The 72,089-nt window shown below is 40.6% G+C and overlaps 2 protein-coding genes across 2 annotated transcripts; both read right to left on the minus strand.

Moving 5' to 3' along the window:
• Positions 1-13,844: 13,844 nt before the first annotated feature.
• On the minus strand, positions 13,845-33,095 carry CA2 (carbonic anhydrase 2). The gene is made up of 7 exons (XM_056136730.1): positions 32,534-33,095; positions 31,347-31,544; positions 21,480-21,598; positions 20,918-21,010; positions 19,844-19,906; positions 17,615-17,770; positions 13,845-14,657 (listed from the first exon to the last, which is right to left on the minus strand). The coding sequence occupies exons 1-7, from the start codon at positions 32,565-32,567 to the stop codon at positions 14,538-14,540; spliced, it is 783 nt and encodes a 260-aa protein (XP_055992705.1). The 5' UTR covers positions 32,568-33,095; the 3' UTR covers positions 13,845-14,537.
• Positions 33,096-51,138: 18,043 nt separating this feature from the next.
• Positions 51,139-60,685, minus strand: CA3 (carbonic anhydrase 3). The gene is made up of 7 exons (XM_056109944.1): positions 60,538-60,685; positions 59,588-59,785; positions 57,743-57,861; positions 56,678-56,770; positions 54,908-54,970; positions 53,715-53,870; positions 51,139-52,111 (listed from the first exon to the last, which is right to left on the minus strand). The coding sequence occupies exons 1-7, from the start codon at positions 60,671-60,673 to the stop codon at positions 51,992-51,994; spliced, it is 885 nt and encodes a 294-aa protein (XP_055965919.1). The 5' UTR covers positions 60,674-60,685; the 3' UTR covers positions 51,139-51,991.
• Between the last annotated feature and the right edge of the window lie 11,404 nt (positions 60,686-72,089).

A 72,089-nucleotide genomic window follows, 5' to 3' on the forward strand; every position in this document is an offset into this window, starting at 1 on the left:
CATTTCCCAAGAGTATCTTCAAGAGTCCCTCCCATCCTCAAGCTAATAAATATACTCCTTGGCTTTGGCTGGACATTACACTCTCTGCACTCCTTGTCCTTGAACACAACTCACCCCAAACCTCAACTACCTCATTTGTAGCTTGTTACAGCATGCTTCCAAATCACAGTTCCTTTGCAATAAATTCAATTCTTAGCCATTTCAACTTGCTTCAACTTGCCACTGTATGTGGGTTGCTACCATTTTTGTTCCTAAATTACTTTATGGTAAATCACAGATATCATGTTATTTAATTTCCAAATCATTACTATGCTTCACTGAATAAAATAAATGTGTGAAATAGTATACACATTTCTTTTATAAATAAAGCATCACTACATATCCAACAAAAATAATAATTCATTGCTGGAGCGATAGCACAGCGGGTAGGGCGTTCGCCTTACAAGCAGCCAACATGGCCGACCCGAGTTCGATTCCTCCGCCCCTCTCGGAGAGCCCGGCAAGCTACCGAGAGTATTCGATATGCCAGACACAGTAACAACAAAGTCTCCAATGGAGACGTTACTGGGCCCGCTCGAGCAAATCGACGATCAACGGGAGGGCCTTTACCTTTTACCTTTATACTATCCAACACCCAGTCCAAAATTCAACTCTTGTGTCAAACGTCCTTTTGTAATTAGTTTATTGGTTTTAGAATCCAAGCTCAGGGCTTACTTCTGGCTCTGCACTCAAGAATCCCTCCTGTAGACTTGAGGAACCATATGAGGTTCTCTAGGTTGAATTGGGGTCTGCAGCATGTAAAGCAAACACCTTACTCGCTGTACTATTGCTATGCCCCTGATTTAGCCTTTGAACTCCCACTCAATCCCTGAATGTCTTTTTATTAAGCATTTTGTGAAATTTTAGATATATATCTTTTACATTTATGATTCAAAGAATATGAAAATTATAAAGGCCCTTCATAAAAGATGAAAAGTCTTATTCTACAAAACCTAATATCTCTCCAAAATTCTGGATTTCCATCAGCAATGACTATTTCACGACCCTGTGAAGTTTTTAAGACTACATGCTAATAGCAAATAGAAAATTTTCTAGATCAAAATTTATATTTTAATTCCAGTAGTGGCTAGTATTTACTGTATGCCTTCTATAAACTCAGGGAAGAACTTTGCAAGCAATCCTAAGGAATGTCTTATTTTTTGTCATCAATTTACAGAGAAATTGAAGCATCTAGTCAGCCAACCAAAACCTATTAAAGAAAAAAGTCTCTGCTTTGTGTTCAGGCACTGGTTATACAGGGGAGAACAACATTCCAGATGTCAGACTATAAACAAAAACATAAGTCAAGGCATATTAATAAATGGTTTCAAATATTTAACACTTTGCAAAAAAATAAAGCAGACAGATATAAAAGGAATGATTCATGAAGGGCCTTGAGGGAGCAATTTTAATGGGAATAGTAAGGTTTTTTTTAATAAAATTATATCATTTCAGCTGAGACCTCAAGATGAAATCAAGTATCCATTTTTAAGTTTCAGAGAAAATGAAAAGGGATTTCAAGTGGAAAGACCTGAGGTATAAAACAGGAAATTTACCGGAATGCAGTAGAACTGGGGAATCAAGGGCATGAGTTTAAGACAGAAGCCAGAGGCCAGAGTTGAATGACCCCGAGGGCAGAGTAAAGCATTTGGAGTTCCTTGTCTTTTCAATGGAAGGCCATTGGCAGGTTCCCAGGAGGAGTAGAATATTACCTAATTTAGGCTTTAGATTGATAACACTGATATCTGTGTGGACAATGAACAACAGAATAGCCACAGTAAAGCAAGGAGAAATGTCATTAGGGGGTCAGGAAAGACACAATGATGAGTTGGAGAGTTTTGCATAGGACAGACGTCAGAGAAGGAGAGGGATCAGAAGAGATTTCTACATTTCTGACTTGAGTGATCAGGTGGGATTCGATTCCATTTGCTGATCTAGAGAAAGCTGGAGAAGATTGAGAGACAGGCTCTGTTCTTTTTAATTATAGTAAAGTTTAAGGTATTTTTTGATATGGTTGGAAAGGAAAAGCTGTGTCTTAGAGAGAAGGTCAGGAGAGGGGTTAAAACTCTGAACATCAAAGGATAGAGGGGAAAGAGACAGACAGAGTGGAAGTATCTGTCATAGACTCATGGCAGCTGGAGGGAAACTAAGGACATTGCTGGTGGGAAATGTACACTGGTAAAAGAACAGGTATAAGAACATTGTATGACCAAATCTAATCACAAATAATTCTATAACTCGTCTATCTCATGGTGATTAAATTAAAGAATGTTTTAATTCAGCATACACACACACACACACACACACAACCACAAACCTCTGGGAATCTTCAACATCAGAGAACATTTAAAAGCTGAAATCCTGGATGGGGTCATTTGGGTAGATAGAACAGGCAAAAGAGAAATAGGAAAAAGAAATAAATTCATGAAAATCCCCATCAGTTAAAGGATCTTGTAGAAAAAGAGGACATAGCAAATAAGGTCAACAAGTGAAACAGGCAAGTGAACTGGATGGGAGATTGACACTGAAGCCAGCCAAGTGGTTTTTTTGTTTTGTTTTTTTAAGGAGGGCTATAACTATATCACCAGTAAGGTACAGACAGAAAAGGGAAAGCTTGTTATATTTGTATCAAGTCTTTGTAGTCTTAAGTAATGCTATTTCAAGGTTCAGTAGGCACAAATGTTCACTGGAGCAAACCCAGGAGAAAGGAATGCGGAAGTAGACACGAGCATAGAAAAGGCTTTGAGGAAATACGCTGTGAAGAAAGGTGTGGTTTGTACCTGAGCTAGTAGACATAGCCCAAATGTGCAAAGATCTTCAGAGAGTAGGTTTTTGCTTTGAACTTCAGATGTTCTGACCTTGAATGAGACAAGCTTTTTACCAAATACACTGCTTTAACTTGCATAGAAGGAACATTGTCTAAGTCTGCTTCTTTAATTTTCACCTTTAACTAAATGTTACTAGAGTTAGACTATTATCTGATATTAAAGAGATCATCAGAGCCAATTTTTTGATAAGAGGTCTAGGAATATCTAATCACTGGCAGACATCAAAATAATGCTAAAATGTAGCACAAATGGTTTCATTGCTGAGAAGACCCATAAAAGTCACAAGAATGATTCATTATAATACTAAATTATCCAATCACAGGCCTTGAAGAGAGAGCTAAGAATCATTTCTTTATGCTTCATTTGCAAGCTTATAGACTGACGCACTGAAAAATGACTTCTCTTTGGTTTACATTGAAGATCAGGCAGTGCACATTAGAAAAAAAAAGGAATGACCATCACAAGAAATAAACTTGCCTAGGAACAATAAAATATATTACCAAGTAAGTCAGTGGAGGAAAGAAATGTGGTTCTTGAGATAAAATTTAAAATAGACTCTATAGGATGGATGTAATTTGATTCATGGCAAAAATTGCAAAGGAAGAGGGTAGGGAGAGGAGAAAATGGAGAAAACTAACAATTATTGATCAATCATGTGCCAAATACTATGCTAAGTACTTTTAAGTGCATTATTGTCTCTGGCTTTCAAATAAGATCATTTAAGGTTATTATCTACATTATTCAAGATGTACCAAAACTGAAGGTCAGGGAAGTTAATTCCATAATATAGCATATTAGCAGGTCAACGAACGATCTAACCAATTTAAGCTACAATAATATAAATCATTATTTACACTTGTAGAAACTATGTCACACATACACATTTATTTCTTTCCTTTTTTTTTTTTTTTTGCTTTTTGGGTCATACCCAGCAATGCTCCGGGGTTACTCCTGGCTCTGCAATCAGGAATTATTCCTGGCGGTGCTTGGGGACCATATGGGATGCTGGGAATCAAACCCGGGTCGGCCGTGTGCAAGGCAAAGCCCTACCTGCCATACTATCACTCTGACCCCCACATTTATTTCTTGCCAAATTTTAATTTGAAGAAAAGAAATAGCATTGTGGATGAGTTATTAAAATGCTACTAAATACCATCTCATGTCCTACATCATTCACGTGATATTGACACATGCCGGAAGAAATCCCTGTACCTCTGACTCAAAAACAGATTTATAATCCACTTTCAAAGTCTTGCAGGAATACATCCGTGAAACAAAATAAAGTTCCACCAAAATTTTAGTGGAAAAAATGCATTCATGTAATCTCTTACCTAGACTTAAAAAAAAACTTATAAAAAGTTTATCCCGTGAACTCTTGGAATTCTAGAAGTTCTAAGCTCTGATCCCAACCTCTAATGTGGGAGTGCACAATCAATAACTCTTCGTGGCGTACAGTAATCTCTGATTACGTGGGTGAAGTGTTTTAACTTATAAAAAGGAAAGAGTAACTCAGGCTGCTGTAAGAAAAGAAGGAAAAGATTTTCACCTAAACAGAGAAGCAGAAATTTGGCAGAGACCAAAGAACTCCTGCAGTCAGCTTCTTCACTCTTCGAGGTCTTGAGCAAAACCCAGAACTTGGAGGATCTGTGAGCAATTTTGTTCTTTCCGATAAGCCAATTATCTCTGTAGCATGTAGTTTGTAAAGAAAGTCAGCAAGAGAGGATGGCCTATTCATTGTTTCCTTTTTGCTATTTTTCAGAGGGCCAGGGATGGTCTCCTCACTGTTACCTCTTTGGGGCAGAAATATTTATTCTATACCTCTCTTGGTTCAAATTTGAACTGAATACTCTTTTCTAATTAGTGGTCAACATTGTTCCCAGAACACCAAGAGCCACTTTCCTAAATGGAGAACTGAGGAAAGACAATCTCCAGCGATCAAGGCTTATGTTATAGTTTCTATAATCTTTACCCTAATGATACGGTTTATTTATATCAACAGCTTGGAGTGTGTCTAACTCTCCATCCAGGGCATTTCAAACAGGTATAATCTTTTGTTTCTTGTCCTTGAGCAGTGGGGCAGGTGTCAGGGGGGCAGATATGAAATATTTATTTTAAATTAATTTAAAAAACATATCAAATCTACAAATCAGAATATTAGAAGCAAAAACAGATGTCTGAACATGAATTTTTTGTCATCATAGATTCTTCAAGTTGACACAAAACCAAGTTCATGCATGATCGTTTGTAGAAAAAAATACTTCTGTCAGAGAACAAAGCTATTAGAACTTTATCTAATGACTATAGAAATTTCATGTACTTGGTAACGGTAAATTGTACTGATATATGTAGAAAAACTCTGCACTTATTGTAAAAGACTAACAAATAGAATTGGAAAGAAACTCATTGCCTCTGAAGAAAATAAGGATTTCAAACAAAATGCATTTGAAGACTTTAAGGACGTGAATAGTCTCTGCGTTTTATAGTCTCTGGTTTTAGAGTCTGTCTCCTGCCTCCGTGCCTGGTTGTCCTCACAGAGGCCCCTCGGAGGAGGCTGGGTTGAGTTTCGCTCCCCGCCCCCAGCAGAGCCCTGGCAGCTGAAGACCTCTGGTTCCAGCCACAGCCATGCTTAAGACCACTCTCCACACGTTCAACGAGCCTCAGGCATGAAGGAACCAGCAGAGGTACCCAAGTGTGCAGGACCTGGGGTGTAGATCTCCAAGCCTGCTCGGATTGGGACTGGGCCTCCTCCACCCAGATCCCCCATCTTCCAGTGTAGGCATTACACCCACCAACTACCCCCGGTGCCATGCGATCCCATCAACGGCCAAGACCCAGAGACTATAAAACTCAGCTCCCGGTAGCGCGCGGCCACATTTGTGGCCTCACAACAGCTTATTATCTTGTTCTTACTCTGGAGAACCTGGCAGGCTACAGAGAGTATACTACCCGCACAGCAGAATCTGGCAAACTCCCCGTGGCGTAATCAATATGCCAAAAACCAATAACAATGATGGGTCCCATTCTCCTGACCCTGAAAGAGCCTCGATTCTGGCACTTTCTAAAATCTCAGGGCTAGGATGAAGGAGGTGTTACTGTTGCCTGCTCAAGGCAATCGATGAATAACAGGATGACAGTGATACAGTAAAGGACGTGAATGTAACTTGTGTTTCCCAATTTGGCACTTAAATATTAAAAATAATATAAAAATGTATGCCAAGGTAAAAGATAAATTGTACATACAAAAAATGTTGTTGGTACAACCTTGTTTGTTGTGCAATGTGGTAGGAGTACAACAAACTAGCAAATGAAGACAGATGGTTCACTTCTGCTCGGTGAGTGATTTAGGAACCTGCCATCGTGGAATCCAGAAGAGCGGTGAGTTTGCATGTGGTGGAGGAGCAGGATTGGCTAATAATATCCTGAATGTCCATTAAAATAAATTATATATGTATGAAAGAGTTGAAATGTGCCTTTAAAAACTATAAAGAAAATGGACTTAAGATTTGTCTCTATAGTTGGACATGGGAAGTATCCTGCTAAGTGAAATGAGTCAGAAGGAGAGAGACAGATATAGAATTATTGCAGTCATTTGTGAGATATTAAAAAAAGTAGTATGAGACTAATACCCAAGATCAGTAGAAACAAGGGTCAGGAGGACTGGTCCGCAGTTAGAAGCTTACCACAAATGGAGGAGAGGGCAGTTAGGATAGAGAAGGGACCACTATGATAATGTGAGTTGGAAATGACCACTCTGGACATGAGTTGAGTGCTGAAAGGAAGTAAAGGGATATATATATGTATATATATATATTCATCTTTCATTTCCGATGCTGCAAATTATAATGTCCAAAATGAAAGAAAGAGGCAGAGAATAAAAGTGCCTGCCATAGAGACAGACTGGGTTTGGGGAATGGAAGGAGGGAAGCTGGGGACATCAGTGACAGAAAATGTACACTGGTGAGGGATGGGTATTGGAACATTGTATGATCGAAACCCAATTATGAAAAACTTTGTAACTTTGGGGGAGAGGGGGAAAGATTCATGCCTATGAAAACACATAAAACCAGATGAGACATGGACAAGAAAGCGCTCTGGCGGGAGATGGAGACTGACCCTGTGCTCACCATAAATTGAAGATGAAACAGCCCAGTGCTGTGAAAGCATCTTAGAGACACAAAAGTGTGTGTGTGTGTGTGTGTGTGTAGTATATGCACTGAAATAACTATGTACCTTAGCAGTTCTATGGCAGGCAAGCAATATTTTGCATTATTATGCATAGAAAGAAGTGATCACTTTTTCCTATTCTCCAGAACATCAGCGATTGTGTAAATTGAACAAAGTGTTCACTAAGGACATAGTGTTGTGAGCACTTAAGCAGAGAGCATCGGCAAGGTTGACTGATCCATCAGTGCTTGACTTGATTTCTGACTCCAATAGCAATGGCAGATGTTTGCTCCGTCACTGGCAGCAACAGCGATGGATAAACTCAGAATCAGACTTTCAGGAATCCGTTGCATATGGGACTCTCCCTTATGTAACATTAGATTTCGTTCCTTATCAGCAGATGGTAATGCTAAATTATGTTCAAGGAATGTTTTTGAATGAATTCCTAATCTTACAGATCAGTTGCGGTTGCGGTCCTCCTGTTGTTCATCAATTTGCTCGAGCGAACCCAGTAACGTCTCCATCATGAGACTTGTAGTTACTGTGTTTGGCATATTGAATACGTCACGGGTAGCTTGCCAGGCTTTGCCGCGCAGGCGAGATACTTTCGGTAGATTTCTGGGCTCTACGAGACGGGTAGAGGAGTCGAACCCTGCACAGCAGGCCCGCTGCTTGCAAGGTGAACACTCTACCACTGTGCTATCGCTCCAGCCCTCGCGGTCCTCCCGTTCTTCATCGATTTGCTAGAGTGGGCCCAGTAACATTGTGAGACTTGTTACTGTGTTTGGCATATCGAATACGTCATGGGGAGCTTGCCAGGCTTTGCCATGCGGGTGAGATACTTTCAGTAGCTTGCTGGGCTTTCCAAGAGGGGCGGAGGAATCAAACTCGGGCCGGCCATGTTCACTGTGTGCAAGGCTAACACCCTACCCGCTGTGCTATCGCTCCAGCCCAATCTTACAGATACAAAGAAATATTTAGAGATAAAGAATTTGAGGATTGTATAGATAGTAGAGGGGTTAATGCACATGCTTTGCATAGGGTGGGCCCCCTCTGGATCTGTGACGTGACATGGACTACAAGCATCTCTAAGGCCCTATCTTCCCCCTTCCACTATGAAAGAGTCTTTGAGGGTGGGAGATAGCCCAAAAAACCGGAGCCATACTCTTTTCATGTGGGAGCCCTGGAATTGATTCCTGGCACCTCATAATTCCCCTGAGTACCACTGGGAGCAACTTCCATGTATCATGCAAGAATATTCACTAAACAACACTGGATGTGAAATCAAAACTAAAACAAAACTTTAAGAATCTACTTAAGGTACTGAGTAGAATACTTGCCTTGCACACAGCCAATAAGGTTTGATCCCTGGTGCTCCAAATGGTCCCTGGGCCCTGCCAGGAGTGATTTCTAAGCATAGAACCTGGAGTAAGTCCTGAGCATAACTGGTGCACCCCAAAATTTTAAAAGAGATCTACTTGAGATCAAATTTCCCACAAGTCTGCCAATAAGATTGGAGCACCAAAATTGCCTGGCATTTGATACAGATGCTTTCTAATTTTTCAGAAAATTCACACATAAATATATAGCTAGTGTTTATATAAAGCCCATTGGTTGTTTTCTATATAAATATGAAGTTTATTTCAAGAAGAGTGCCATTTTTAAAAACCAAATGCACTGTAGCTGCATGACCATAACATTTAGTCACAACTACTTGTTAAATTTACCTGAGTCATAGAAAAGGAATAATGAAGCAATACACTAAAGTTGACTCATTGAAATCACAGAAGATATTATAAAAATGATTGGAAATTCCCAATAAAAAGTACTGCTTAACTTTTCAAGATTGGGGCAGAGGTTGTGCAGGAGAGAAAGTTGAATTCAGCTCCAACACTATTTGATGAGGAGCTACAGAGTAGTTTTATTGGTTCTAACAGGAGGAACTCAAGTGTGGTTCACTTAACTAATAATGTGTTTTCAATATAACCTTCAACGGGTTTTGGAGAGGCATTTCTATAAGCAAGCAACTGGACTTTATTTTAAAGTGATGAGGAGTTCACTAGACTTTGAAGCAAATAACGAATCTGCCACTTCATTCATCTAGTGTTTATTGATTCCTATACTTAAATGTACTTCACAGAATGATTAGAATATAAAAATATTCTGGAGTCACTATCAAGAATAGAGCATAGGTAATACCTTTGTATCTAGGAAAAGGAGAGAAAAAACACTGTTGTATGAAATACTTAGTGGTTATTTGACAGCAGCAATATGGTGTGAGGTCATGGAAATTTGGGGGTGTTTTCAAAGCATAGTAGTGTGTGTTTTAGGGGTTATCTTACAACAATCTTCTAGAATGGCTATGTTTTAATGACTTTAAGGATCATGAAGAGTAGATTTAATTAACTTACCCCAGTTCATGCATCTTAGAGACAAAAGGCAAGGTGTTGAATCTAGACCCTCATTGAATACAGAACCCATTATAATTAAAGTCAGGTTTGCTATGTTAAATCAACCTGCATTGACATCACCATCTTATTTAAGGCTCTATCAGTCTTTTTAGCGAGATCTGTAAGTATCTGGGGTTTTTTTTGGTGCAAAGTATATTGCTTCTAACTGAAATGGAAAAAAATGAATGCTGAAACTCAAGGTAATACAAACATAATTTACATTTGACATCTAAAAAAATTGTGATCAATTTACCTTTCCAATCATTTGTATATTCACAGTTTATTCATATTGTGTGATCACTGCCAACATTCATATGTGAAACTTTTTTTCATGGCTTTCGATTTTGAAATACATACATTTATTTATCCAGCAACACCCACTGAAATTCTAGTCATGCCTCTGCTCTGAACCAGGCCTGATGCTGGATAAAACTGATCCATATGTGTTTCCTGCATTATTGAACACATTAAAGATAACATTTGTGTGGTAGAATTAAAAATGAACAGGGATTTTTAAAAAGTATTTGCATGCTGGGGGACTGGAGCGATAGCACAGCAGTAGGGCGTTTGCCTTGCATGAAGCCAACTTGGCCGATGTGAGTTTGATTCTTCCGCCCCTATTGGAGAGCCCGGCAAGCTACTGAGAATATCTCGCCCGCACGGCAAAGCCTGGCAAGCTCCCCGTGACGTATTCGATATGCCAAACACAGTAACAACAAGTCTCACAACCAACGGAGATGTTACTGGGCCCGCTCGAGCAAATCGATAACAACGGGAGGACAGTGCAGTGCACTGCATTTGCATATGCCATTTCTATGGAGACTACAAACCTCAAAATAGGAGGCAAAATCCTGCTGGCTATTAGCATGCTGAAGTAGAGTTCATGATCAAAAGTTGAATAAGTGTGTGTATACACCTGTGCATGCATATTCATGTGTGCTTTGTACGTGCAGACTCATGCCAGTGTGGACATCTGGAAGTTAGGAGGAAGGAGTTGGGGGAGGGAGGGAAACTAAATTGGTCTGTGTTAAAATTAGTGGAGAAAATGAGGCCCAGGAGAGGCTTCGGGGCCAAGGGACTGGAACCCAGGGAGCAGCAGAATCGTTGAGAGAAAAGAAGATAGAGTCGGAGAATGGGGATTTGGGTCATAAAATTCTTTGTGTTGTGTGATGTCACTCTGCCTCCCTCTGCAGCCTCTATGGTACAGCAATTCCTGCCCTTTCTCTCTACTTGTGGAGGGTACTTTCATGGGGAGTTGCATGGGAAGAAAAGTTAACACTAAACCTTAGTTCATTATTGGCTCCTGAATGGACTAAGTGACTAAGAAAGTCATAAGAATCAGAGCGTATAAATAATAAACACACCATGTCCAGTCTGTGTGTGCTTGTGCATAAAAAATTATCTTGCAATTCCACACACACACACACGAGTCCCATAAACTGTTCTTAGGGCCAAATGTATTCTTCCTCTGCCAGATTCTTTGAGAAGAGACTCTGACAACAAAACACACAAACTTGAACTCTTTTGGGGAAGCAGGGACTCAGGTGGAGTGATGTGGGTGAGGAGGCAGAGAAAAGGGAGGTTCGTGACTGAGTATTACAGCAACTGGTTCTGGAGTGATACTTCCCTCTGTTAGACAAATCGTTGCTATTAAGGGCTGAACCAGGAACAATATTTTCTTTTAAAAAATCCGGTAGTAAAATAATAAAACAAAATAATTTTTAAAAACAGGTACATCTTGGGGCTGGAGCAATAGCACAGTGGGTAGGGTGTTTGCCTTGCCCACGGCCAACCCAGGTTCGATTCCCAGCATCCCATCTGACCCCCCCCCCCCCAGCACTGCCAGGAGTAATTCCTGAGTGCATGAACCAGGAGTAACCCCTGTGCATTGCTGTGTGTGACCCAAAAAGAAAAAAAAAATCAGGTACATCCCTCCTTCAAAAATAACAAAGATGGGCTAGAGAACCATTACAGGGGTGAGGTGATTTCCTTAATCCACACTGCATATGGTCCCCTGAGCAATACCAGGAGACATTCCTGAATAACATAGTCAGGAGGAAACCCTGAGTGTCATTTGTCATGGCCCTAAAAACGAAAGTAATTAAATGAAATAAGCAAAATATATAATTAGTTAAAAAAAATTTAAAGATATATGGAGAAAATGGTTCATATCCCAGAGTGCAATGGTCCAGCCTGGATGGAAGAGCATGGGCAAGGAGTGAGACTTTCCTGGATCAACTCACGATAGCTGCATTGGCTGCAGGCTGCAGGGTTTATTCCTCAGCCTTTGTCCAGGGATCTCTACTTGTAAAGCGGCTCCTAACTGTGGAGGCACCACCTTGTTCTTCAGCCTATAATTCGGTCACATGTGCAATCTGCAGTCTCTAATGAGTTTCTGTGACTCCCTTCAACCCCCAGAGGAAGACCATTCAGAGTTGCATACATAAAGGAAGCTATGGGATCTATTTGTGGAAACTTCCAAGGTCAAAACTTCCAGTACATTTTTTCATATATCCTTTGGGCATCTGTATGTTTTCGTTGAGTAAATTTCTATTCATCTATTCTCCTCATTTTTGGATGTTGTTGATTTTGTTTATCTTGTAGCATTCTCCAAGGGTTTTATGTATCTCAGATATTGACCTATTATCCCATGAGTGGTAGGCAAAATATTCTATCCCAGGCTATGGGTTGTATTCTTGTTCTGCCCATTGGTACCTTTGTCATGCAAAAACTTCTTATCTGATGTAGTCACATTTGTTTATTTTCGTTTATTTTTATTTTTTCCTTTTGAATCACATTTGTTTATTTTTATTTTTTCCTTTTGAATCATTGATGATACCTCTAGCTTCAAAGCCATGAAGTCTTCTCTGCATGTTTTCCTCAGTGAATTTTGTGGATTCAGGTCTCTGATATCCAGGTTATTAATTCATTTTCATCTTTTTTTTGTGCATGGTTTAAGAAAGGGATCTGAGTTCACTTTTTGCCCGTGACTGACCAGTTTTCCCAGACAAAGAGTTGTCACTGGGCCAGGACTGAGGCCAGACTCAGAGGGTTCAAGGCCTTGGAAAGTCCTTGAAAATCCAATCGCCATCAGTGGGGGCTTGTTAGGGAAGTGAGAAATCTAAAAACAAAATCTAAAAGCTTCTTAACCCATAACAAATTGAGGTGCTTAGAGAGACTTGCGTTTTCAACCACTCTCAGAAGATGGGAGAGAAGGGTGGGGGCTAAGAAACATGAGATAAGTGATAATAAGTAAAAAGCTACATTTTCTGTACTCAGAAAGTATAGAGTACATGGAAGAAGCAAAAGGTCGTGTACTCACCCCCTAGTCTCTTCACTTACTTCCTACCTAGCACAAAGTCAAGATCTTAGTGGTATGTTTAGCTTAACTTGCCAGAATAATTCATAAGCTAAATGTTCTGTGGTCTAGACAGAGCTAAATCCAAGACCACCCTAATAGTGGGAGATTTTTGTATCGTTTATTTTCTCTTCTTCCTATTTGTAATAAGCACAGTTTACCTAAGAGTCAAATAATTTTCTTACTCCTGGGTATAGCTTAAAATTCCTTTTTAACAAAATGGATTTCAATTTTATTTCCAAAGAGCAGATATTGAGTCAGTATGTTTTCTTCCCCAGGTTGTTGCTTTTATTATACTCAGTTGTTTTTCTTCACTGCAGGATTAACCCTTGCAGGGTTCTCCTGGCCATCACATGATACATGAATGTGTGCTCAGAAAGTCCTCTATATAGTACTTGGAAGCTAGCAATTGGCCAGTGGATTTTTTCCTTTATGAAGACTCTTTCAGATATGAATAAGCCAATTGTGACTATTTATTACAACATAGTACAAATTGGAAAAGTACACATTTGTTTCTCTAATATTACCCGCAGGCTGGAGCAACAGCACAGCAGGTAGGGCATCCGCCTCACATGTGGCCGACCCGGGTTTGATTCCTCCACCCCTCTCAGAGAGCCCAGCAGAAAGTATCCCACCCCCACGGCAAAGCCTGGAAAGCTACCTGTGACGTATTCAATATGTCAAAATCAGTAACAACAAGTCTCACAATGGAGATGTTACTGGTGCCTGCTCGAGCAAATCAATGAACAATGGGAGGACAGTGCTACACAGTGCATTATTACCCGCAGTCCACAAAAATACTAGGGTCAGAGGGAGAGTGAAGCAGTTAAGGCATTCATCTTGCATGCAGCTGACCCTGGTTCTATTCCTGGCACTGTATATGTTCCTTTGAGCACTTCCAGGAGTGATTCTTGAACACAGAGCCAGAAGCAAGACCTGAGCACCACGAGGTTTGGCCCCCACCCCATCTTCCCCTTAAAAATAACCCTTAAAAATAACACAAAGTATAACTCTGAATTTTATTAGAGAACATATCTAAAATACAATATTTATTAAGTTATGATATATTATTTAAATGGAAATATACTCTGTATCACAACTATAAGTAAAACAATTTTTACAGATAACACTTAATTTATATCTCTGTAATTCAAAAATCACTAAAATACAGCATAATTCATATTTAAGGTAACATTGCTACAAATATATAAGAATTTATAATTTTATTTCTTTAATATAACATCTTAGGCTCATAACATTTCTTTGATCAGATTTACATTACATTGCTTCACGTCTATTTTACCTGATTTACGTTATGCGGCTTGACTTATCTTGTGATGCATAATTGCACTCAATCATTCTACTTTCCTAAGTTTTAACGAAGCATTTTAGTGAACAGTTGTAAATGCTCATCCCTACGCAGGCTGTGACCAAAGTCAAGATACTTTTACCTATTTATTTTATTCTATTCCCTGTTACAGAAATTTGTCTATACCATTAAACAAAGCACCAGTCACAGCAATTTTCTCAAGCAAGACAATTCTAGCTGTTCACATTATATTAGTAAGTACGTCAGGTGGGAGATGAGGGTTTAGAAAATCAGATGCAAAGCAGCCAAGGTCCAAAATTCACCAAGGCAGATTTGTGCTTAGCTAAAGGGAAACCAAAAAATTATTAAGTGCTGGCTCTAGGACTCTCTTATTTGAAGGAAGCTCTGATTTGTCTGTTTTTCAGAGGCTGGACTGGGCGCCAGTTGTCCAGCATGAGTTCCTCGGGTTCACCCTCCTTGTTGAAATTAAGGTTACGGAATTTCGACATCTAAAAATTGGGATTCAGAGATTAAAAAGTTAAGAGTTTCATAAGAGTGCTCACTTATGTACCTATGCAATATCTCAAAATATTTATTCTCAATGCTAGCTACAGTCTGATATATCTTGAGGTTCTAAATGCAATTTGATTCCCAATACCTACATAATTATGTAAATCCTTGTACATGCATACTTTTGCATAGCAAATAGTTTTATTATATAAAATACAAAATCATTGGAGCTACTTGGAAATTTTCAATGAGCTTGCTATTTTTTCTCAGTTTATAATCAAGCATCAAAAGTATATAAAATATAGCTGAAATATTAAAGAACAACTCTAGATTGAAATTAAAGTCTTCTTTTCTGCCCCAGAGAAGTTTGATTATAAAAGCTGTATAGAAAGTAAATAGGGTCTATAAGCCCAGAAGTCAAAGGATCTGCTGTCTATCTCCTTAAATATATGGAAACAGAAATTAATTTCAAGCCAGAATTTCAACTCTTTGTCATTGGTTGACTTTTCTAACCTTAAAAATTGTTGAGTTCCCTGCCCCAGTGATGTGACATAGGGTGCCCTCAGCCAATCTCTTGTTTTTTTAAACTGTTTTGCCTAATGTTATTTTACTTTTTCCCTAAAGGCGAGAAATAAATGAGAAAGGGTTGTTTGGGTATTATGCAGTAGCTCATGAACCAACTGCTTTTAACCCTATGCATAAGCAGTATAATAGTCCCTTAACCATCCATCATCTCCATCCCCACCCCCTAGACCCTCACACAAATGCACATGCCAAAGAAGCTGATCTTGATATAAGTTGACTCTTATAATATCCGCAACCATTGTTACTATAACACAAAGGAAATCATTAACAGTATCTAGAAATGTACTCATTTTCACAGAATCTCATTCTTACTCAATGAGTAAGAATCTGTTTATAGAGTACAACCAAGTTTTGGGTCAAACCAATGCAACTCATTTCCCAAGCTTTCAGACATTGGTCTACCAGACTTTATTTCAGCATCACAAACACAAGGCCTAAGTGAGGAAAATTAGAGGTAACAATAGGGCCAAACCATTTCTATTACTAACATGACATCTGTCCTATGCCTGGCCCACTTCATGAGAATAGTCATCTGCTTGACTTCTTCAGGTGGAAAGTCTGTAGGTATTACTTAACTGACCATGTCAATGATTCTCTCTTGTAATCACTATGTTAAAAGTGAGCATGGAAGAAATTCTCGCCAGTGAGATGTTGAAAGTTTTCAAGTGAACTTCAAGAAAAAAATTTGCCCGCTCTTAAGGAACTAATGGAAGAACCAACGATTTCTCTTCCACTTGTGATGTAGTTATGTCGGCATGTGCTACTCAAACTTTTCTTAAAATCATGTTGGGGATGCAAGTCAGAACTAGGGATTTCCAGAAGATAAGGAACCTGAGCCCAGACTTATGAATGTGAGGCCTAGCTCAGATTCCATGTACATGGAAAAATGTCTTTAGTGATATTTTACCATGCATGCAGTTATATTTATATTTCAGTATTACTTTCTGTCATAAAGGTTAAATTCTCTACAAAGGGACCAAAAGGATAGGTTCAATTGCCCTGACTTAATGGGTATTTGTGTGTATGGGTATGGGTCCACAATAAATACATTTATAACAGTTCTCAATGTCAGGCTACAAAATTCAAATTAGATTGTTTCCAGCTTAAGAATAGGAATGTGCAGAGTTTAAATTGTAACTCACGTACTGCATTTACAAGTAGGAAGAAACATTGTAATGTTTGCTTATATTTCAAGAATCATGCTCAAATGAGTATGACTGCAAGATCAGTTTTTAAGTCATCCACCAACAATGCAGCTACCAATTTTTTTTATCTACTTGGCTATCGAGAAGGTGATTTTTTTCAGATTAAAAAAGTGTCAGATATATATCTCCTCTAGAAGGATGTGAAGTATCATAGTCCACATAAGTTAACATTCTAAAGGAAAACAAACAGAATGCTATTTGTACTCAACTCTGATTCTGGTACAAAGAACTGCTATTTTACTGCACCACAGACCTGTTCAATACCTATTGCACATTCCAGCTTTTTTAATTTAATTTTTGATAACTAAAGTAGTATTGCAACATAAGGTTTATATGTGCATCATCCAAAATCAACATTTCTATATGTTGCATTAGGTGACATCTTTATAATTCTAATGATTTTAACTTCAATATTAAAATACTTGAGGAGTTTTTATAGGTTTAAGTCACACTACAAATACTCAGTAGAAATGTTCAGGACGTTGGCTATTGGTTTTCTTCTCCAACTATTCAAAATTCACACCCTTATGGGCCCTACTGAGGAATGCTCATTTTACACATTTCAACAACACAAACTGAAATAATTTCAGCAAATAATTTCTCTATTTGCCTCTGTGGATCCTAGATTGCATTTATGATCTGAACTAAGTACATGAAATATAAGAAAATCTCTGGACCAAAGTGCTAAAGCAATGTGGGACAAACTGATATGTAATTTTCCTCCAAAGTGATTTTCTAGATATTTTTGGAATTAAGAAATAAATTCTGATATAAATAAAACTGCAGTAAGCGCTGATGTGAGTGAGTACTAATCTGGGAATTATCTCTGAAACCTCCATGACCTCAAATATGAAATCTCATTGTTCTAAGCCTCAGCTTCCTCACAGCTTGCAAATAAAAAATGCACCCACACCTTTCTCATTTCATCCTCCTGATTGTTTCATTTTACAGAGCAAACAAACTGCCTAAGATTAAGCTTAATAACAAATATGTGTTGAATGCTGTGTATTTGCTAGGTACTGTTGCATGCAGGAGTTCCACCAGCCATAAACAGTCAAAAAAAAGAAAAGACTAAATCCTAGACAGCTGTGACCCCACAGGCCATGCTCTTCTGCCTGGACTAGCTGTTCCACCTCCCTACCCAAACCGCTTGCTAGAAAACTGACCTGCTCACTGCTAACAGTGATGGGCTCCTTGAGCACGATCCAGGTCACACATTCCAGGAGAGGGGGTGTGGTCAGGGAGCCCGGGTAGGTCCAGTAGTCAAAGCTCGCCGGAAGGAGGCCACGAGGGTCAAAGTTAGAGAAGTCAGCGCTCTTCCCCTGGAACAAGGAAGAGGCAGGAATTAAACCTGTCACGTGGGCTGAGGAGGAGGAAGGCAGAGAAGTAGGAAACATAAAGACGTGCATTCTCTTTAATAGGGAGGAAAAAATACTGTGAAAGAAGTTCATCTTCACCAGAAAACAAAAAAAAATTAACATAAAGCTCTGACTTTGGAAGGGGCAGAGAGATAGTTCAGGGGTCCGAGGCTCTAGCCCAGCAAACGGCCTAGCAGGGTTCTATCTTCAGCACAGCTTGTGGTTTCCTGAGCACTAGTAGGAATGCTCCAGGAGCACAGAGCCAGGAGTAAACCTTGAGCATTGCCAGTGTGCGGCACCCCCATTCACCGCTCTGAAACAAAAATGAAAGAAACAAACAAGACCTTTGATTTGGAAATCTAGATAAGAAGATAGTAGAAAGAAGACTTGACTCTCAATTTCAAATACCATTTCTCTTGTCTGCCATAGGGGCAGGGGAAGGGCTGGGATGGGGGATATTGGGGTCATTGGTGGTGGAAAGTGCGCACTGGTGGAGGGATGGGTGTTCAATCATTGTATGACTGAAACTCAAACATGAAAGTTCTGTAACTACATTTCATGGTGATTCAATTAAAAAAAAATACCCATTTCTCTTCTCCTCCTCAAAAATAATCCCTTAGATTTTTCATAAAGTCATCAAATAACGTGATGCAATATTCAAAGTGAAACGATGTCACTGCAGTGCTAGAATTTTAGGCTGCAGTCACAACAACAGTAGTGCAAAGAAGGGGATAACTGTCTTACTAGCTAATTTGCTGCATTCATTTCTGGACAGTATAGTTTTAAAGCAATGGATACAAACAAGGATGAATTACTAAAAGATCAACAGGATTGTGGCACTGTAGCACTGTCCACCCATTGTTCATCGATTTGCTCCAGTGGACCCAGTTACGTCTCCATTGTAAGACTTGTTGTTACTGTGTCTGGCATATCGAATACATCACGGGGAGCTTGCCAGGCTTTGCCATGCGGGCGAGATACTCTTGGTAGCTTGTCGGGCTCTCCGAGAGGGGCGGAGGAATCAAACTCGGCTCGGCCATGTCGGCCGAGTGTAAGGCAAATGCCTTACCCACTATTGCTCCAGCCTGAGAGAAAATGGCATGGGAGAACAGTTAAAGAGAACTAGAGGAAAGTTTTAGAGAAAGTCATTTTGAAAAATAGTTGGATCAGGTGGAAGAGGGATAATGGTTCAATATGATTCAAGGGGCCAGGCTAGAAGTGTTAGCATCTGAAGAGCGGGGTCCGCTTCAGATTCCAACAAGCTCTGCAAAGCCAGGGCTGGCTCTGGGAAATGTGGTCCTTAAGGAGATTCTCGACAACCTCCACACAGCTCTGCTGCAGAGAGCATTTAAGCACAGGGAGGAATAGTTGCACACAGTCTTGTCATCTAAAGTTATCTCAGGGGGCTGGAGCAATAGCACAGCTGGTAGGGCGTTTGCCTTGCACGAGGCCGACTGGGTTCAATTCCCAGCATCCCATATGGTCCCCTGAACACCACCAGGGATAATTCCTTAGCACAGAGCCAGGAGTAATCCCTGTGCATTGCTGGGTGTAACCCCAAAAATGCAAGAAAAAAAAGTTATCTCAATAAAAAATACAAATGAAAATAATAGTAATAAGCCTAATAAGGTAATATAATTGTCCATGAAGCAGGGCCTTCTGTTCCTCATTGTATCTCCTGGGTTAACAAAGTGGTTAGTTGGTAACAAATATTCAACAAATATTTGCTGTATGAATGACTCATTTTGCAGACGGTTTTCCAGCTTCTCTGGAACCATGGGACTCTTGGGACACTGTTTTTGCATGTAAACATGACTGGAAGGAAGACTGAAGAAAACCAAATCATAAAATCATATCAGGATTAGAACCAACTTTGGGATAAAGAAAAGTTAAAAACATAAACTACATTGTATCCTCATAAGTACTCATTCAAATACCACACATCAAATGGAGATTATTCGGTTTGATCAGAAGAATTTCCTGAGCACGGTGGGATAGGAGTAACAGAGACTTTAATGGAGACGCAGAAGTCTTTACCTTGGTTTTAATGGAATCCAGGGCATCGAGCACTTTCTGGAGGACTGGATTAGCACTGCCAATCTGTAGGAAAAGATAAGACACAGGACTCTCTAACTCAGTTGTTGCTATACCAATTGGGGCTGGCTCAGAAAATTTTTTCTTATTGTAAAATCAAAATTGAGCACTTGCTATCTGTCACCCATCAATCTTTGATTAAACTGGCAGCATAGTCTCCCCAAATTTTGCTGACAACTTCCTCTGCATTTACTCTCATTCCTCCGCAGTTCTCTCTCATGCCCAGTGACTCCCAACTTCTAAAACAAAGGCTACTCTTCAAAGGTTTTTCTTAATTTTCTTATAGGCTTTCACACTGCTGTTTTCCCTTGTTCTTGAAATTCCCTCTTCCCTTTGACTTGCCTGCCACCTTTCAGTCAATCAAACTTCCTGTGATTCTTCCTATATTTCTCTTTAGTTATATGCTTAGCATCTTCTCCTTCACCTTAAGGGCCTTGCATTCTGCAGATTTGGGGGATGCTTGCTTAGAAACCTTCATCTCTTCTTGCTTCCAAAGGATGGTTCCCATGGATGGTTCTGTATGCTGACAGATATGATACCAGGGTCTCTGACTGGAATCCAAACCTTTTCGTTTTCCCTTTACGACCATCTAGCTGGCAGCTCACTCTCCAAGCTTCATTCTTGCCTAAAATACTCTAATATCAATCAACTTTCCTTCAATCCTCTCCAAATGGATTTTAATTTAGCTTCGTTTGTTGAGAAGTTAGTTGGCTGAACTCTTTTTTTAAAGGTTGAATTCTTTTTTTCTTAACTGCATCTGTTAAAGAGTCTTTCCTCGTTTAAAATATAAGAGCCTTCAGATTCCCATCTAAATGTCTAAATGGTACCAGCTAGTACCCCTTCACGTTGTCCTTTTGTCCTTCATCTCCACCACCACTAGCAGTGACGAAGGAGAAAATAAGTCTGAAAATATTTTGGAGTCAAAGGCATTTTGTAGAAGATCCCATATGTTATGAGTGTTCTGTCTGGTCAATCTTTCGTAAAAACAGGTATTGGAGGGAGGGGACATCAACCAACCTTCAAAAAAACACCCAAAACAGACAATCCATCAGGCTGTTGCACAGCTTTTCCAAATTCCCCATATTTGGTGTTCCAGTGAACCAGGTGAAGCTAAAACCAGAGGAGACAAAATATATACAATGAATGACTCAATAAATGCCTAGAGATATTTTACATCGACTTTTTTTTCTTCATTGCTAGAGGTTACGAAAGAAAGTGAAAATGTAGGTAATTACCTCCTATCTAACATAAGGACAAATGATTACATCAAGATGTCTAAGACCAAGCATTACCTAGTTTTTAGGGAAATCATTTCCTTTGATTTTATATTAAAAAGAGGCCCTTTAAATTCTTTTAACTTTTTGCAAGGGGTAGGTATCCTTGGATATAACAGAGATCATTTATTCAGCATTACTTGAAGCATCACACATAAAAAATTTTAAGAAGGAAATGTGATGGTTCTTTGTAAAAGCAATTGACTTGGCTTGAGTCAGATTTTTTAAAAAATTAAGTTTCAAAATTCAAAATTCATACGAAAACATCGATTTTTATCTTTGCCTGAAGAAAAAGCTCTGCTTACCTCTGCAGCATATCTCTTTTTATCCGTAGTATGCTCAGAACCGTGCCCATCAGCAGAGCCCCAGTGAAAATGAAACTGGATCAACCTGTAAGTTTCAGTGAGCGGTCCTCCTTTCAGCACTGAAAATTTAAATATACATACATGTAAATGCGCACATAGAAAACATGCATTCTCATATATGTACCTAGCACACCTCCATGCTACTACAGAGTGCAACCATCAATCCTATCTTCATACCTAGAAATATTTTCACTTTGAAAAGTAAGTTCAGACACAGGTTTATTCCACTGCGCTGAACAAATCGTTTCATTTGGTTCCGGCCCTCACTTGGTTTGGTAGAAGGATAGGTTCTGTTCCCCTCCGCTTTCTGAACAAGGCTCTTCTGGGTTTGTTTTGGCCTCGTGAGTTTAGGTTCCAAGAGAAAAAATTATGTAAAACTATTAGTTCCTCTGTGAATTATGTAGGAATTTCCTGGGAAGCTGCTTGTCCCGACCACAGTTACACACTTGCAAACTTGGGAACCTTTTCAACCCCCGTCCACTGAGTGCCTCCAACCTTGGTTTCGCTCACTCTGACAGACCAGATCTTGGGTGTGGTGGCAGAGGAAGCACTTCCCATGTAGTGAGCACAAGTTGCTTCATTAATAAATTTGGGTAAATAAAGATGTGCAAGCAGATGCCACCCCAAAATAAGAATATAAATAAATAAATAACATCCCATGATTCTCCTATCTTGCATTATGTAGCTTTGTTATAAGTGAAATCAATACCATAAATCATATTCTTAGAGTAGGGTCTCCCTGTGGATAAGTTGTGTCTTATTTTGTTTGTTTCTTTTGTGGCCACAACCGGTGATGTTCAGGAATTACTCCTGGCTCTGCTCTCAGGCATTAGTCCCGGCCATGCTCAGGGGACCATATGGAATGCCAGGAATCGAACCTGGGTCAGCTGCCTGCAAGGCAAACGCTTTACCCATGGTACCATTGCTCTGACCCATCCAGCTGTCTCTTAAAAGAGCGCTGTAATATAAAAATCACTCTTTCCCCATTCTTACCCCATAACATAACAAACATTTTATGTTTAAGGCATGCCAATATACATAATATATAAAAATGTTTATGATATCTGTTGCTTGACCAATATATGTTAAAGCTCTTAAGAATAATTTTACCACCTCCATTTTATAGTCTGTTGCTACACTTTATTTTTATTAGGGGTATGTTATTAACTTCGGTTTATAGTTCTACAAAATGAAGAGCTCAGACTTACTCTGTAGGTGCAAAACAGAGAGTGAGTCTGTTCCACAAAGTCTGCTCGTTTCGCTCTCCCTAAGCTTAGGTGGCACCAACACCCTCGAATACACTCAGTAAAATAAAACTGGCTAGAAGAGAACTGGGTGCAAGGATTGTTCCATTGTTCCTAGTCTGACCCCGCTGCCAGCTTTGCTTTCTAATAGACCCGGGCATGGAAAAGAAGAATGAAGGGAAAATTATAAATGGTGTTTCAGTTATAAATGGGTTTTAAATGGTTTACCTATTTAAAAATATCAGTTTGAATATATTTTGGTAAAATCTCTTCTCCTAAAACAGCTCATTGAAAGCCTTTCTTTAATTTGATCATTCTGTTAAGGAAAGAATAAGTCTTCGGAGGCTGGAGCGATAGCACAGCAGGTAGGGTGTTTTCCTTGCATGAACCCGGCTGACCCGGGTTCAATTTCCAGCATCTAGATGGTCCCCCGAGACCACCAGGAATAATTCTTGAGTGCAAAGCCAGGACTAATCCCTGTGCATTGCTGGGAGTGACCCAAAAAAGAAAAAAAAAAGAAAAGAAAAGAGAAAAATGAGTGTGGAATGTAATCACAAAAGTTTGTAAGTCTGTTGCCTCTTTTGCAAACCACAACACCCAATAGGAGAGAGAGAACAAAAGGGAATGCCCTGCCACAGAGGAAGGGTGGGATGGGGGGGATGGGGCTGGGAAGGATACTGGGATCCGTGGTGGTGGGAAATGGGCACTGGTGGAGGAATGGGTAATTTGATCATTGTATAACTGAAACACAAGCACAAAAATTTGTAAGTCTACAACTGTACCTCATGGTGTCTCACTAATAAAAATGTTTAAAAAAAAGTTTATAAGTCTGTAACAGTACATTACATTGATTCATTAAAAATTATTTTGTTTAAAAAATGTGCAAATCTTTCCCCCCCCCTTTTGTAATGAAAGTAAATGTCTAAGGCAGAGAGATAGTACAGGGGGTAGCTCTTGTCTTGCACAAAGTGGTCATCCCCACACTTGGTCCCCTAAGTACCACCAGGAGTGATGTCTGATGCAGAGCCAGAGGCAAGCTCTGAGCACTATCAGATGTGACTCGAACATTCCTCTCCAAAAAATAAGATGCTTATGAAATGAATTTAATCTGAAATAATTTCTTGATGATGACCTGAGAGCTAACTGAACTTAAAAAGCAACATTTATTCTACCTAGTGGTAAAATACAATGAAGCAACTGGCCTTTCTATATGTATCTCCTTTCCCCTGGAAAGGGCCGAATTAGGATCTAACATTTAAAATATAATAAGGCTTATTGTTCTTTCTTTTTTATCTGATCCCTGGACTTCTTAAGAATTCTATACCAATTTAATGCTTCCAGAGAATGTTAAGAATTAGGCAAAAATATACAAGTTTTCATTTTTTAATTTAAAACCCTTTTAATTATAGTGTAGGTAACATGATTATTAATAGCATTGAAGCTTATAGATTTGATGTAAATCTCCACCACCTAGCACCCATAGCCTTCCCCCACTGACCTGGTGAGTTTTTAATAAAAATATGACTCGCTAATACTAAAAAAAAAAATAAAATTACTTTCAGAGTTTAATAATTAAACACATGCAGTGCTGATCTATTACCCTCATATACCTGTTTAAGCTCCTGTTAAAATAAAACTATGTTGCTATGTAGAGAAGCCCATCATAATTAGAAACAGTTGAGAAGCCCTTAAAGCTCATTTTGCTATTAAAAACAGTGGTTCTGGTCTTGGTCAACTAGTGGGAAAGTTCTCAGCAAATTCTTAGCTTGGAATTAAGTTCATCAAGGCCTTAAAATATTTTTTTAGAGCCAAGAAGATAGTTCAGGGATCAGGGATGCGTGCTGGAATTCATAAGGCCTTGAGTTTGATCCCTGACTTCTCACAGTCCCCAAGCATAGCACTGTAGCACTGTCCCACTGACGTCCCGTTGTTCATTGATTTGCTGGAGTGGGCACCAGTAATGTCTCCATTGTGAGACTTGTTGTTACTGTGTTTGGCATATAGAATATGCCACAGGGAGCTTGCCAGGCTCTGCCGTGGCGGTGGGATACTCCCGGTAGCTTACTGAGAAGGACAGAGGAATGAAACCCGGGCTGGCCACGTGCAAGGCAAACACCCTACCCACTGTGCTATCTATCCAGTCCAAGCATACCTGGTATAAACCTGGAGGTCCCAGAGCACGGACTTTCCTGCCCAGTTGTCTGAACATTTCTAATAGTGGTCCTCTAGGCCCTCTGAACACTGCTTGTGAGACTCCACCCCTCAGTTTAAAAAGGAGTAGTCATGATTCTAATAAATACAGCATGCATCTTCTTATATGAGAAATAAGAAAAAAGATGAGCTTCCATTGAGTAGGGAAGATTTTGCTATCATCCAATTCAACTTCTTTCATTTGAATTCTACTATTTTTATACTTGCTCAGCTTAAAACAAACAAAAACAAAAAACCATGTACTTTTAATCCAAAAATAATTTTAAAGATAGTATAAATTGCTGACTGTATATGCTTTTTTTTTGTCAAATCCAGCTATGTTTGGGGGACTCGGAGAAGTCAGTGATTTCTTAAACTGCAGAAATGTGTTTCACAAAACACATAAATGGGTTTTCTATTCAAATGGCTTTTTTTTTTCAATTCTCAGAACTTAACAATACTGGAGTGGGCACCAGTAACATCTCCATTAGTGAGGCTTGTTGTACATTTCAAGAAACACCAATTGATTGTAACTTTTTTTGATCTACTATCAGTAATGCGCGTTGAATATGTATTAAACATAATAACCAAATATAATATTATAATCTATCTTTCAATAGATAGTTGAGGAACTTATATAAATTATGTTGCTGTGTAAATCAAGAGATTCACCCCTGCCATTTAAAAATGAATCACATCTATGTAAATTAGAAACTAAAAGTTTAACAAATTAGTTTCTCCCTTTTCACTACTTTATCACTGCTTAATGTAACACACTTCCAAGCAACAAACTAAAGACCTTAATCAATGTAAATAGTGTCGTCATCATACAAAATATAAATAAGCTGTTCTCAATAATCCTTAGCTTGCATCGAAAATTTAAGGAATGTCTTGGAAATGAAGTAAGTAAATCTGCTAGAAAACACAGCATTTCCTGCAGCTTAACAATCTCCCCTGTGAACAATCTAAAAACTTATTAAATCAGGCTTTATTGTTTTGCTATTTTGGGCAATAACCAGTAATCTGAGGGCTACCTACATACTAAAGTTAAGAAAATACACAATAAGGTAGATAAATCTGAGGGAAAGATTGCCATACTTTTTCCCAGTAAGAGATTTTAGTGAGAGTGTAGTAGTTACTTTCACTGAGCAAAATTTAAGAGAACAGACTTTTTTTTTAAATTTTCATATATATGGGGATCACATGAAAGTCAAAAAAGGACATCTTTAACATTTTTTTACATGAACCTAACTCAATACAGTATTGTTCTGAGTGTTGGGGTCAGTTTTCTAGATACTGAAGGCTCTGCTCACACCATAAACATGTATGGTAAAAGGTAAAGGTAAAGGCCCTCCCGTTGATCGTCGATTTGCTCAAGTGGGCCCAGTAACGTCTCCATTGGAGACTTTGTTGTTACTGTGTCTGGCATATCGAATACTCTCGGTAGCTTGCCGGGCTCTCCGAGAAGGGTGGAGGAATCGAACTCGGGTCGGCCATGTTGGCCGCGTGTAAGGCGAACGCCCTACCCGCTGTGCTATCGCTCCATGTATGGTAAGGCCTTCAATTTGTTGGTATTCTGTTTCCTTTTTAACTTATCACATTGGAAGGAAAATTTTAAAACTGAAAAGCAAGTCCCTGAAAAATGAAGAAAGATCTATGTTCTATTTGAGAAAAAATGCTCTGGTTCAGGTGAGATGAGGTAAACATGGCTTTCATTCTTTATTTCTTGAAATGATAGGGGAAAATCTCCAACTTCTAAAACAAATGATAGCGTATTGGTTGACCCAATCATTTGAATATTTATTCCAACTTTGCAATAAAGAAGGAAAATACTAAGCTCATTAGTAAAAGTTAATAAGTTAGCAGGAGTTAATCATTTGGCTGTTATTCTTTTCTCCCAAATAAAGCTAGTAATAAAAGGTCTCAAGCAGTTAGTTATTTTTTAATCATTAAAAAAAAATCTAACAGGATTATCAAATTTTCATTAATTTTTAGGGGGTTATTTTTAAAGGAATTTAGAAGATAGGTAAGTGCGTTAAACCAGCTTCCAGTTAAAGCCTATTAACTCTGCATATAAAAAGAATCTTTCAAGCTTCAACACAGCAATTAACTCAACCAGCTGAGTTCCTGATACCCAAGTATTTAAGTTTGCATAGAAGATAACATTTAGGATAAATTTGAAAGTCTGCTTCTGTAAAAAATTCTAGATTCAAATCTCACTGAAGGTAAGATGTAAATGAATTGATGCATTTAATTGTAAAAAGCAAGCAATAAAAGACAGTTAGAATGGTAACATCATAAAAAGAACTCCAGACTAAAAGATAATCAACTATTTTAAAAGTTAAGCAACCATTATTTTTAGACTCACATACAGAGAAAACGTAACAGTTTTTCTAAACATGGTACTCCCGACAAACTGTTAACTAAGGCTCTCAATCAAAGATTCTTATTCAAATATGTTGTGGGGTGTTGTTTTTGACATTGGATTTGGGCCCACATTCCTGCTCTGTGCTCAGGCATCATTCGAGGAGAGGCTTGGGGAACCGTATGTGGTGACTGAATCAAACCTGGATGGGTTGCATGCAAAGCAAGCACTCGACGCTATGTGCTGTCCTATCTCTAAGGCCCGTCAACTTCTATTCTTAAATGACTTTCATTTCGTCTCGCTCTAACAGACTAGGAAAGAGATGAAAATAAATTACTTAAACTCGTACATACTCTGTTTTTTCCATGTTTACTATTGCAGAATTGCAGTGTCTTTGCCATTTGTTCTAACTTAAGACTTTAGAATCTGTCTGTTTCTGTTCTTGAAATGCAGGGACCAAATAGTGCAAGGTCCTATTTGAGTTTGTACCCTGCCAACCACAATTCAATCTGCAGCACTGTGCTAGAAAGGATCTCTTGAGCACAGAACCAGGAGTAAATCCTGAGAACTTCTGGATGTGTGTCATCCCTCTTCCCCACCCACCAAATTACAAATTTTAAGTGTAAAATGATACGTCTTAGCATGCTGTAGAATAGAGTTCTTTTACTTTAGTTTTGTTTGTTTCTGAAATGCTGAGATATGGTTTCCCTGGATATCAACATTTAACAAAATCTGCATCCTAGGGGGAAAAAAAGTGCTTCCTTGTTCAATCCAAACAACTGAAAATGTTTAAAGAGGTATGGGCAAAATGACAAAGGCGTCTTTGATATGGAAAGACAACAAGTTTTCTAACACTCCCTCCTCCCCCTTGTTTTTACAGCACTTCTGGCCTGCCCAGAGCTCACGCTGTGTTCTTGGGTCCAGGATACTTCCTCCAATCAACCAAAATCCTTCAAGTCTTAGTCTAAGTCATATTTCCCTGGGAGAGTCCCGCCTTGCTGGCTCAGGACAACTCCTCAGCCTCCACAGTGATCCCTTCATTCTTTGAGAATTCCTTTGTGTTGCTGTGTTGCCGTCAAGACTGCCAGTGTCTATGATTCCTGTCTTTCTGCTCTGGGCATCTCCAGCAGAGATTCTGGGAATACAGGATTCTGGGAGTAGAGGACTCCCTCCTGCCCTCGCCACACATGGCTTCTCTAGAAAGTATTTTATCTTTGTCTAAGAACCAGGTGAATAATACCTATGTCTGAGGATACAGACTTGGGTCCCTACATGGGTTTTCAGCTGTTTCACAGTGTAAGAATAGATGGTAGTCGTTTGAATGAGGTCCGTGTTATTCTCCAGAAGCAGAGAAGGTATACCTGGTCCTAATCAGTTACTGCTCGTACAGAAACCCATGGGCACCTGATCTACTCAAGATGAAACATATAAAACCATGTCAGAGTCATATGTGAAATTAGACTTTAGTATAAGAATGAAACACAGTGGCATGCAGAAATAAAATTTCAAAATACTAGCAAGTGATGGGAAGTAATATTAGAGCTAATTAAGGCCTTTTCTTTAAAGGCTTCAACCTTTAAAGGTCTGGGTTTCAACCTTTAAAGGTCTGGGTTTCAATACATACAGCAATTGTCTAATAAAGGAGCATGCAGATCCAATAACCACAATGGAAACTGAGAAATTATTATACGCTAGTCACCGAGTTAGGTACTGTCTATTCACTATCTCAATTAATCCTTTCTCTGCAGTAGATAACACTGCCACTCTAATTTTACAGCAGAGAAAAGTAAAACTCAGAAAGGTTAAGTTACTCTCCTCTCCTGGCTACTGAGCTGGCTCATGGTAGATGCTGAAATTAAATTCAGGCTTATCATGCTCATGGTCATCATACTACATTACTGATACCCACTTTCCAATAATACAGGAACAACTTATTTTACAATCAAATCAATAAAGAATAAAGGTTATACATCTCTTGTTTCCATTTATTAGACATTCATTTATTCATTCTTTAAAAAACACTTTGAGCATCCAATTTCTCTGTTGCATATAATAACGCTGGTGAACATTCCCTCCACTGAAAACAATTCTTTCATTCATATCACTGAAATATACATTCATTCCATCTCTTTTATAAAAAACACTGAAGTCTGAGACTAAAGTAATTTAAAGATATTTGGTTTCCTTGTTATCTGTACAATACTGCCAACACCATTAGCCTAATCATTTGATAAATATTCAGTGTTTATGGTGTATATATATATATATATATACACAACCTATTTTTTTCTTTGTGAATTAATTTTTTCCTTAATGTGGGCAGCATGCTTGGGAAGACAGTGGAATAGAATTATTGATGGAGTTTCTTCGGTGGTCATTCTCTGCTAAATCAAAATCTAATAACTTATGCTAACGGCGAGATAACTTAAAGAACTGAAAAACATCCTTACATTCAGGAGCTCCTCATTCTCTCCCTGGCAACATATAGTTCCCCACCAGATGCTATGCCAAAGTGTGTGTGTGTGTGTGTGTGTGTGTGTGTATCCTGAACTAGGTTTTACACAGCTCACAAGTAGACCGAAAAGATTTTTCAGATACTCTCTGTGTTAATCTTCCAAAGAGCAATCTTCCTGAGTCACTATTTCAGAAAAAGAAAGGGTCTGACAAACAAAAATTTACGAGCAGGCGAGGGTGAGGAGGAAGAACTTTTACAAAGCTGTACTGAATACAATGGATAGCTAATGAGAAAGAAGAATCAATTCAACTACAATGATTATCATCACATTGATATATTTTTGACAGCACACTGGAATGTCATCTCTCTCGCATTTTGCCCTACTCCCACAACATGCAGTTTGTCTGGAGCACCATTCCTCCAGCGACCTTCAGAGGAAGTGTTTGGGAAAATAGGGCACTGGCAATTAAATCAACCAGTGGACAAAGAAGGTTGCTACCGTCTAAATGAGGTTGTGTTTCTATTTCTAAATAGAGGGGAAAAAACATTCATTGGGCGTTTGGAAGATAGGTCTATTACAAATAAATTAGGATAATTGGTTTTATCTATGACAGTTCAATTGTGTCTTCATGTGTGCATGAATTTCTGGATAGAAAGCAGGTTAGACCACTTTATCACACTAATGATAAGAAAACATTCCTAAATGCAATTGTTTCTAAGGATTTTACAATTTGGGCCGGGGGGGGGGGGGGGGGGGGGTGTGCTTTGGGGCCTGTAGTGCTTGGGGCTTAATACTGCATCTGTGCTCAGAGATCACCTCCAACAGGCTCCAGGGATGATACTGGGTACCAGGGATGGAGACCTGGATTGGCCGTGTCACGTGGCAAGCGCCCTTCTGCCCGTTGGACTCTCACACAGGCCCCTGAATTTTATGATTTTAGATTTTTTTTTCTTTTTGGGTCACACCCAGCAATGCTCAGAGGTTACTCCTGACTCTGCACTCAGGAATCACTCCTGGCAGTGCTCAGACGACCATATCGGATGCTGGGAATCGAACCCGGGTTTGCTGTGTGCAAGTCAAACACCCTACCCACTGTGCTATCACTCCAGCCCCTGAATTTTATGATTTTAAAGTGTCCCCTGAATTTTATGATTTTAAAGTGTCTGGTTTTCATCATCCTGTGACTGCTATCTTTAGGCTCACACTCAGAAGCACTTTGCACTGGTGTAGTCACCCATTCTGGAAAACAAATATTTTAGAGGGAATTTTCAAGTTTTGCAAACCTTGTGTGTCTGATGTTGACAGGGGTCTTGGGGAGACCTTCCCTTCTCTGACTTACACAGGCATAGACACCTTAGATAGAAACCAGCAAAACTTTCTGTCCTCCAAAGAGCCTGGGGCCATTCAAAGCAATTAGCCTACTTCTGGAATTTAATGAAGATCACCAGCGTGACATCCTAGAGTGCGCGCTCTAGTAGGGAGTTCTGCCAGTTTCCTACCGCTCCCATCAAGTTCGGGGAAAACAAACACAAGGAACTTTCTCAACACCGACCTGCTTTGTCCTGGGAGTCATCGAACTCCACGTTGAATCCGTGACCATTGTTCACGATTCTCCGGGACACGGCTTGCTCATAGCTCACACTCAGGGGCTTCAGGGAAGGGTCATGAACGGCGGTCTTGGTGTTGATGTCCACGGGGGACTGACGCTCTCCTTTGGCAATGGGGAAATCCTTATGCCAGTGGTCGGGTCCTAGGGTAGGGAAGAGATCTGTCAGTCCGCCAGTACGAGGGGAGGGGCCACCCCGCACCCCTAGATAAAGGCAGTGATCTTAGAACCCATCTGCTCGCTTCCAATTTTGGCGGCACCCCTTCAAGCGCCAAATGACTTGGCGGAAACATTCCCTCGCTGGTGCCTCCGTTTCCTCGTGTTACGGGGCTGGGGCTATTAGGCTGGTTATGAAAATTGAGAATTAGCATCTGTTAAGATAGTACAAGCAGCTGGCGTCATGTAAATAGTAGCTCTTTTCCTTCCACTCTAGTTTTCCCGACATCCCGCGATGGGAACTGTGGACGAGGCAGCACTCACCTGGGGCTGGCTGAGGATCGGGACTGTGCGCGCCCATTCAAACGCTCGGGCCGGGCCGGGACCACCCGGGAGGGCTCGGACCCGAGGCTGCCCTTCCCGAACAGTTAAGGATTCCCGGGGACTGCCCATCCCCATACAACCGTGGACCCCCCCCCCTCCCACACACACACAGGATGAAAACACCAAATCCTCCTCGCATCCGCTTCCTCGCGCCTGCGGGCACCCACCGGGTCTGTGACTATGTTAAAGCGCATTCCCTGGGGACCCCCTAACACCTCAGAAGCGGGGAGAGGGAGGGAAAACTCCCAGATCACACTCCCCGGGGTCCCAACACCCCGTCCTAAAAAAAAAATAAAAAAAATAAAACGCCCCGGGATGGAGCACGCTGCCGGCCCTTAGCCACAGGTGGTCCCCGCAGACCCGAATTTTGGGGAGGTGGGTGGTGGCAGGAGAAGACGGGGGGACCCTAATTTCTTTGCGATGCCCCAAGGGAAGGAAAAAAAATTCCCCAGCGCCAGCCCCAGCTTGGCGGGGTGCCGGCCCGGCCGGGACGGCGCGGGGTCCCCGCAGCCGCGCGCCCCCCGCCCGGATTCCTCGACAGTGGCGCCCCGGGCGCGGCGGGGCGTCGGGGCGCGGGGGCGGCGCGCACTCACCGTTGTCCTTGCCGTATCCCCAGTGATGGGACATGGTCGCGCGGCGGGGCTGGCGGCTGGCGGCGGCGCGGCGGGGCTGGGAGCTGGCACGCTGTGTCCGCGGGTCGCGCCGTCCCCGGCTTTTATAGGCTCCCGCCAACTTGGTGCTCGGGGGCGGCGTGGGGGTGGGGGGGGGAGGGGGGCCCGGGGTGGACCCGGCGGCCGGCGGGAGGAGGTGACGGGCTCTCGGGGCGGGCCGGCGGGCAGGGCCCCGGGGGCGGGGAGAACGCCCCGGCGGCGCGCGTTCCCTCGGCCCGGGCCCCCCCCTGCACCCCGACACCCTCCAGGCGGGCGGCGAGCGGGGCGCGGGGTGGGTGCGGGGCCGCGGGGCGTCTAGGCGCACCCCATCCCCCTCCGGGGCGCAGAGTCGGGCCGCGGCGCGCGCCGCTGGGCCCCCGGGCCCCCGGTGCCTCTCCCGCGCGGGCCCCCGGCAGCTCGCATCCCGGGTCCCCCGGCCGTGGCGCGCCACCGCATCCGCTCCGCCGGCGTCGGGCCGTGCCGCCCCGAAGGCTGGTCCCGGGGTACCCGCGCCCGGGGCTGCGGCGCGCGGGGAGCGGTGACCTTGGGGCAAGTAGGGATACGGTCCTCGGGAGCCGGGGAGCTGCGGCGGGGGGTGCCGGGGCCGCGCGCCCCCTGCCGGCCGTCGGCGGAACGGCGCGAGCGCCGCCGCCACCCGGAGAGCCTCCCAGCCCGGGAGATGATGCCACGGCAGGCTGCCTGCCCGGGGTCATGTGAGACGCGCATCCCCAGCCGGCTCCCTCGTCTTAAAAAAATAAAGAAAAAGGTCTCCGAGGAGGTCACTTCCCGAGCACGTCTCGATCGCAAGCATCCAACACTTCTACGAGCTCGCTTTTCTCGCGCGCAGTCACCGGGCAGGTGCATTCCTTTGCAAACTGGGTTGTGCGCTCTGCCGGGCTGGCGGGGGAAACTTGGCATTGGGTGCGCCTGAGAAATTATTTAGAAAAATTCCAGAGGACGGTACTGAGACACTGGCAGTTAGCGTGGCTGTCGTGGGCCCCGAAGTATTTTGCCTTAATGAATTTCTTTTTCTCCTGTGTGTTTAATAAATATATGTGTGCTTATGAAACATAAATGTATGCTGCCAATGATCTGATTATTCTTATCTTAATAACATATATTATATATTTAAACTTTTTTTGGAAAAAGTCTATTTTTTTCTCCTTTTGATGACATTTAAGTCGGGGAGGGGACGCGCCGCAGCTCTGGCTCTTGTGGCATTGGGGCGTGAGGTCAGGTCCCAGCACTGGCCGGCAAGTTAGCTGCCCGTCTCCGTAACACTGTTCTGATCCCTGCTGCCACAACAGATACGTGCACTGGGCAGAGAGCACCGCGCCCAGAAGCATACAAAGCTCTCCAAACAAGGGTGTGCAACCCCTGATCATTGCAAAAAAGTCAAGGGAGAGAGAAATATGAGAGAAAGAGAAAGAGAGAGAGAGAGAGAGAGAGAGAGAGAGAGAGAGAGGTGGGTCAGTGACCCTGTGCTTACTGAACCTTAGAATCAAGCAGTTGAGGGGTTGTTTTGAGGTGAGGAGAGAATTCCTTTCCTTCCAGGGACTTTGCCAAAAAAAGGGAAAGAAGGTTTTTCTCTCCTGTGGTTTCTGTGATCTTTGGGGGCCTAGCACCCCGGAATTAAAGCTGGAGAAGCACAATATAATATTACACAACTTGATCAGCCTTGGCATTATATTTCTTATATACATAAATAAAAGAATGGCAGGGGTCTAAATATTTGATCTCAAAATCATTATTTGCTGCTATTTCTTGCTAATCCCTCATGAACAGATATGATTTACTTTTCCTCGTTCTAAGAATCTAGAAAACTGTGTCGGTCTGTGGGTGAGTCTCTGACTGCTGCCACAATATATTATAAGGAAAAGAGAACTGAACAACTTTCTGGTCCTTGACCCTTCATCAAGCAGGGTTCAGCATTAAGAATCTTTTATTTGTGCTTCTGTGGCTGCCTAGACTCAGGAAGCCTATGAAATAATTCTGATTCTTTGCATAATTTTCAAATATTTACTTAACTCAGGAGAGGGCCTTGCTGTTGCTATGAGATCCTTCTCTGGGCCCTGGGGATAAAAAGTTGATAAATGCTTGCAGTTGAGTACAAAGCCCATGAATGCAAAGTGGCTCTACAGAGTCTGGAAAAGTAGCAGGTACTGAATCCCCTGGAATCTTTGACTCTCATTTCTGTCAAACTAGACCGGGGCTTTAATAATGGGTCTGAAATAGAAGCATGTTTTGGTGTTTATATCTCAGACTTCAAATAACACCAAACTGCCGTGCGCCAAATAATTTCTTGTTCTGCAAAGTTTGCCCCCACTTGGTTCTAGAAAATGAGCTGGATCTCAGTGGAACAGGCTCTCTGCACAGCAGCGAGGGCAGGTCACGTGGGCACTACCCGGCAGACAGGGGCTCACCTTTGGACATTCCACAGAGAGCCAGATGTTGCTGTTGCTGTTTTGATTCACTTTAATAATGGAAATGACTTTATGCCCTTATGTAGAACACTCAGAAACTGACTGTATTTTACTGAGTGCATTCTTAGTAGGCAGTGTGAGTCAGGGGGCAAGAGAGTCCTCCAGTATTGGGTTTAAAAATATAAAACAGTAATTATCATACGCTTGTTTAAATTTTTACTAGATGGAAGGACTGCCTCGTATCAAAATAAGTAAGGAAACTACAGTACCGAGACTGGAGTGCAAATATGGCAAGTCGGCCACTTGCCTTGCATGCGGCCGACCAGGGACTCGATCCTGGGCATCCTGTGTGGACCCCTGAGTACGCCAGGAGTGATCCCTGAGCTCAGAGCCCAGAGTAAACCCTGAGCAGTGCTGTGGCCCCCAAACAAAACAAAACAAAAACCAGCAAAAAAAAAACACAAAACCCCACAATAGCTAAAGAAACATACTTGTTCTGCCTCAGGAAGAAAATTGCAAATTCATTCAGTCGGGAGACTAAAAATCAAAAAGTCTGAGGGCTACGTTCTAATTATTATAATAAAAACCATTATGAATTCATCTTGGTAAGAAAGGTAAAATGAAATATTTGCAGTATTTGAGTTTCCTCCAAAAATTGTAAAGTAATTATGGATATATATATATTACAAAACACATGCAGATTATTAAACGTTTAACTTAAACTTAAATAAGATAATGAACAGCTAAAGAGCTCTCATTTATTGCAGTTGTGGTGTTTAATAACTATGGAGGTTAAGTGCCACTTCCTTTTTGGTTGTTCCTCTCGGTTCGGCCCCCACATCCTTCAAACCCAGTGTCTGTGATCCTTCATTCTAACTCAATCCTACAAGTCATCAAGTTGTAATCTGCTCAGCCAAAATCTGGTGACTGCTCATTTGTGAAACAGAAATAATAGCTCACACCTCAGAATTCAATTAGCGACTGTATATTCAATCACCTACCACTTGAAGTCACTGTGTGAATAAGAGCAATTTGATTCTTCCTTGAGCCAAGTAGTTAGAGTGTATTGTAATGAATACAAAACCAAACACCTGGACAGAGTTTGAGGAAGGAGTAAAGAAGAATGAGCCACCAGCAGTCTGACTTTCTTGGGAAAAGCAGCAGGGGTGGGGTGGGGGTGTTTGGAGATATCCAGGCTATCACACTTGCATATTCACTTTCTTATTCAACTGAGGCCTCAGCCAGAGGGAACTGTGCACAGCACTCACCTCTGTATCTTAGGTACTCACTGCCATTGTCTAAATCAAGCTCCATGACCTGTGCATTGATGAAGTTATGTTTTGGCAATCGTGAAGTCATGCATCCAAATGTCGGAGGCAGTAGCAGTTTCCTTTTACAAAAAGCAGTCAACAAACAAATGCTATTATGCTAAAATTAGACTAGGTTTTGAATGAAAGCAAATTTTCTAACTCTCTGACCTTGGACAGACTGTTTGGCCTTCCAAAGAATCTGTTTCCTCATCTACAAAGTTAAGATGAAAATAATACCTGTCCGGACCAAAGTACAGCAGGTAGGGCCTTGCACGTGGCCAAACCAGGTTTAATACTTGCTGCTACATGTCATCTTCCAGCCCACCAGACCCCTGAGCAAAAAAACAAGAGCAGCACTGAGCACAGCGGCCAAAAAAATATGGCCACCTATGACCACATATGGCCAAAAAATATTTTATTATTATTATTATTATCATTATTATAATACCTGTCACAGTTTTGGTGAAGATTAAAAGATGTCATTTGTATCCAGTCTTTTCTCAGTTGTACAAAACCTTACATCAACCTTTTCCCATCTTGTTCAAGTTTTCAAGCTTGTTCTTCTTCTGGTTCCTTCTCCTACTGGCCCCTGTTTTCAAGTTGTAATTCCCCACTTACATGATATTTCACCTGTGTCCCACATGCAATATTCTGGAGCCCATTTTGCCCCCAGTTGAGAAATACTACTATATAGGATCTCACTCAGTGCCAATAAGTAAAGATTGACAAGGTTAGTTGTTATTATTACTAATATGTTTTTTCAGCCCTCATTAATATTTTCTGTAGGCTAGAACTACCTACTCTTTTTTTTCAGGAAAAAAAAACAAGAAAAAGAAATTTCTCAGTTTTCCTTTGAAAATGTACCTTCTTTGCTTATGCATTTTCTTATTTAACTGAAATTCTCTTTCCAATACCATGTCCCAGTTGTTCTGAAGCTACATTTGTGTGCCCCGCCCCCCTCCACACACCATGTCCAGCACCACTCCATCATTCCAGTATTCATTTTTGGAAACACTGACTCTAAAAGCACTGTCTGTGCTCTCTTTCTGCAAATCTATCAAGTACTATTCTTTGCCAGAGAGCATGCAGTATCAGCTCAGAAGTCATAGCCAAGAAGTGAATCAACAGGACCCTGCCCTCACGGAGCTGAGAGGGATGGACGGATGAGAGGGTAAGTAACAGAACACGTTGATGTCCAGTGGTGGCTACCATCACTATGAAGAAAATCCAGTGGAACAACCAGAGAAAACAGAAAACAAGAAATATTTCTTGGATGCAGTGTATGAGCTATTGAAGGAATTAGCATTTGAGGAATCACCCAAACACCATCTGGGAAGGAAGTTCAAGCAGAGGAAACAGTGGATGTAAAGACTCTGATGAAGGATGTTTCTAGAACAGAAGTCTCCTAATTGGAGCACCATGATTGACGAAGGCATGTCAATTGAATAAAGTCTCAGGTGCATCAGGGTATCATGCAGAACCTGTGAGCAAGACAAATGCACAGGGAAGCCATGGAAGGCTGTAGAAAGGGGAACGCTACAAACCATAACATTTCAGGAGGACTTCATAAATGATCTGTCCCGATCCCCTATTCTATAGATGAGGAAATGAAAGTGGTAGAATCGTGTCTTCCTGTTCCACCACTTCCTGACTTTGGCTATCTGACTCTGATCTCTTACCCCCAAAACACCAAAGTTGCTTTTCCTGGTGTAAAATGCCATCTCTTACTCTGATTTCCGATTCAATGTATTCTTTTTTTTCTTTCCAAATTTTTATTTTGATAAAGCACCATGAATTACAAAGTTATTCATAGTTTGGTTTTTGACACACATTGTTTCATCACCAGCAGGGCAACTATTGTCAACTTCTCTCCAACCAGTGCTCCCAAGTTCCTTCTCCTACTTCCCACCTGCACTCCCGCCTCGGTGTGCGTTCCTTTTTGTCAATAGTACAGGAAGTTGGAAGTGGTGGTGGGATTGGTGTTGGAATATTGAAATCCTGTAGCAAATCACCATGAACAACTTTGTAAACTACAGAGTTTAAATAAAGTAGTGGTGGGGTGGGGGGTGGAATGACATCTCATTTGGGCTCTGATTTTCCTCTTGGCCTCTAAGGTTCTTAATATTCTTCTACCATAGTCCAGGTCAGATGCAGTCACACAGTAGTGCTGGGCTGGAGCCGAGTTTTCTTGGGTTAGGATTCATTTTCTAGCATTCACACAGCCTTTGATGATTGATTTCACATACCCCTGCCCAAGCCCTCGGTCTTCTCATCCAAAACTACATTAGGAACACTTGAGATAGTTGAGAGGCCGAAAGTATTAAATGCACTAATTTGTGCAACTTACTATTGTGATTTAGTGTCCTGTCTGGCATGTCTTAATGTTGGGAAACAGTTTTCCCCCAACGTGCTCAGACACGTTGTGTACCAGGTAGAAGGAGACATGGGACAAAGGATAACGGGCACGTGGAGAGAACACTCTGGGAGACAGCTGATGGTCATTCACTTTATTGCCAAATACACACCTATTTTATAGAGGATCTCAGCTTAAGAGGATGGTCTAATGGCATCAAGTTTAGTATTGCTGACCTAACGCCTTTCTAACTCTGCTTTGCCTGGGGCCAATCCCAATTAGGGCTAGATGCTGCAGTTAGGAATGACTCGCTAAAAGTAGGTGACAATTCTTGGGGGCTTGGATGAGACTCAAGGCTGGATACCTGGTGCTCGTCAAATGCGCCCAAACAGTCCCTACTGGGTTGCTATGCAGGGACGGTTCTTATCTGCTATGCAGGGACAGATCTTAGCTGCTCTGGTGCCTGTTACCATGCTCTACATTTTAAGATGCTCTGTTCCTGTCGGAGAGAGGCATAGAATTGTACTATGGGACCAGCTAGGAAAGAAACGAGTGCCGAGAAGCAAAACAACAATTCAGCAGGTAAGGTGCTTGGTCTAGCATGCAGCTGAGCTAGGTTCAATCCCAAGCACCCAGATAGACCCCTGAGCCTATGACGAATGGCCTCTCAGTGAAGAGCCTGGAGTAAGCCCAGAAGATGACCCAAAAACAACAACACAAACAGGTAGTGCTGAGTTTAAATGTGATTTTCAACACTCGCTGTGACATCCTCAGCAAGGGGCACAAGCCCCCCAAACTCCTCTTGCTTTATTTGAGAGTTGGTGGAGAAGGTATACTAGATATGGAACACTATGTCTGATAGCAGATATGACTCACATACATTTTCATTATTGAATCAATACATGATAACTATTATAATATTTCCCACTATAGAATAGCTAAGTGGCTTTTCTGTCTCTCTAACTTGAATTTTTAAAATCCATTTGTTTGGGACTGGAGCAATAGCTCAGTGGGTAAGGCGTTTGCCTTGCATGCGGCCAACCCAGGTTCGATTCCCAGCATCCCATATGGTCCCCCGAGCACCACCAGGAGGGATTCCTGAGTGCAAAGCCAGGAATAACCCCTGAGCATCGCTGGGTGTGACCCAAAAAAGCAAAAAACCAACCAACCAAACAAACAGAAAATAAATAAATAAAATAAAATAAAATCCATTAGTTTAATGAACACTGTTGGCTTTCACACCCATGTGAACAACACTTTTTGGAAATTGTGTTTCAGAAGTCTTCCACTGAGGCATAGCTGTGTCAGTTGGTCCCATTTCTCCAGTCAGTCACTCCGACTCGAGTTTGAGCTGTCAGAGATAGTGCCAAGGTCTCTCACATTATGCCTTCAAGAAGCTTATAAAAATTTCTTCCTCGGGATGTTGTGGTACCAGTGCATTAGGATTATGTCTGTAGTACACTACTTATTTCACTGTACTAGTCAGTTTTAGGATATCCTGACAATTGTCTCTTAACTATTTAAATAAATAATAAAGAGCACTTAATGCCATATTTGATATACAGTTGAGTTCAATTTCCTTGATACACTGCTTTTGGAAATTTTTTTTAAAGGTTCCTTAATTTCCTTAGTTTTCATGATAACTAGCAACACTTAAACTTTCCTCTGAGTAATTAAATCTCTTCCCTTTTAAGAGCAATTGGGGAATTCAAGCCCTGTGTCAATTTCAACCAGAACTGTGATTAAATATTAGGTGGGAAAACTACATTAAAATGTAACTTACGCATTATAAATTACAAAATACTCAAGACAATGTGAATAAAAGTCCACCTTTTCTTATTGTTTCTGAACTGGGGGCACAATTTGACTTACAGACGATTTTTGTAATGTCTAAGGGCATTTTTGTGATTGACACAATTTATTTGTGTGCTGCTGGCATGCTTGCCAGGATGCTATCAAATATTCCAAAAACTATCCAAAAAAGGCCCTGGAACAGAGTCCATCTAAAATGTTCATAGTGGGGCTGGAGAGATAGCACAGCGGGTAGGGCGTTTTCCTTGCATGCGTCCGACCCGGGTTCGATTCCCAGAATCCCATATGGTCCCCTGAGCACCGCCAGGAGTAACTCCTGAGTGCAGAGCCAGGAGTACCCCCTGTGCATCGCCAGGTGTGACCCAAAAAGCAAAATAAAATAAAATAAAATAAAATGTTCATAGAACTATTAGAGAATCTTGCCTTCAGATATGTGAGATATCTGAAGATGATTACATGTGTTTGGGGCAACATGTGAACCTGAAAACAGAACTTTGCCTTCACTCAACCTTGGTTGGCTGGATTGGGTAAGAAAAAACTAGAATTGTTCCTCTGTGCTTTATGCTTATCGTTGATTCCTTTTGCTTCAGTGTACTTCCAATACTGGCTTTCTCCACAATTCATGACAAGAGTAACCTTGTCACATGGTTAAAGTTCTCTTTTATTTATAAACCACCACTTTGTATGGGAAATTTTCACTTCCTCTGAGAAACAGAAAAAAAGATGAACATTTTCCATGAAATGGGGAATTATAGGCACTCCATGTAAATTCTTCTTATTGATGAAGGCTTAGAGTAAGGGTTCACCAGTATCACAAACTCGAGACAACAGAGTTTTCCTCCCCAACTTTAAATATGAATATATAAGTATTATTATTGCTGTTGTCCTTTTTGTTTGATTTTGTTTATTGTTTAGGTACCTCAAGAGTTTCCGTGTAGAAAAGATATTTACCCCAGTGAGGACTCCACCTTTTAAGAACTACAGCAAAGTTAATTAATTATGTTAAGCTTAAGATTAGATACAAATAAATGTCGATTCCTGGATACTACCTTAATAGTCTACAGAAGGGAAACCAGTCATTTCATCAGCCTAAAATATGAATATAATAATGACTACAGTAAACAGAAATGGTTGATTTTTCCAATTCTATAGTTTTCCCATTTTATATTTGTGCAGATTGATTTGAAAGGAAAAATAATTTTATTTTACATAATAAAAGGCATCTTGAGAGTTTCGTGCTGTTCAAAATTAGTGTTAGGGAAATAGAAAAAGTACATAATTTAAGAAGTTGATTTGATAACTTTTTCTTTACACTACTTTGTTTCATATTATTTATGTTTATTTGTTTTACCAATGAACACAAAATTCTCAAAATGATTTTAATTTAAATATTTTCTGTATATCTCCAGGTATTTCTTTCTTTGTCTTTCTCTCTTTTTGTCCCCTTTTGCCCTCTTCCCTTAATACCATCTCTGTATCTCTCTCTCTCTCTTTCCCTCTCTCTAGCTTTCCCATATGTTATAAGGCCGGTACACAATGCACACTTAAATTAACAAATGCCATGTGCATTTCTATATGTTAATATTTTAAGGAATTGTATCAACAGTAAATGGATCCTAATATATGATAAAATGAATTTTGCCTGCCTTCCTCCCTTCCGTTCTTCCTTCCTTTCATTCTTCCTTCTTTCCTTCCGCACTTCCTTCCTTCCCTTCTTTCTCTCTCCTTCCTTCCTTCCTTCCTTCCTTCCTTCCTTCCTTCCTTCCTTCCTTGCTTGCTTCCTTCCTTCCTCTCTCTTTCTTTCTTTCTCTCTCTCTCTTTCTTTCTTTCTTTTTCTTTCTTTCTTTCCTTCTTTCCCTCTCTTTATCTCTTTTTCTTCTTTATTTCTTTCTCTTTTCTCTTTTCTTCTTTCCTTCTTCTTCTATCTTTGAGCTAAGAGTTTATTATCAATTTAAAAAATTACAGAGCAGTCAAAACTGATCAAATTGTGTGTGATGCATCTCCTGATTCATCTCAGGGATTTTTATTCTATTTTTCCTAATATTTGTAATCAAATTATTCTCCTGGATTTTTAGTCTGAGCTATTTCCCAGTGGGTGAGTAAGGAGCCAGAATACAGAACAAAGTGCTATTTAGAAGGACACTGAGGGGCTGGAGAAAATGTACAGTGGGTAGGATGCTTGCCTTTCCATGCGAAAGACCTGTGGTTTGATCCCGAGCACTACATATGCTCCCCCATGCAACACCAGGAGTGATCCCTGAGCACAGAGGCAGGAGTAATCCTTGAGCACTTCCAGGTGTGGCTGAAAAACAAATAAACAACACCAAAAAAAAATCAGATCCAGAAAACCTAAACTTAAACCTTAGTCCTACTAACCAGCAATTTCCCCATTACCCTTTATCTTACAGGTTACCACATTACCTTACAGGTATGCAGGATGGGTTATTCCACGGCAGAAAGAAAATATGTGATCTCAACTTTCAGTTAATTTTCTTTAAATTTTTCCCCCTCTGGGCACTGTGTTTGTTTCCAAATAATCATCCATAGAATTTCAGACCACCGGCACCATCAGTGGCCCACCTCCCTTCACCATTGGCCAAGGGTCCTTCAGCCACCCACCCATCCTCTAAAAATGCTTGCTCTCCTTATATTTTGGAATATACAATAGTATGATACTGCACATATGTATCTATTCTTAGAAAAACCTGTACTATAGCTTCTTCTCTCAAATTGTGCCATGCATCATGCAAAATGAGTCTGAAGTTCATTGCTAGGTTTGAGTCCAAAGGAACTGAGAACCGTGTTTTGCAGGGAGCCTGTTCCCTCAGTTCTTCTATCTGTTCCTGCTTCCAAATGGTGCTGATATCACTATTTAACATATTTTTCATGCTCAGTGTGTTAGGCACCAGAGTCATGCCTGATAAGCCCTTCCCTCCACAAGGTATAGTCATTTCTAACGCAGTTTCTCTGCAGTCAGATTAGAGGTCACCCTTTTACTTCGGCTTTTTCTTTCTTCATGCTTCTAAGGAATTTCTTGACCTATTTCTTTCATCCTTGACACAAAAACATGAAAAAACACAGACTCCTGCTTTTAAAAAAGTTTTTGTCACTTATGGAAAACATTTGATTTTGTATCTTACAATACTTAATTATATATTAGATGTTTACTTGTTTAAATATATAGCAAATATTTATTTTATTATATATCAAATGAAATATTTTGCCCCACTGACATCACTATCCTCATAGCAAGTTGCAAACTTTCTTTTTCATGCCTAGTGATTATTTCATAATTCCTCTGAAACTCTTCGCTCCCCTTGGGGCCTAATCAATGTTTCATATCAATTAACTGCTAAGGACAAGAGGCTTAGTATACCTCACAATCTTGACAACAGGTTCTTTGCTAGAGAAAACAAATTAAAAGGAAGATATTAGAACTTTTCTCATGCAATATATTTAAATGTATTTATTTATTTATTTTTGCTTTGGGGGGTCACACCCAGCAATACACGGGGGTTATTCCTGGCTCTGCACTCAGGAATTACCCATGGCTGTGCTTAGGGGACCTTATGGGATGCTGGGAATCGAACCCAGTTCGGCCACACGCAAGGCAAACGCCCTACCTGCTGTTCTATCCCTCCAGCCCCCTATTTAAAATATTTTTAAATTTTAAAAAACCCTGCTCATATAAAAGTATAAATTTGCCTACTAGATTATCAGCGTTACAAGGTACAGCTCCCTCTACCATAACTACAACTATAGGCCCTGACTACTTTGATTACTGGTAAATTAACTTTTGGACAAAATGCCTTTTCCAAAAAATACATCTCACCTGCAATTATACAGTTACCCTAGGTAGTAACTGCAAGTGCTTGGCTACACATATCTCCAGGTTGTTTGTGGAAGGTAGGAACTTTACTTGAAATGATTATTTACTGGGAAGGTAGAATAGAAATGTCAGGCGAAAATTGTTATTCAAGTCGAGATAAATACCAGGAGGTTCACTCCATGACTTAAAGGCCAGCCTCACATGCGAGGGGAAAAGGCAGCTCAGATAGAGCAGAGAGCACCAAATAAAGGGTGTTGGAAGGATCCTCCCAGAATGGGAGATGCATTCTGAAAGTAGACTATAGACTGAACATGATTGCCACTCAATGCTCAATGCCTCTTTTGCAAACCACAGCACCCAGAAGGAGAGATGGAACAAAAGGGAATGCCCTGCCACAGAGGTAGGGTGGGATGGGGGGATGGGGGGTGGAAGGGATACTGGGATCAGTGGTGATGGAAAATGAGCACTGGCAGAGGGATGGGCACTCAATCATTGTATAATTGAAACCCAAGCACAAAAATGTGTAAGTCTACAACTTTACCTCATGGTATTTCACTAATAAAAATTTAAAAAATTTAAAAAAAGATAATGGCTATTCAATTTTCAAAGGTATTATCCTTTGCTCATTTGGGGCCATGACACAGACATTGGGGTTAGGAAGAATTTATCTTTTCTGACACATGAAACATTGCTGTGAGCATCTCCGCACAAGATGAATAAAATGGACGACTAAAGTCACTGATTAGAAAATGAAGGTCAACTTCCAAACGCTCAGGCGCTGGCTCGGGTCCTGCCATGCAGTATCACGGGCTCCTTGCCAAGCAGCTTGTCCTGTCTGCGCATCAGAAGCAAGGTGGTGAAGAGATAATGTTGGGGCAAAGGATCTCCTTTGAAACATTTAAGACTCTCTATACTAAGCTGAAGTATTGTGACAATTTCAACTTGAAAATGACAAGGTTTAGTTACATGCAAAGCTCTTTGTTTTCTTCTATCCCCTCTATATGGAGAAACTGAGGCTGGAGCCCTAGACACCCCTCATTCCTCCAAGAACTCAGATCCTGTGCCCGCCCTCTGAGGATGAAACAGAGTACTCACTAGCTCATGGCTCAGGCTAGGATTTAGTATTTTAGGATGTTATTGTCCCATTCATCCATCCATCCATTTATTATTGTCTTTTTCTATCCATCCCTCTTTCCCGCCACTCAGAAAAATACTTTCTGGGGACTAGGGATATAACTTAGTGCTAGAGCACATGTTTCACTTAGATAAGGACCCAAGTTTAATCCCCTGGCACCATCACATAAAATTTAATGATATTAAAAGAGAGGGAAAAAATTTTGCACCAACTTTGTTTAGGATTGCACCTTGTACTTGGGAGTCTTGGTAGTCTAAGAAAGAGATAAAGTACTTACACACACAGAGTAACACACACACATAAATATAAAAGTAGGATGGTTATTCCTAAAACTGGTTCCCAATACAACTCAATCACTCCACCTTCACTAGACAGCAACCTTCTCATTCCTAATTTTCTAATTGCATCTTTTCCTACTTAATCCACAGTTCTCCCCAGAACTGGATCTTGTCCTGTCCCTGTTCTACTTGATATCATAAACTTTCTACCCTTGGTAGCACCACAGACCCCCTCTGTGGGTCCTTGATCTATCCGTGAGTCATAAAGACCGCTGAGAATCTTCCAGGGCACATAAGAGCAGAAGTGTGAATTCTCTAAGCATAGTTGGTTGCATCGTATTTTCAAACACTTCCACTTGTAAAATACTTTCTTGGGAGTGTGGAGCCTTTGGGGAAATGACTTCCCTTGAACAACTGTGCTTGGAACCATTCTAATTGCCAATGAGTTGAGTGAATATGGTCAAAATTTATGAGCATGTTGGAACAGAGAATATGCATAGTTAATGACCAAACTATTTTCCCTGATCCGTGCTCATTCAACCTGGGAATGCATTAAATACAAAGGAGAAACTGATTATTCCCTGTTTACTGCAGCGTCTATTCTCACCTGGCTAAAATTAGCCTTTAAATCACTGGGTTTTCTGCCGCTGCCATGCACCAGTCTCCTGTGACTGCACCATTCCACACGCTCTGGTCCTGGCTGATTACCTGTGATTATCTACCGAGTCAAGTTGTTAGGTGACTGCCGTGTTAAACACCTCCAAAGCTGAAGTAGTTCATTAGCTCTCTTAGACCCGGATTTTACACCTGGACTGTTTGATGCCTATTTGTACAATTGGAGCTGAATCACCTCCAAAGGGATAAGCAATTTGTGCAGGGGTACTGGGGCATCTCCTTCAGATTTCTGATTTTATGACATGCCCAGACAAGCTTTAAATTAATTTCATGGCAGGAGAGACTTTGAGCACTTATGGTGAGGATATAGCTCCACTTCACGCAACACCCCAATGACTTTATCCTGCTGACATTTGAAAGTCATTGGCAGAGTGAAATCTGTGACTCTTCCAACATGTCTGCTTTATTAGCCATATTTTTTTTGCTAATTGTATATTTCCTCAGGTTAGGTTCAGCGTCCTGAAACAGTGCTCCTCCTGGAAACGTTCTCTGATCTTTCTTAGTTCACCTGTCCTAACTTGGCGTTAGTTTCTAAAGGGCCATGTCTTGTTCATCTGGCTCCAGAGTATGGACAAGAATTATGTTCAATTTAAAACACCATTTCAGGGGCTGGAGCAATAGCACAGTGGGTAGGGCATTTGCCTTGCACACGGCCAACCCAGGTTCGATTCATAACATCCCATATGGTCCCCGGAGCACCACCAGGAGTGGTTCCTGAGTGCATGAACAAGAAGTGACTCCTGTACATCCCCGGGTATGACCCAAAAAGCAATAAATAAATATTCGGAGAGCCCGGCAAGCTACCGAGAGTATTCGATATGCCAGACACAGTAACAACAAAGTCTCCAATGGAGACGTTACTGGGCCCGCTCGAGCAAATCGACGATCAACGGGAGGGCCTTTACTTTAAATAAATAAATAAATAAATAAACAAATAAAATAAACAAAAAATAATAATAATAAAACACCATTTCATCCCATGAGAAAACCAATAGACAGGAACCCTTTCGGAAACTATCTCCTAGCCCGGCAAGCTACCGAGAGTATTCGATATGCCAAACACAGTAACAACAAAGTCTCCAATGGAGACGTCACTGGGCCCGCTCGAGCAAATTATCTGAATTGATTAGATATGAATTAATGACATTATTAACAAATACATCAGGAAACCCAATTTTAGGTATTGAATAAACCATTGAAATTTTTCTCAGTTAAAATAAACCTAACTCTACAGAAGATAATAGCTATTCCCTTTCAAAGGCCATGTATCATACTAGAATAATGATTGTAAAAGGTTAGTATTATGAACATTCAAACTTTAGACAGACACTCTAATTCCTGGTCATAGGTGAAGACACAGAGACACAATTTAAATTAACCTGCCAAAGTTTACCTACCAATAATTTTTGACATGAACCCAGGGCTCCTGAATGTTGAAAATAACTGTAAAATGCTTGCATCTCATTTAATTTTTGAGTCAATTATTTTCATTTCAAAACTTAGGCCTCTTTCTTAACTATTAAAATTCTCCAAACATATGTAATCCGACTGGAAAGATAGATCAGTAGACTGAATGCATGCTTTACATGCAGGAGGTCTGAACTTGTCCCCAGCACCCAGTAATGTAGAGTCTCCTGAGCACCACACACAGAGATGGGAGCATCCCCTAATCACCACCACACGTGGCCTAAAATACAACAACAACGTTAAGATTCTCCCAACATCTTCCATTTTGAAGTAGATATTAATGCTTAATATTAAAATTCGAAAAAAAAAAGCCTAGGGTTGGAAAATGAGAACTTGTACCAGGGACTCATTTCAACTGAGCACCTGCCTGGATTGAGTCCAGACACTGAAAAAATAAATAAATATAAGTAAATGCATAGATAAAATAACTGCACTACAACCTACAGGAGTAAAATGTTTTCACAATTATTTTGCTGCCATCTAGTGACCAAATGGAAATAACAGGCAAACATACTCGTTTGCATTCTAAGTCTAAATTTTGCCTTACAACACTTTATTAAACTAAAATTTGCATTCATTAAATATGACTTTTTAAAAAACTGACCTTCATTAATATTTATGATTTTGCCCCAAAAAGTTTTGAACCATATGTATATCGTTAAGGTTAATCTTTTTTCTGACGATTTTTGGCGGCGGTGAGGCAGTTCCGGCTACACCAGTGCTCAGGGCTTACTCCTGGCTCTGAGCACAGAATTAACTCCTGACAGTGCTCAGAGACCATGTGAGGTGCTGGAAATCAAACCAGGATTGGCTACTACATAAAGAGCAAGTATCTTACCTCATGAATTATCTCTCTGACCCAAATATGTGCCATTTTTTATCGAGATAATCATCGTATCAATTTTTCACTTGTATGCAAGCTTATTTATGGTTAACATATTTCAATCATATTTAATTATATAATGATTACAGTTAGATACAGTAACTTGAAATTTTACGTGTTGTATATAGAATGCACACCCTTCAAGCTACATAAATATTTAGTGATTGATCACAAAGAACAATCATTGATCCTGAATAATTATTTGTCCTTCATTTGTATATTCTGTGTTCTTGTAAGAGTAGCAGGTATTAAAACATCTGTACTGTTAAAATCTAAGAGTGCCCTATATTTGGGCTGGAGCGATAGCACAGCGGTAGGGCGTTTGCCTTGCATGCAGCCAGCCTGCCCGAGCCAGGTTCAATTCCCCGGCTCTGGTCAAGCTATCTGACAGTATCTCGCCCGCATGCCAAAGCCTGGCAAGCTACCCGTGATGTATTCAATATGCCAAACACAGTAACAGGTCTTAAAATGGAGATGTTACTGGGCTCACTCGAGCATATCAATGAACAATGGGAGGACAGTGTTTTTCTTGTTTGCCCTATATTAATTAAATTATATTTTTCTTATGTCGTATGATTATCTGAATATTATGACACTTAATTCAAATTAGTTTTCACCTTTGGTCAACATTTTAAAATATCTGCAATGATTATATCCTAAAGAAGAGAAGTTGTTGGATGCTGAAAGTTTTTACCATGTTGACTCTTAGCCATACTGATCCGTAGGCTTTGCTTTTCGGAAATGCAGTAATTTAGAGACTTGCACATAGAGGAATGATCCTCATACGAACATGGACTAATTTTGCTTCAATATTCTAATGGACAGTTTTAGGAACTCAACACTTAGACAATTACAGTCACTAAGCACTTAGGTCACAAGAAGATAAAACATGTGACATATTATTATGAAATATATGACATATTATTATATAAGTATATAACAATGTATGTATATATGTGTCTACATGTATATAACAAAGTATGAATATATTATGATTGTGAGTATTGATAGTGAACCATATTGGAAACAAATATGTTCTATTGGAAAGCTACCAATTGAAGTGACTGAAATCATTTTCAAGCGAGATCAGAATTAAACAAAATAAGCAAAATTTAATCTTAATCATGTAAAACAGTCTTTAAAAAAATTGAGCATTGGAACTTGAGTATAGAGTCCTCTATGTTCATGATATTAGTTATCTAATAAATATTTTTTATTGAGTGCTTATTAAGTGTCAGACATTCTGGGTGATAAGGGAAGTTTCCGGGAATAAGATTCATATCCGTGCCCATATGGAGCTCATGATTCACAGGGGTGTCTCTTCTCATGGAACATTTCCTCAGAGCACTTCTTGTCCTGTTCATCATCCGACTGTAGCTGTCCAAGGTACATATTCCTCCCCCACTTGGAATGTATATCGGATACATATTTAGTGCTCTAAGCATACTAGGTACCCTGAGAGAATCAGCTTGTGTATTACCACTAATGATGAAAGCTCCACACTTTCTAATTTCAAGGGATTTAATTAAGACATCCAGTTTGCACTGACCAACCTGGTTATACCTCACCCAAGTGGTGATCTATTAAATAACTTGAGCCTCTCAGGACTCCCTCACATGACTCGACTTCCGGTATCACAGGACTCTCCTGACCCAATACCATTTTCACTCCTTAGGGTAATGAATATGGTGCTGCTCTCTGATAAAACTAATTCAACATACTTGTCATAGCTGTGGAAGAAGACTTATCAACACCACAACCTGCAAGACCCATAGGTACTACATTTAAGAAAGGTCTTGACGTAATGAATGTGAGACAGTGCCATCTCACTATGTGTGGTAAAAAATACAGACAGTGAGATACAGGCAGTGAGATACTACCAGAGGTGAGGAGCTCGCCTTGCATGTGACCACCCTGGTTAAATCCCCAGCACTCCATAGCACTGTTAGGAGCATTGCTCTATGCACCCTTAGCATAGAGCAAGGAGTAAGTCCTGAGCACTGACAAATGTCTCCCAGAAACCACACACACACACGCACGCACGCACGCACGCACGCACGCACACACATGCACAACATAGCCTGAAAGGAAATAAGAAAGCAATAGATTGATTTGATTCCATACTCCGTGGAATTCCCATAGAACTATCAGCTTCAGACTCCTAAACCAACTCGGAGGTTTCTAGAAACCTACATTCAAATACATGTCCACATGTCTCTCTGTCTGAAAATCCCACAGAAGACCCTCACTAGTTGCTCCATGAAGAATTCGGGGTCCAACAAACTCGAACTTTAGTCCATTAGCACCCTGCAGTTTGACACCGTTTTTTCATTTACATACCCTTTTTTCCCTTAAAATAATCCACAACACTCAACTTTTCACATTTATAATCTTTATAAGTTTTAATGATCAGCTTTTACTTTAAGTGCACTTATTTCCGCGTGTTCTGGGATCATTAATTTTGCCTTCAAATTTCAATGATATGAGAAGCAGTTTTGTTTTAATAAGCATGCAAAGATAAAAAGTAGTAAAAATGTAAAATAAATGGCCCTCCTTCAGGTAAAGAAATTAGGATAAAGTTAATCATTCAACAAAGAAGTTCAGATACTGGGTCATTTTTTTAAAAAATTCCGGATCTCTCTGTTTCCTCACATTGCTCATTAAAAGGTGATTTTTCTAGTGACTTTAACTGTAATAAATTACAATTAAACATGATTGTCTTGCTAGTTTTGTTTAAGAGTTAAAACTTGAAATAAGATTCTCATTTCAATTCTTAATGTTTGTGGCTATTTTAGTGTCTGACATGTTTAATTGCAGTTTGACCTTCATATTTTAATATTTTGATCTTCTACATTTAATATTCCTTTGCCACGGAGGACATGCATACGAAAACAGTAAAATGGAAGTTCTGTGAAATTTTAAATGACAGAATAAATGACACCCAATTGCCATATTTTTTCCATATCTTCACTTTTCTGGTCACGTCTTTGTATCCTTACCAGGAAATCCTACTTTTTTGGGGAAAGATGAGCTTACAAAAGCCAAATCCTTTCATACCATCCCTTGCTATATATAAGTAACTTTGGTTTCCTGCTGATTGCATCTCTCCCATGATTTGCTCAGTGTGGAAAGCTGAGATTTGCAAGAATAAGGAGCACCAAAAGGAGGAAGGAAGGAAGCCAACTCTCCGGGCACGAATTTCTGGTCCTGAAGAGGGTCAGCGGCCAGCCCGGGTCTCACTTGAAGGACGCTCTCACCACCCTGCCTTTGATGGGCTGAGGGGGGCGCCAGTTTCCCACCAGCGGCACCGGGGGCTCGTTCTCGGCGCTGGAGAAGATACTCCTCAGCTTGGCCATCTGTGGGAGAGCAGCAAGGAGGACAGTTAGCACGCGCGGGCACTCTGCCACCCAGACCTAGAAATCCCAGGCCGACCGCAGCATCTGCTTCCAATTTCAAGTCTGATGTTAGCCACCCGCTGCTGCAGAAGAGGAATCTTTTATTTGTTGAAGTCCCTTCTTCAGAATTCTATACCGGATCATCGTGTCCTCCTTTCCGTAAGGGATCAAATGTGCGGAGACTGACAATATTACCAGAGCTGTGATATGGAAAGTTGCACAGGCCTTTTATTCCTTTATTTTGGGGGAATTGAAGATTAGAGTCACACTACATTTCAGATTTTAAGAACTGCTATTTTCCTTGAGAACAGTTTTTGAATTCTCTTCGAAAGCCCTGCATTTTTATAGCAAGCTGCTTTTAGTTTCACACCTTTAAAAAATTCATTCCCTTTTCAAAATATTTATACTCCTTTTTAAAAAAGTTCTAGTCCTGTGCCAGAATTTTAGTTCATATAGCAGGTAAGGCGCCTGTTTGCACACAACCGACCTGGGTTAGGTCCCTGGTATCACACATGGTCCCAAGCACAGACATCCCTGAGATTATCCCTGGGATAAGCCATGAACACAGCTGAGTGTTATCCAATGACCAAAAAAATTGTTTAACAAAATATTTTACTCCTTAAAAAATTCATTTCCCCTTCAAAATATTTTATTCTAAAAGTAATTAAAATTAATACTTATTTATTGCCAGAATCAACCATTAAGTCTGATTAAAATGCTCTTGTAAAATTGAGGTCACAACTGGCAGAAATACAAAAATTGTTCCATTGGTTATAGAAGACATATTAATAATTAGGTAAAGGTGGTAAACTGATTTTACCATTGAATTTCATGAACTAGGTTGAGATGCCCTGTGTTGTCCACTTGCTTTAATCTATTCTTCTCCATATACCTACCCATCACGTTTCTCTCCAACAGCCTTTTCTTGAACTTCTCTTTAATAAATGCTGCAAGGAGAGTCTTTTTATGCAAACATAACAAAGGAAATTTTAAACAGTGGGGTACGGAGACAGATGAAGATTGGAATCTTAGATCGCGCACCTGGCTTGTGCTCATGGGGGAACTACTTAATCTTTTTGAACCCTGATGTGCTTATCTGGAAAGCTGAATAGATGCACACACATCACAAGGATGCTAAATAGCGTCCATTGGTAGCAATTTTCACTAGCATCTCCCATCCCTCTATCTACCTAAACAATGTGAAGGTCCTCTGAATGAATAACAACTCACTTGTGTTCACCTATACACCGGGATGTTTCTAGAGCAAAGACTTTGTTATTGTTGAAAGTAATACTTCGTAAAAAAGAGTTTGTGCTATCCTCTTTGGTAGTAACATTTTAGAAATCCAATAGGCTGGCTGTAAGGAAGAAGAATGAAATGAGATTTTGAGATTTCTAGGTAGAGAGCTGTTCAGTATGCATCTACTTAGCAACAATATAGATGAATAGAGAGAGAGATTGATATAGATATAGATGTATGATATCTATTTCAATTTGGCATCTGAGTTGAAATGTAGCTACTGGACTGCTCTATTCGCGGTGTGTTCACAGCCGCCTCCTCCTACCTGGTCAGAGCTCACGGTCATGGGCTCCTTGAGCAGGATCCACACGATGCACTCCTCACAGGGGGGCGTGGTGAAGGAGCCATGGTAGGACCAATAGTCACGGCAAGCCGGGAACAGGCAGGACGGGTCAAAGTTGATGAAAGGCGCCTCCTTGCCCTGAAGGAGAGCAGAACCCCCAAACCCCTTGGCACCTATTTCAGCCAGAAAGGACTTCCATTCCGTGACCATGGATTTCAAATGCAATAGAGAAAAAGAACTTTCCAGCAAAGCATGTGGTTTTATGAAGCAAAGAGCCAAGTTGGTTTGTGTGTTATGACTCTTATTGGCACAGTCCTTGCAATATTTTATTCCTCACCGGTTGTCAGTAGAGCTGTAAATCTAATATTTCTCAAGGAAAAAGAGAAACCCACAGTAAAAGGTAACAGGAATATCTCTTTGGAACTGAATGCCTTGGTCCTCCATGATTTTTTAAAGACTTTATCCTTCCCAAATATTTGAATATTTGCTTTGGTGGTTAAAACATACTGGCATTTGTTTAGAATGGCTCAAAGGTCATTAAAATTGGTTGGTTAACTGGAAAGGTCCACTCTTTTTTGTTGCTGTTTTATTTTGTTTGTTTTGTTTGGGGGTCGCATTCAGTGATACTCAGGGGGGTACTCCTGGCCCTAAACTCAGGGCTCATTCCTGGCAGGCTTAAGGGACTATATTGGGTGCTAGGGTTTGCACCCAAATAGGCCTCATGCAAGGCAAGTGCCCTGCCAGCTGTGCTATCTCTCTGGCCCCAGACAGGTCTGCTCATAAGATTTTAAATACATAGGTTCTTCCCAGGAAGGAAAGGGAAATGTAAGAACACAAACATTTGTTCCCTCTGCTAGTGTGCATGTGTGCTGTGTTTGTGTGACGGAGGAGGGAGAGTGGCACTAAACACTCAATTACTCTCATTCACTGCAGTGAGAAAGTGAGGCTTAAATGAGCTCATGTATGTGAGATTACTCTAAAACCATAAACCCTACACATACAAAGATAATTTGGATGTATATGTATACTTAACATATTCATGAAACTTAGTAGATACAGATTTTAAATCTTAAACTTAATAGTTTTACTGAAATAAACCTCACATACATATTTTTTAAATAGCTTATGCTAATTTTTCCCTAAGAATGAAACTGAGGTTTTTGTTGGTTTTTTACCTTTGTCTTAATTTTGTCCAATGCATCAAGGACCAGCTGGAACTCGCCTTTCTCACGTCCTATCTGAAAAAAAAAATAGAAAACAGAAAACTCTTAATTATATCTCTCCCTACTTCATAATTTAGGATTGCCTTGAAAACTGATTTTGATCCAGTCATCTACAACTAGTATTTATAAATCTGCCAGAATATCTTGTATTTAAGCAAGCTTCAGCGAAAACATCAGTTTATCCCCCTTCTCCTAAGATTTCAGAGTATGTATTTTCTAAGCTAAACTTAGACTACAGGCCTTTGATGTAAAAACCACAAAATTATATATGATGGTCTACTTCTACATCTTCAGCCTTCTCTGTAAAGTCATTCTACTATTTTAGTAGAATTAGAATTGGATGGCCTCAATGTACCTAAACCTGAACTAATTGTCTTTCTATGTAAATCCTCTTCACTTCTTGTTATGCTGTGTTTAGACACTGCAAATGACACAGTGAATTCAAAATATAAAACAAATTAGGTCATTCAAAACAAAAGATGCTAGATTTTCACCTCTGGCTTACATCTAGATTATGTTACCACTAAATTCGTGTGTAATCACACTAAGTCCTCTTTAAACCAAGGTTGGCTCAACATCACACACATTCCATGTCTCTGGCAGCCCAGGATCATATGAGTGGTGGCCACCCTAAGCTGAGGAGATGTCCAGCCAAGAACTTGGCATCCCAGGGGTACCCAGCTTTGGCTTTTCTGGTTTCCACTGGAATTGAAATGAAGTAGAAGGGAAGAATTCTGAAATGCTGCTGTTGCCTTTGGTGCCATCAACACTCTGGTCTTCACTGCAAACCCTCACCACTACCACCCTCGTCCCACATACACACATTCATAAATGCATTCCAGATCTTGAAAAAATTTAGACACGCTAGTGACAGAATATGACCAAAGGTGCACTTTTAAGTGAAAGCAAAACATTTTGAACTGATGTTCATAAAAATATCTCTATTATTTGCATGTATACTGGAATACTATACTATAAAACCCAGCTCCCGGAAGAGAACAACACAGTCTCCTGCCCCTGTGCCTGGCTGTCCTCACTGGGGCCCCTTGGAGGGAAGCTGGTTGAGTTTCCCTCCCCGCCCTGACCAGGGCTCCGGCCTCCGAAGACCTCCAGAACCAGTCACCACCATGCTGAGACAACGCTCCATGCACATGAAGGTACCGGCAGAGGAACAAAGGCACGCAGGTCCCAGGGCTGAGATCTCCAAGCCTGCTCAGATCAGGGCTGAGCATCCTCCACCCAGATCTTCCATATTCCAGTAGGCAGGGGTCACACCCACCAACTGGCCCCCTGGCACTGTGTAATCCCATCAACGGCCAAGACCCAAAGACTATGCAGCGACATCTTATTATCTCATTCTTACTTTGGACAAACAGGCAGGCTACTGAATGTAACCTGCCCACACGGCAGAATCTGGCAAACTCCCCGTGGCGTACCCAATATGCCAAATACCAGTAACAATGATAGGTCACATTCTCCTAAACCTGAAAGAGCTTTGATATGGCACTTTTTAAAAAATCTCAGGGCTAGGACAAAGGAGATGTTACTGGGGCCTGCTCGAGGCAATCTACGAACAACAGGATGGTCGTGATCGTGATCATCGTGATACTGGAATTTCTCTTTCCCCATCAAGCAAATGGAGGAAGTAAAACTCACACTATCCTTTGCAAGGTAAAGAACCCTTTTTTTTCTATTGGAAGAAAATATATGGCTAATCTTTACCTTCAGGAAAACGCCAACCACAGCTATTCCATCGGGTTGCTTCAGAGCTTCTCCAAAAGTGTTATACTTCGGATTCCAGTGAACCAGATGAAGCTGAAATCAGAGAATACAGGTTTAAGGGTGAACATATGACTAAAAGGTAAAATGTAAGGTTGAAAAATAAGTTCCTCGAGTGAGTAAGCAAGTATAAAATTATTTGGATAAACTCCAAAATTCGACAGTCTCATAAAGGTTAACAAAATTCTAAGTATGACCATGAATATTTTTGTAAAATTGTAATGGTTCAAATAAAATAAATTTAGGTTAAATAATTTAGACTTTAAATGAACAACCAATAAAATTTGAAGTTTAGGTAAAACAGGCTTTTTTTTAAATCTCATAAGGTAGAGCTCCAGATCTAGCACTCATCCTCCTTCCTTCCCCTTCCTTCCTTCCTTCCTTCCTTCCTTCCTTCCTTCCTTCCTTCCTTCCTTCCTTCCCTCCCTCCCTCTCTCTCTTTTCTCTTTCTTTCTTTCTTTATTTCTTTCTTTCTTTCTTTCTTTCTTTCTTTCTTTCATTTTGCCCCATATCTGGTGATGCTCAGGGCTTATTCCCGGCTCCGCACTCAGGGATCACTCCTGGTGGTGTTCAGTGGACAGTATGAAATGCTGGAGATCAAACCTGGGTGGGCCATGTGCAAGACAAACACTGTATCCCACTATTTTTCTCATGTATAACTTGTAGAGTTACTGAGGGAGAATTTCAAATGAGTTAACACTTGTAAGTACTTAATAAGTGTTTGTGTCCTTTATCTTTTCTGTTCCATGCAAGACCCTGATCTTTTTCTATTCAGCTGCTATCGAATCTCTTAAAACAGCCTCGAAAGTCTTTATACATGATGCTAACATATCTATAGCATACTCTCTTTTAAGTGTCTAGTTTAGCAGCTTGCACTTATACTAAAACTACTATAGTTCTTTTCCCAACTACATGCTTGAGGCAATAGCAATAGATACTGGAGTATTGCTTTTCAGTTTTTGATTTTCACTGTGTGCAACCGGGAGTGGATTATGACATTCCTCCTACCTCCGCTGCATACTTGACTCCATCCACAGTGTGCTCTGAGCCATGATCATCCGAAGATCCCCAGTGAAGATGAAACTGGCGAAGCCGGTATGGTCCAGTAAGAGGACCACCTCTCAGCACTGTGATTCAAAGGAACAAGGGAACAGTGAACTCTCACTTTTATTAATACAGAGCTCTGCCTTTAACACATGCTGTAAGAGCCCAGCATTGATAAGTACAAGGTGGTCAGTATGCTGGTCAATTGGTTTACCCAAGCATGGGGTTATCTTTCTTACAATATAAAGGATTGAGCTATATAAAAGTGTCTCTTCTCTGCCTTCTTTTGTTTCATTAGTTCTAAATGACAGTTTAACATTTCTAGAAAAGAGATGAAAATTACAGAGAGGTATAAGGATGTAGACAAAGATGGAGTCACAATCCTGTGAAAAGTTCTTTTGCAACCATGAAGTCAGGCGTTTTCCAGATATATGTGTTCAACTTATTAGGACAATTTATGTGAAACTCTAAATGCTCATATAGAACAATCTTTTAGAAACTGTTTAATTTTGCTTTTCCTTCAAATTGGAAATAGATTTAAATGGGGAAAAGAGTAAACCACTGTAGACAGCAACATAAAGTTATTATTTAAAAATATAAATTCTTTATCCTATTTCTTAGAACATTCAAGGAGGTTAAAATTAGTATTTTATTTCTCTTTACTAAAACATCATTGGAAGTATTGATTTGTATACATCAATAAGTACAACTTTAACTATTTTTAAAAGCATGATTATAAGAATCATATTGTATATTGAGCATTACAATATGAAAGTAAGATTCTCTTTTGCTTAATTTACAGTGCAACAGACATTTCTAGTCAGTTTTTTTTTTTTATTTCACTGATTTGCTTAATTGTGTAGGTGAATAAAGTTATCTTTTGTTTGTTGACTTTGGGCTACATCTGGATGCCTAGGGATTACTCCTTTTGAGGTGCTCAGTGATTCCTCAGCACCTTCCTCAGGGAGGTGCTCAGAGACCAAATGCAGTGCCAGATCTCCAACCTGGGTTGGTCAAATGCAAAGCCAGAAGCTTCCCGACTGTACTATCTCTTCAGCCCTGATACTTTTAACATGTGATTTTCATTTCACATATTTTACATAGGAACAAATTGTCAGATACTTCCAAAACTCTCTCCAAGAGAATTAATCAGATAAACACTCCATTGAAGCACTGAAGGCAACTCTTCTTCACTCATATAATGGCTCTATTCTCTCCCCTGGAGTAGCCTCTACCCTAAGACAAGGGGAAGAAAGTGCCTACTTTGTTTCTCTGCTGTGTTCTGCTTTCTAGAATGGAATCATGGCCAAACACAGAAGGAGAGCCTCCCTCTGCAGACTTTGGTCAGAATCCGCAAGAACTTTTCTGTTCAGTGAAGAGTATTCATTTGAATTCAGAACTACCACCTTCATTCCAAGCTCCATTTTGTTTTGTTTTGTTTCGGTTTGGGGGCCACACCCAGGGATGTTCAGGGGTTACTCCTGGTTCGTGCCCAGAAATTACTCCTCGGGGTACTCAGGAGACTGTATGGGATGCCGGGATTTAAACCTGGGTGGGCTGCATACAGAAAACCAGCTCTCTACAGTGCCCTCAAGCTCCATTTTAAGAAAACACTGCAAGCTTTTAACTTGAGCCTACGTCTACCTAAGGTTAGAAGGTGAGACATACTTCTTTGATATCTGAATACTGTTAGCTGCTCTAGCCAAGCCAAACATCAACTCTGTTTTCAGAGATAAAACACCTCCTGTCCCCACTAATTCTCTTATTGAGTCCTCAATGTTGAAAATGTGAGGTTAGGGTCATACTCACTTGACCTATCATAGGTGTCATCAAATACCACCCTGCAGGTCTTCCCATTGTTCAAGATGGTCTTGGCAGAGCCGGGGTCATAAGCTGTGGACCACGGCTGCAGAGAGGGGTCATACTTGATGTCCTTAGTATGCAGCTCGATGGGGGATTGGTTGTCTCCCTTGGCAATGGGGTAAAGTTCGTGCCAATGGTCAGGACCTACAGAATCAAGGAGAGGGGACTGAGTTACTTGGGAAAGTCATCCAAATCCTCTTTGTGATGGATAAAACCAGCACAGTACTCAGAGGCTGTGTATTTTGTGGTTATGGAAAGGTCTTGGATTTCTGGTTGGGTGACACAGTGCTTTTCGTATTTGAGACCTGTTCATAATGTTAAGACTGTATATGAAGATGGTAGCTGTACTTGACCCCTGCTTGCTCAAGAAGATAACCTCAAGGACTAACTTTTGAAGGGATCTTTGTTTCAGCAGTGCTGAATCTATCATACAGTTAGAAAAGAATAACAGACCACATTTGATTTTCTGACACACCCTTCTTCCTTTTCTCCAGAATAGGAAGCAGAAGACAGAGCTGAGATTTACCAGTACCCCTGGCTCAGAGAAGTCAAGCTTTTGCCCAGTATCATAGCGTGAAGGACAAGTAGAACTGGCCCTCTGCCGATACAGTGTGGTTTTGGGTAAAGCTAGGAGCCTCTCTGGGCTTCTGTTTTTGCCCCGTGGAAGCAATACCAGCTCCATGCAAGGAGAACTGAAGGGGATGAAAGTAAAAGGGTGAGTAGCAACTGGCCTTTGGAAGAGCTCAGTAAACTCCAGTCTCCATCAAACTCCTCTGCCCAGATTTTCACACGCAGCCCTGATGCCCTGGGTGCCCTGGGTGTTCACTGGCTTGCACATTGCCTGGGTTCCTCTGATCTGTTGGGGAATGGGGGGACCCCCGGCTGCCCATACTCACCATTGTGGCTGGCGTAGCCCCACTCCTTGGCCATGGTCGGTCCTACACCGGGCACTGGACAGCTTCTGACTCCTCTTCCCAGCGCGGTGCAGAATCCCTCAGAGCTCACGCCTTTTATAATTGTCCCCCCACACATCGCATGGCCTTATTAGGTCAGCGAGGGTGGGGCGGAGGGTCTAAACGGGATTGGGATGGTATTTGGAAGGCCGCGTGGGGGAAGCAGCCAATGAATTCCCAGAGCTGGACAGCGGTCGGGGAAGGGGGGTGGGGAGGGGTGGGATGAGCAGAGGGCGCGCACCCCCACCCCTTCCTGTCCTCTCCCCGGAATCTGGGGAAAGGTTCCTTCCACCCATCTCTCCCCCCACCCCCTTCCCCAACAACTACAGGATTTTTCAAACCCTCGGGGCAGGAAGGCGCGTGACTTTGGCTTCTTTCCTGCCTCCTTCCTCGCTGCCGTTTCGGGTTTTTGAAGATGCTTAGATGCGTGGCTGTGCTTTGCCTGCCCCGCGGCGGTGCTCGCAGCAGCGTTTCTTAGACGTCCGGCGGCGGCGCCGGCCGCTTTGCAGTGACCTCGGCTCCCACGGTCGGATGCAAGTGGCGGCAAAGAACAGGCTGAGCTCACTGAGCCCGGTGCGACTTCGCCGGCAGACCCGGCGAGGATGCAGGGGGAGAGCCGGGCGGGACCTTCTCTGACTTGCAGATCCTCAAGGAGCCGCAGCCTGGCCGGGTTCCCGCACTCGCCCAGGTTGCAGGAGCCCCTGGCGGCGTCTGGGGGAGCACCCGGACTTAGGGTGCCTCTTAGGGGGCCACGGGAGCCGAGCACGGGTCTAAGGCACCTCTACTCCGAGCTCTGACCTCCGCCGCTCCCGAGCGGAAAGTGAGTCTTGCTAAAACGTGTAACTTCGGGGTTGGAGCGATAGAACAGTGGTAACACACACACACACACACACACACACACACACACACACACAGTCACACACAGTCACACACTCACACACACGCCCTCCTGGATCCTCCCCCAAGGTCCCCTGATCCTTCAGTGCAGAGTCTGAGCACCCCCCTTTATTTCAAGGGGCGTGTCTCCACCCGAAATAAAATTCAACGTGTAACTTCCCTCTCCAAGACATAATGGAAGACTGGAAGAAAATGACAAAGAAAAGATTTTCTAAACTGTTTTTTATAGATTTCTCTCCCTGTCATGTTGTTTTGTAATAAATACCACGAACCACCCAGAATAGGGCTTCCCCCCCGCAAGTATGAGCAAATCAACGATGGATCTTTAAATGCCTGATTATGATTCACGTTGAAAAAAATTAAACTTAATGACTCTCCATAATTCTAAATGAATACTACAAATTTTCTTTATTCTAAGTCGGTAGTATTTTTTTAAGGCAATGAAAAATAAATGTAGTTCTCTTGGCTGGAATATGCATTTCTTAATTACTTTTTTAAAAAAATTGATTCTGGTATTTTGTATTGGAGGAATACAAAACTTGAAAAGGAAATCTCTCATCCTATAAACTTAGCTCATCCCCCAGGCATGTGGAAACACTAACCCCAGTCCCAACCTGGGCGCCAGGAGTCATTCATTCCCTAAAGTATTTTCGTGACAGGGTTTATTTGATCCACACAGTAGCAGTGTGGAATCAAGAACCGAGATGGTTGGGATAATCTGAGTAGGCAACAAAGCAAACGCCCTTGGACTCTCAGCTCTAGTATGTGGGTCCCGGATCAGAATGCTACTGAGTTGGCAGGCTTAAACCAGTTGTCTGCTCCTCTGCCATGCTGTGCTTCTGCTCTTTATGATTAGTGGAGGTGTTCTAGTTTTTTTCTTGAGTGTGAACTTATTTTTATTAATCAATAATCATTCTTTTTCAATTCCTTATGCTCCAAAACACTCTCTCTCTCTCTCTCTCTCTTTCTCTCTCTCTCTCTTGTTTGTGTAGCTCAAAGATTAGTGACTGGGACCAGAGTAATAGTACAGCTGCTAGGGCATTTGCCTTGCATGAATCTGTCCCGGGTTCCATCTCCGGCATCCCGCATGGTACTCTGAGCCTTCCAGGAATCATTCCTGAGGGCCAGAAGTAAGCCCTGACACTGCTGGGAGTGACCCCCAAAATAAAAACCAAAAAAAAGAAAAAAAAAGTGGTAACTAAATTAAATTGTACTTGATACTGTAGAAGTACAGATAAAGTCTTTAATAAGTCTTTCTACTAGGTGAAGACAAGGGACAGGACATACAACATAGAGTTTCTGCTTAGTCGCGGAAGTTTTAAAGACAAACCATTCTAATTTCATTATAAGAAATGGAAAGTTGTATATAATAAAGATTAGGTAGCACTACACTATAGCACTGTTCTCCCATTGCTCGTCGATTTATTCGAGCGGGCCCAGTAACGTCTCCATTGTGAGACTTGTTGTTACTGTGTTTGGCATATCGAATACGTCACAGGGAGCTTACCAGGCTTTGCAGAGCAGGCAAAATAATCTCGGTAGCTTGCCGGGCTCTCCAAGAGGGGCAGAGGAATTGGACCCAATTCAGCCAGGCCGGCTGCGTGCAAGGCATACGCCCTACCCACTGTGCTATTGCTCCAGTCCAAAGATTAGGTAAAGCGAAATATTTGCAGAGTGAAATATTTGATAGTTTGAGGTATGTGGTCTTGAAAACTTATTATTGGTGTAGACACAATTCATTTTTAATTTGTTGTGTGGCAGTTAATAAAAATGATAATTTTAAGACAATTTATCAAATCATATCATTTTAGATCAAAATATATTTCTCAGTAACCACAAATTGTCTGCATCTTAATTGATTTAATCCAGGATATTTATCTATAAATTTTGAAATTCCCTTAAAATAGAGCAAAATATAATTCTAGATTGTTCCCAAGATTTTTTAGATTTCCACACTTGGCTTAAAAGAGAAAATCATTAGGTACACATGGAGATAAATATGCTTGAAAAAAAGAACTAAGAATGATTAACTAAAAAACTTTGCTAAAAGATTGACAAAGTTCTTCCCAGTACTATTAGTGGAAATTTGATTCATTGAACAATTTGTAGGATTTTTCTGCAAAAAAAAATTAGAGGAAGGGGAGGGAGAGAGGGAAAGAGAGAGAGGGAGAGAGAGAGAGAGAGAGAGAGAGAGAAGAAACCAAGGAAGAAAACAACTTTTTACTTAGGGGAGAGAAGGAAGTATCTGAATTTTGGAGTGTCAAATATGCCGTGTGTTAAAATGGTAAACTTGAAATATCCAAGGACATAAAGTTTAACTGCTATATATAACATGTCTTTTGCCTTTCTCCCTGACATTTTTCCCCAACAAAATGTTAACAAGGAGCTTTGACTCATCGTTCTTATATGAGAACATGATAGGCCCAATTCCTGTGCCTGTCACCCGTGACAGCCGAGCCATTTGAAAGGAACTGTTAATTTTGGTTCCTGTTCATGGCAAATTTGGAGGGGAGCAGACAGGCCTTTTCCCTGCTACCTTTCCTCACTAAAACGCATTTATCTGAGACTGTCACCTTGAGGGTGGGAAACGCAGATCCAGGTAAGGACTCTCTAAATCTTTGCAGCAAGATTTGCTCGTTATGTTTCATAATTTTAAAATGCTTTCTCTTAAATTGCCTTTTAAAAAGCAAGTAATAGCATCTTAAATGGAAGGAAACACAATTAAATTTCTGATATTTTTATTAGGATCACATTCAGTTTAGCACATCTAGTTTTCATCAGTAATGATAATATTTTCTAATAAAATTAACAAGCTGCATTTTGTTTTGTTTTGGCACTTCCATAGTGCAGAAACATTTTTGGGGTCTTAGATATCTCATCTATGAAATGTGGAGAATGATGCTTGTCTTACAGGGCTTTCACGAGGCTTAAAAGAGTAAAGCACTATCATGAAGTATGGAAGGAATATTGTCACCCAACAAAGTTCGCACAGTTTTCTGCTCTAACGTCTCTATGGCACATTATCTAGCCCAAATAATTTTCATTCCTATATGGTGGGCAGGTGAAATGGTGGTGGGATTGGTGTTTGAATGTTAAATGTAATCAAATATTGTGAACTACTTTATAAAATAAAAACATTAAAAAATCATAATAATTTTCATTCCTTATGGGTCATACACAGCACCTGTTGTGTATGTCTCAAAGCATACATGCCAGCCAACAAATGCCACTGAAAAGACTTGTCTCCTTTAGAAGGTAGAATGGATACTTCCAGCATTCATCTTTTCCAGGAATTGTTTGAATTGCTCCATTTAGTGGCCAATTATCTCTTCTTGCTGTGTGACTTAAAGTTAATCTCTTAAACCAATTATATGGAAAATGGATTACTTTCTTAAGATAAAATTAACTGAAACTCTAAGCTCTGTTATACAACTTGAAGGATTCCTGTAGTTCTCCTAAATGCCTCTCTGTGGTCTTCTGAATTCTGACTTAACTACTTCAACCTTATCGCTCTTTCCTTTCCAATTTGCCTCTTTCTGATTCAGTTACTACAGCAAAGAGCCTCCTTACAGACTGAAGATACACTACTGTGGGTACTGCCCTTGCCTTACATGAAGCAGACCAGGGTTTGATACCTGGAACCCAGATGGTCCCCGAGTCCACCAGGAAGGATTTCACAGCTCAGAACCAGGCAAAAGCCTTGAGCATTACTGGATGTGGACCCTCTCCTCCCGGAAAAAATATCTAATAAAACCCAAAGAAAGGTGTCTTCTCTGCTTCCCACTGCAGTTTCGCCTTTTCCATTTCTGTGACTGCCAAACACTGATTTTTTTTAAAATTCCATTCATTGTTCTCATCTTCAGTACTGAGTAAAGGTACACTCTATATCGCTAGTTTATGTATATTGTATAGTGTGTTTATATAAGAATTCACACTGAAAAAAACTTCTTTCTTTCTCGCTTTCTCCTTTTTTCTCCTTCCTCCTTTCCTCCCACCTCCATTCCCTTTCCTCCCTCTTTCTTTTTTGCTTTCTTGCTTTCTTGTGCTCTTTTTCTCTTTTCTCTCCCTCCCTTCCTTCCTTCCTTCCTTCCTTCCTTCCTTCCTTCCTTCCTTCCTTCCTTCTTTCCTTCCTCCTTCCTTGCTGTGCTCATGTTGAGGGATCACTCCTGGCTTTGTTCAGAAGACCTGATGTGATGCCAAGAATCAAATCTGAATTGGTAGCATGCATGGCAAGCGCCTTACCCACTGTACTATCTCTTTGGCCCAACCCTGTATTCTTTTCTCCTTACTGCCATATTATTTTAAGGCCAATATGCCATTATGGTTATATTGGTTTCTTTTATTTTCATTTTTGTGCAAGTGGAGAGAGTAGGAGTACAATTATAAGTGTTCTGTAAATTATTTTTGCTTCCTTGGAAAAAACCAAGTGTTGACCTTAGGTCCATAAGACCTAGGAAAAATCTCTGTTGCAATTCTGACTGAACCTCTAAAATATTGCTGGCCGAGGCTAGTGAGGTCATTTCTCCACATTCTATTAATTATCCCGGAGGCCTCAATAGGTTATTAGCACAAATCAAAGTAATGCATGTGCAGGTATGTGAACATTTATCATTATCCACACATTACAGATTCAATTGAAGAAATACTCAAGAGCCAGGAGTAAATTCAAAGCATCATTGTTTAAACTGTAAAGACTGTTTCTCAAAGAAGAAAGCTAGTAAATTTAAAATCATCATACTGCAAATAATTAAAAACAAAAAGAGACAGAAATTGTGGCTGTGGTTTGGAGATAACACATGCTTTGTCAGTGTGAAATGTAGAATTTGATTTCTGAAAACAAAAATAATGTTGATTTTCATAAAATTTCTAATGGCAACAGAAGAAAATTTGTAATTGAATTTTTATAAACTTTTGATTTTATTAAATCTATTTCTTTTCAAATTTTGATCAACAAGACTAGTGGGAATCTTTGCATAATAACACAAAGACCAATTTTATCATATTTATGTGATTTTAAAATTAACTAATCTATTTTGACAATATTTAGGCACTTCAAATTTTCAGTATTTTTAAACTTATTGATTTTATCCCTAAGGAAGAACTACCTTGTCATTGTAGAAAATGTGTTTTATGTTAGGTAAGACTTTATAATATTATTAGTTTTGTTTAACCTCATCCATTCTCTTGATTTATAATAATATGGATAAACAATTCAATTTTACTGGGATATAATATCAATTTTCCTAATGAATTCCACCTGAAAATTTCTATTATAATTTGAATTTTGGAAATTAAATAATTTAAAATTAGTCTGGAATATCAAAGTAAATTTTTTAACTGAGGTAACCTCATTTAGGACAATATTGATTACTTATATTTTAGTCATATTTGTTATTGTTCCACCAGTCACCATAAAGTGACGATATTACTCCACCATTGTTCTCAACTCTCTTCTGTGTACTTCCTCCTTTTCTTGACTGCACATCTCCATTGATAAGTACAGTTATTGTGTTGACAAAAATCTTAGGGTTTGTTTCATTGGCCTTTGTTTCTTTATATTCCATATATGAAGCCAGTCACTTGATATTTGTCTTTTTCCTGCTGGCTTATTTTGTTGTCTAGTGCCATCCAAACTATAAGAAAATGCAAGATTTTATTTTTTTCTTGTATAACTGAGTAGTATTTCATTCTATAAATGCATCACAATTTTTTCTTTTGCTTGTTGGGTCACATCAGGCGATGTACAGGGGTTACTCCTGGCTCTGCACTCAGGAGTTACTTCTGGCGGTGCTCAGGGAACCATATGGGATGCTGGGAATCGAGCCCGGGTTGGCCGCGTGCAAGGCAAACGCCCTATCTGCTGTGCTATCACACCAGCCCCAGCTTCACAATTTTTTGTCCACTTGTCTGTTGCTGAGCACTTGAGTTGTTGTTAGATCTTGACTATTATAAAGAGCACTACAACAAACAAAGTTGTATATGTATATGCACTGTAGCACTGTCGTCCTGTTCATTGATTTGCTCGAGCAGGCACCAGTAATGTCTCGAGTGTAAGACTTTTTACTGTGTTTGACGTATCGAATATGGCACGGGGAGCTTGCCAGGCTCTGCCTGTGAGTGCGGGATACTCTCAGTTACTTGCTGGGCTTTCCAAGAGGGACAGAAGAATCAAACCAGGGTTGCCTGCATGCAAGGCAAATGCCCTACCTGCTGTGCCAGTATATGTATATGTATAAAACATTGAAAATATTTTTCTATTATTGGGTATTTTCCAAGGAGTGGAATTACCAGAACACGTGAAGTTCTGCTTTCAGTTTTTTTTTTTTTTTTTACGAACTCTGCATATTCGAATGTGGGTCCTTTTTTCACTGCATCCCTTCCTGCACTGGCTGTTTCCAGACACTTTTATAGAGGTCATTCTTTCATTCTTCATGAGAGGTGATGTCTCATTGTCATTTTTATGTGCATTTTCCAAATAATCAGTGATGGTGAACAATTTTCAAATGCTTGTGAACCAGCTGTACATCTTTTTTGGAGAAATGTTTTTTCAGTTCCCCTTCTCATTATTTTGAGGTTGGGGATTCCCAAGCAGTGCTCAAGAGACCTGGGGATCCTCCTGGGAATTCTCAGCCAAATAGGCCGAACATTCAAATCTAGGACCTGAGAAGGGGCTACCATGCAGGTTCTGCAATGCCGGGCTTACCCTGGCCACCACTGCTTGGGTGGTCTCCAGGACTGGGATTCTCAGGTGATGATGTAATGTCAAAGATCACACCAGGATCAACCACATGCAAATTATGTGCCTCAAACCCTGTACTGTCTCTCCAGCCCCATTCTTCTCATGATTTCTATGGGGCTATTTTTATTTTGCAGTTTTTTTGGGTGTTTTTACATATCTTAGATACTAGCCCTTTATCAGATTCACAACAGAAAAATATTTTCTCCTATTAAGAAAGATATCTTTGTATTTAGCCATATTTTTTTCCACAGAGAGAAGGTTTTTTAATTGACAAAGTCACATTTGGATTTTTTTGTTTGTTTGTTTGCTTTACCACTTTTGCCCACGGAGTGAACTATTGACAATATCTCTGAAGTCATTATTATGAAGAATTCTGGCTATGCTTTTTGATATATATTATGGACTCAGCTCTAACATTGAGAACTTGAATAAACTTTTGTGTAATGGTATAGGGTTCAGTTTCATTCACTGATTCACTGCATTATGAATATCCAGTTTTCCCATCATCTCTTGGGTTTTGTTTTGTTTTTGCTTTCTGGATCACACCTGGAGATGCACAGGGGTTACTCCTGGCTCTGCTCAAGGGACCATATGAGATGCTGGGGATCGATCCCAGGTGGCTGCGTGCAAGGCAAACACCCTACCTGCTGTACTATCACTCCAGCCCTCGTCATCTCTTGTTGAGGCATTCCTTTACCCACTTTTCAATCTTGGAAACTCTATTTGTAAATTGACTGTTCATATATCTGAGGATTTATTTCTGGGCTCTCAGTTCTTTTCCGTGTGTCTTCCAGTTTTACATTCTCTTGACAAACATAGCTTTATAGTATAGTTAAAGTCAAAAAATGCAATTATGCCTTATCTTTCCTTCAAAACTGCTCTAGATTTTCAAAGAAGTTTGTAGTTTTATACAAATTTTCACTGTCACTGTCACTGTCCTCCCGTTGTTCATTGATTTTGTCGAGCGGGCCCAGTAACGTCTTCATTGTGAGACTTTGTTGTTACTGTGTTTGGCATACCAAATACGTCACGGGGAGCTTGCCAGGCTTTGCTGTGCGAGCAAGATACTCTTGGTAGCTTGCCAGGCTCTCTGAGAGGGGCGGAGGAATCAAACTCAGGCCTGCCATGTTGCCACTTGCAAGGCAAACGTCCTACCCGCTATGCTATTGCTCCAGCCCATACAAATTTTAGTATTTTTTAATTCCATGTCCTTGAAAATGCCATGAAAATGTCATTAAAATTATATTGAATCTGTATAATGCTTTAAGCAAGATGGTTAACAATATTAATTCTTACGAGCCATGTACTTTTCCATATATTATTTTTCTATTTTCTTGTGCCTTCTACTTATTTTAATATTGATTTATATATTTCAGTAAATAAATATTAACTCCTTTAGTAAGTTGTTTTCTAGGTAGTTGTTTTGGGGGAAGTTATAATTATGTATGGAATTTTTAAAAATTATTTTTCTTCTATCTCATTGCATGTAAAAATAAAATATATTTTTTATTTTTGATGAATTTTTCTCTATGTATCATATCCTGCCATTTACAAATCAGGTTTGACTGATACTTTCTCATTTCAAATTCCTATAGTTATTTTTGTTTGCTTTCCTAATTACTGTGATAGAATTTCTAATGCTTTCTAACACCATATTGAAAAACAGTGTTAAAGTAGACATCCTTGTCTTTTCTTAAAAATAAATTTGACATGATTTCTATCTTCATCATATTATGGACATTTATTTTGTTCCCCGAATGTGGTTTATCCTGGAGAATTTCCCATGTGCTCTGGAGAAGAAGATGCTTGGTTTCTGAGAGGTAGGGAATCTCCTACATATCTATTGAGCCCAGCTGTTTAATTTCTTCCTGAAAGCTTTTGCTTTTTGGTTGATTTTTTTTATATAGTTGATATATATAATAGCAAGAGAGAAGCATTATAAGCAACTGCTGCTGGGCCCTGAGAGAGAGAGTACAGTGGGCAGGGAGCTTGCCTTGCAGGGGGCCAACCCTGGATTCTATCCCAGGCACGCCATATGGTTTCCCAGCTTGTCTATGTGTGATCACTGAACTCAGAGTCAGGAATAAGCCCTGAGTACCCAGGGTGTGGCCCCAAAGCAACAAGAACTGAATAACAAACCAAAACCCTGCTATTATTGTGTAACTGTTGGTAACATTCTTTAGTCCAATTAGTACTTGTTTTATGTATTTAATGTGCCTTGATTTGTTGCATATATATGAATGAGTATTAAATCATCTCAATGTATTGATCCTTTAATCATTTTGCAGTTTCACATTGTTACCACTTATAGTTTGAAGTCTGTTTTCTAATGAACATCTGGGTCTTTTTAATTTACTGTTTGCTTACATGATTGTTTGACAACTTTTCACTCTGTTCCTGTATTTACTATGGTGGTTCAAGTGTGTCTCTTACAAGCAGAATGTTGGGATTTGGCTTTTGATCCATCTGGCAGCTAGAGACACCCTTATTGTAGGCTTGGTTGACAATATACACTTGAGATCTGTTAATTCTGCCCAGAAACTATGACCATGAACTGCAAGGAATTTATGGATGCAAACTTACTGCATCAGAGATAGTGCTAAGAATGGGACATTAGAGCTGCAACCCAGAGTTCACAGCCGCTGGTGCCTGATAGTTGCTAGGATGAAAATATCCAACAGATTTGGGCAGTTGATGGGTGCCTAGAGCTCAAGATCAACCAATAGTGACCAACCAAGATAAACCCAAAATCAACAGAGCTGCTTTCTATTACAGAATTTGCATTTGCTGGCATCCAGCAACCTCTCTCAGTATTGAAAGAAACAAGCAGACCTGGAAAGTGTCCTGTGGTCCAGATGGGTGTTTGGTGAAACCTGAGGACTTGTGTTTAACCAGGCCTGTGCTCAAGCTAAATGTTTAGTTGTTTGAAAAAGGCTGAAAATGTGCAGGAAATAGGGCTGATTTTCTACTTTTTTTGGTTTCTGCTCACCCTTCTGAACTCTAGGCATTTACTCCTCCACTTGCATTCAGATGTTGATTGGGAGACACTTTTTTTTTTAACCACTGGAATAAGTAGCACTGTAGCACTGTGCACTGTCCTTCCGTTGTTCATCAATTTGTTTGAGCTGGCCCAGTGACGTCTCTATTGTGAGACTGGTTGTTACTGTGTTTGGCATATCGAATACACCTTGAGTAGCTTGCCAGGCTTTGCGGTGAGGGCCCGATACTCTTGGTAGCTTGCCGGGCTCTCCAAGAGAAGCAGAGGAATTGAACCCAGGTTGACTGGGCGCAGGGTCGAGTGCAAGGCAAATACTCTACCACTGTCTTTTAATCTACCCTGCTCTGTCCTGGTTGAGAAACAGGGGAATTTGCCCTCTGACTGCTCCTAGTTTAGCAAGGGATCAAAACAATCTTACTTTCTTGCAATATGCAATGTGCTATCAATTCCAACCTTGAATATCTTGCCTGATTTGATTTTTGCCTCCAGATCAAATTTGTAAGAGTAGAGATTAAAGCCTGGAGTGTATTTTTCTGCTCATGTCTCTCTTTTAGCAGGAAAAGGCTCCATACCTTAGCTATCTCTCCATCCCATTCTCTTTTCTGCATTAAGTCCAACTACTGTGCCTTTTCCACAGCAGAACAATCTTCTCCCATAGGTAAACGTTGTCAGTTTGGCTCCCATTATTTAGTTTTTGACACTGTTTGAGGATTTTGGTTTATCTTTTGTTTAGTTTTTAGGCCACACCCATCGATGCTTAGGGATTTCTCTTGGCTCTGCACTCGGGAATCACTCCTACAGCCTCAGGGGACCATATGGAGTACCAGGGAATCAAACCCAGGTCAGCTATATGCAAGTGAT

The sequence above is a fragment of the Sorex fumeus genome, unplaced genomic scaffold (genome assembly GCF_029834395.1).
Source record: "Sorex fumeus unplaced genomic scaffold, SorFum_2.1 ptg000002l, whole genome shotgun sequence".
In the NCBI taxonomy this organism is placed as follows: domain Eukaryota; kingdom Metazoa; phylum Chordata; class Mammalia; order Eulipotyphla; family Soricidae; genus Sorex; species Sorex fumeus.

What these genes read in the sequence shown, in the direction of transcription:
- CA2 (XM_056136730.1), bottom strand. Translation starts at nt 32,567, where the DNA reads ATGTCCCATCACTGGGGATACGGCAAGGACAACG. An exon ending in TTTTGGGTGTTTTTTTGAAG is followed by an intron (nt 19,907 to 20,917) that starts GTTGGTTGATGT and finishes CTTTTCCTACAG; the next exon opens with ATTGGCAGTGCTAATCCAGT. An exon ending in TCACTGTTAGCAGTGAGCAG is followed by an intron (nt 14,658 to 17,614) that starts GTCAGTTTTCTA and finishes CCCAATTTTTAG; the next exon opens with ATGTCGAAATTCCGTAACCT.
- CA3 (XM_056109944.1), bottom strand. Translation starts at nt 60,673, where the DNA reads ATGTGTGGGGGGACAATTATAAAAGGCGTGAGCTCTGAGGGATTCTGC. An exon ending in TGGTTGGCGTTTTCCTGAAG is followed by an intron (nt 54,971 to 56,677) that starts GTAAAGATTAGC and finishes TTTTTTTTTCAG; the next exon opens with ATAGGACGTGAGAAAGGCGA. An exon ending in TGGACAAAATTAAGACAAAG is followed by an intron (nt 53,871 to 54,907) that starts GTAAAAAACCAA and finishes GCTCTCCTTCAG; the next exon opens with GGCAAGGAGGCGCCTTTCAT.